This window comes from Cyprinus carpio, chromosome B16 (assembly GCF_018340385.1).
Source record: "Cyprinus carpio isolate SPL01 chromosome B16, ASM1834038v1, whole genome shotgun sequence".
NCBI classification, from domain to species: domain Eukaryota; kingdom Metazoa; phylum Chordata; class Actinopteri; order Cypriniformes; family Cyprinidae; genus Cyprinus; species Cyprinus carpio.
This window is the reverse complement of record NC_056612.1, coordinates 8,391,910-8,463,998: the sequence shown is the minus strand read 5'-3', so window position 1 is coordinate 8,463,998 and position 72,089 is coordinate 8,391,910. Positions and strand designations below refer to the sequence as shown.

At 38.2% G+C, this 72,089-nt stretch overlaps 1 protein-coding gene across 1 annotated transcript; it reads left to right on the top strand.

Moving 5' to 3' along the window:
• The first annotated feature begins 57,656 nt into the window (after positions 1 to 57,656).
• LOC122140088 (zymogen granule membrane protein 16-like) lies at positions 57,657 to 59,358 on the top strand. The gene is made up of 4 exons (XM_042741883.1): positions 57,657 to 57,817; positions 58,015 to 58,103; positions 58,403 to 58,529; positions 58,719 to 59,358. Exons 2-4 carry the CDS (start codon positions 58,052 to 58,054, stop codon positions 59,017 to 59,019), a joined length of 480 nt encoding a protein of 159 aa, XP_042597817.1. The 5' UTR covers positions 57,657 to 57,817; positions 58,015 to 58,051; the 3' UTR covers positions 59,020 to 59,358.
• The last annotated feature ends 12,731 nt before the right edge of the window (positions 59,359 to 72,089 follow it).

Genomic DNA, 72,089 nt, shown 5'->3' with positions numbered 1-72,089 from the left:
CTTTCGTTATGTTCGGGATGAAAACTTCCACTAAATTAAACTGCTGTAAAAATGTATCAGATAATTTTTTTTTTCAATTTTTTTGCATAAATCTATTAATCAACCTCATTTTTGCAAAAATAATGATTAATTATCATTTGATAATTTTTTTATTATTTTGGTCTAGTGAAAATAATAATATGGGCTGCCAGAAAATAATGAATAAAAAGAGAACGGTTGCTGTGAGTGCAGGCATGTTTCAACCCAATAACATGACAAAACACCGCTCCTCACAGCCAAAAAACAGACCGAATTCAGTTCAGCTGGAGGGGGTTGGGGTTTTGGGGTAGGTCTGTATAGCTTGTGGGGGTTGAGATAAAGGTGTGAATTTCTTGCTCTTTCATATGGACAGTGTCTTATGAGGGTTTCAAACTTGCAGAACAGGTTTTAGGACATATTGGTTTTAGAACAACTTTAAAGAAAGGTTTGATCCACTTCAAATGTTGACTACTGTATAGCGCAATAAAGTTTATTAGTTATTATAACTTAATTTCAGAGGAAGTTGCCTTAACTCAAGAAAAAAAAATCAATTTAAATAAATTTTTTTGCCTCCCTACTTAAAATCAATATTCAAATAACAAAGAAATTGTTCAAAACAAGTTTTAATATAATTCTTTATCATTTAGGCTACCAGTCAAATTTATAACTGAGACAAGATGATTAATAAAAAGCAGTAACGTTATTACCTTAATGCTGGAAAGACCTTTATTTTATTTATTTATTTTTTAATACTAGCCCATCATGCATCTAACCATCCCACTCAGCGTTAAGAGCTGTTCAGAATTAAAACTGGCAACTCCACAGTGAGTCAGTGTCATGGACGTAGGACAGACCAAGTGTAAATCAATTTTCTAGTCTATATTTTCATCTCGTTATGCCACTGGTTTAGGTTATGTATTTATTTTTATTTCTTATATCAATTATTTGTAAATATACCAGACACTGTCTAACCATGTCTACACCGGACGGTCTTGTTCATTTCGTAGGGCGAAACATCTCTCTCACTCGGCAGCAGAGTATGTGAGAATGAAGCAGCAACAATTCCCCCCCCCCGCGCTCCAGGCATTTAATCATCACTCCACTCCGCGTTCATTGATACCAGAAACAACGCTCCGCCTTCACTCCGTGGCTAAAGTTGAAATGTTATGTTCATAACGTGGCCTATAAAAATAAAATTAAAATAAATAAATAAATAAAATAACAGGAGAGTTTCAAAGGGGATTAGACTATTGTGTGCAACTTTTTTTTCCTACCAAATGCCAAACTAATAATATTGTCAGCATTAAAAGGTATAATTGCTGCTTTCTGCTCTGTAAATTTGTTTGTGATGAAAATAACAGTACATTTTCTTCAGTTATTTTATCTACAGATCAATGCATTTCTTACAGATTTCAAAATCAGTTACAGATGAAGTAGCACTGTAAAATTACATTTGTTTGAATGCATTAATGCATATCTAAATATGTTTATCATGTGAATTCTTGCTAAATATGCAGTTATATTACTGGCTGTTGGCATGAATTGTATTCATGGTGGAGTGGTGGTGGAGCGCTCTTGGAGCGAGTGAAAACCACGACGCTCCGACTTTTAAAAAATCCGCTCCTCGCTCCAGTCAGAATAACACCGCACTGCTCATACTCTGCTCGGTAGCATGTCTCAAACTCACGGGGGAGGGTTGAGCCCAATCAGAACTACGGGAGCCCTGAGTGGAGTGTCGGCGGTTTTATTTTGTTGCGCCCATACAATATTTTTTAGAGTGTGAAATATACATTTTCACAGAATGTAGCCTTTTCATAAACAATATATTGAACCATCTCTTTAAGTTTTTCTAAATCCCAAACAGAGTCCAGACATCAGTAAAGTATCCGTCTATGAACATGTTTTATAGGCTTTTTTTAGATTTGGGAATACACATGCGTTACAGACATGACAAAAAACACCAGAGTTTTGGGAGACATTATATTTTGTAGACTTTGTGATTTAAAATGCACAAACCAGAAGCACAATATCTGCAGAGAAGGGTTGGCCATTCTCAAAACATAAAATATTGATTTTATTTCAATTTTCATTTTTGTGCTTCAGAGGAAAAATCTGTGTTAAGGCATCTCTCCGTTACGGACCGTTCTGAAAGAAGAATTTATGCAAACGCATATAAAATGCTTTAAAAACTTTAACAGAGATGTCTAGAGGGTATTTAATAGGTCTGCCTCCAACGTAAGATTTTTCTAGTTACTAGTCATTTATTTGTCATTATTTGTTGCTTTATTAAACTAATCGCAGGTTTATATTAAATTTACATCTATAATCCATAATGAGCCATAATGTATTCTGCGCTCAAGCACATGCATTAAGTTTGCCACAAAGCACAGGCAGAAGTAGCCCAATAATTGTGAAAAAGGAGACATTTTAATTATTTATTAATAAATAAATGTTTTCTTGTCGGCTGCAAGATGAAATTCAAAGTGCTGGCTCTCTCCACATGGACTCGCCTTTAGAGAGAAATACAACCTTCACAGATTACATAATGCTTTCGTTTTGAATTGATTCATTTAAAAGACATTTCAAGCTTTCTGTAGATACATTTCTCATGTATGTGAGAGACCCCAATTTTCAGTTATTTCATTATTAGTAAAAAATTATGTGATCAAGAGGGCGCCTCCCTGTCATGCATGCCCATTAATAATTTTCGCACAAACACTTGAATATGAATAATAATTCACATTTTGCATATGCATTACAAAGTAAATAATTTTTTGCATGCAATTATCCAAAATAAAACTAAACAAGAGTTTAGTTTTATATCGTTTATATCGCACATATCTTCATTAGGACTAAACTTTCATTTGTGAATATTAAATATTTTAACTAGCCTACAGTGTTTTTCTTTCATTTTCCCCGACTGCAGTCAAATATAACATCGGTGAGGCAAAGCTGATGTCTATTTGCGAAAATGTGCTTTGATGTGCTTGTTTGAAAACTTGTGATTAAAGCGCCACTTAGCGGTCAAAAGCTGCAAATGCACTTTGCAGACGTGGTGGTGGCGGTAGAACCACCGTTTTGGATGGCCACCTACTGTATATGTTACCAAAACAGCCTTTAAAAGCTTCCTGGTGAAACTGGTGGTAGTTCAATTCCCCATGAGTCTCAGGGACCTTAACATACTTCTGAGCTCCTCTGCAAATCACCTTCACTAACATGTATAATGAAATGTAGTAGCAGTACTCGATTAAGCACAGCACAACATGCATAATCATTCTCATCTCAACCATTTAATTTCTTTCCAAACATGCAATAATTTGCCCTTTCTATATTTCTAAGCATTCACTCTACTTTTACATATTTGCCCTTATCAAAAAAAACAAAAACAAACAAAAATACAACAACAACTTTGAAACCAATATTTAAATGCTTCAAAATTAGACTTGAAAAAGTTAAAGGATAAAACCATCTCTTTTCATGTGAGGATGACTCATGGCACCATTATGGTTAAAATCGATAAGAGTGAAGACTGAAATGTGTTTTTTTGTTTGTTGTATTTTTCTATATAAAATTGCCACATTAAGTATTATAATTATTTTAAAATAAATGTAATTTGGGTAAATTTGTTGGATTTTATTTAATCGCAATCATGAGATTTACTTAGTAGTCACGTCTTGCGCACTTTAATGCGCTTTGAATGGAACATACGCTCCTTTTGAACTGCAATCAATCATGGCGGAATATCCTGTGAAATCCACTTCGTAGGGCACTTAATTTACATAATGTTTTATTAACAAGGTTCTGGAGGAGCACGTCAGATACTTAGCCTAAGTAGCACAGGTGGAGCACACTTAAGATAATCAACACTAGGGTATAACAGCTGACTTACCCCTATGCATTGACTCAGCGGTCACCTCCATTGCCCCACGGCACACAAAACCCGGCTCTCCTTAAGCGCTGGCTCGCAGCGGCAGGCTTCCAACAAGCCTGGGCCGCGCCGCCGATCTCACCGCAGCAAAGCCTCACTGGCTTCCCACTTCGACTAAACCTTTTACCGTGGCTCTTCTGGCCGCAGCGTCATCATGCAGCCAGAATACAAAGAAAATTCTAAGATTTTCGTAATTAAGTTTTTTTTTCCTGTATTTTAAATCATACTTCACTCAGATAAACAAATGAAAAAGATTGATTTGCGAGAAAATGATTTCAACTATAAACCTAAATGACTATCTCATTTTTCTCTTTCCCGTCTTCTCTTTTTTTCCAGTGAGCATTTGGTCTCTCAGCGGACGCAGTGTAAGAAAATCTCCCGGTCAAGCTCTCATTTTCCTCTTTCCTGTTTTCTTTTTTCCAGCGAGCATCTGGTCTCAGCAGACGCAGCGAGAACTTTCCCGGTAGAGCACTTACGTTTTCTCTCTCGTCCAGTGAGCATTTGGTCTCACAGCGGACACAGTGTGAGAAATTTCCCGGTCAAGCTCTCATTTTCCTCTTTCCTGTTTTCTATTTTTTCCAGTGAGCTTCTGGTCTCAGCAGACGCAGTGAGAACTTTCCCGGTAGAGCACTTACGTTTTCTCTCTCGTCCAGTGAGCAATGTGTCTCTCAGTGGACGCAGTGTGAGAAAATCTCCCGGTCAAGCTCTCATTTTCCTCTTTACTGTTTTCTCTTTTTTCCACTGAGCATTTGGTCTCACAGCGTAATCAGCGAGAACTTTCCCGGTGGAGCACTTACGTTTTCTCTTTCGTCCAGCAAGCATTGGTTGCACAGCAGACGCAGTGTGAGGAAAATCTCCAGGTCAAGCTCTCATTTTCCTCTTTCCTGGTTTCTCTTTCGTCCAGTGAGCATTTGGTCTCACAGTGGACGCAGTGTGAGAAAATCTCCCGGTCAAGCTCCCATTTTCCTCTTTCCTGTTTTCTCTTTCGTCCAGTGAGCATTTGGTCTCCCAGCGGACGCAGTGTGAGAAAATCTCCCGGTCAAGCTCTCATTTTCCTCTTTCCTGTTTTCTCTTTTATCCAGCGAGCATTTGGTCTCTCAGCGGACGCAGTGAGAACTTTCCCGGTAGAGCACTTACGTTTTCTCTTTCGTCCAGTGAGCATTTGGTCTCTCAGCGGACGCAGTGTTAGAAAATCTCCCGTTCAAGCTCTTATTTTCCTCTATCCTATTTTCTCTTTGGTCCAGTGATCATTTTGGTCTCACAGTGGACGCAGTGTGAGAACATCTCTCAGTCAAGCTCTCATTTTCCTCTTTCCTGTTTTCTCTTTCGGCCAGTGAGCATTTGGTCTCACAGCGGACGCAGTGTGAGAAAATCTCCCGGTCAAGCTCTCACTTTCCTCTTTCCTATTTTCTCTTTGGTCCAGTGAGCATTTGGTCTCACAGTGGACGCAGTGTGAGAAAATCTCCCGGTCAAGCTCTCATTTTCCTCTTTCCTGTTTTCTCTTTTCGTCCAGTGAGCATTTGGTCTCTCAGCGGACGCAGCGAGAACTTTCCCGGTAGAGCACTTATGTTTTCTCTTTCGTCCAGTGAGCATTTGGTCTCTCAGCGGACGCAGTGTTAGAAAATCTCCCGGTCAAGCTCTTATTTTCCTCTTTCCTATTTTCTCTTTGGTCCAGTGATCATTTGGTCTCACAGTGGACGCAGTGTGAGAACATCTCTCAGTCAAGCTCTCATTTTCCTCTTTCCTGTTTTCTCTTTCGGCCAGTGAGCATTTGGTCTCACAGCGGACGCAGTGTGAGAAAATCTCCCGGTCAAGCTCTCACTTTCCTCTTTCCTATTTTCTCTTTGGTCCAGTGATCATTTGGTCTCACAGTGGACGCAGTGTGAGAACATCTCCCGGTCAAGCTCTCATTTTCCTCTTTCCTGTTTTCTCTTTCGGCCAGTGAGCATTTGGTTCTTGGATGTTTCACGGCCAATTCGTACGTATTTTACGAGGTGGCTAATTCGTACGAATTTGTACGACCTCACTCGTACGATTTCATACGATTTGCCTAGACCCCAGTGACGGGTAGGTTTAGGGGCGGGGTTTGGTGTAGGTAATTCATACAAATTCATACGAATGTGCAACTCGTAAAATACGTACGATTTGGCAAAAATCGTATGAATTTGTACGAGTGTGGTCGTACGAATTCGTACGAATTAGCCACCTCGTAAAATATGTACGAATTGCCGTGAGATCGGGCTGTTTGGTTTATAAGCGGACGCAGCGAGAACTTTCCCGGTGAAGCACTTATGTTTTCTCTTTCGTCCAGTGAGCATTTGGTCTCACAGTGGACGCAGTGTGAGAAAATCTCCCGGTCAAGCTCTCATTTTCCTCTTTCCTGTTTTCTCTTTCTGTCCAGCGAGCATTGGTCTCACAGCGGAGAAGGCGCAAACTCGCCTGAACAGTCGCTCCAAATTACAACTGCTCCCCGTTGCAGGCCAGGAGGGCCCGTCAGTCCAGGTACAGTGAGCTGCCATCACGGGCCCCCTGGCCAAACATTCAGACCCTTTCTCGAGATGCCAGCCCGCCAAACTCGGCACTAATTTGGGGGGGGTCTTTAGTTCGGCGGCTGTCCTCTGCTCTTCAGCTTTTTTGGGGGAGTACTCTGGGTTCGGGCCGAACTCCGAGCTCGGAGCCCTCCCTCCGGACAGCACGTCAAATATGCATTATATAAACTTCAATTAATTATATGTAAGTGTGAACTTGTCATATGATGTTGTATTAAGAAGGTTTGGGAGGAGCACGTCAGATACTTAGCTTAATTAGCACAGGTGGAGCACACTTAAGATTATCATCACTAGGGTATAAATACAGCTGACTTACCCCTATGCATTGACGGTTTATCAGCATCCCCCCTCCACCCCATCTCCTCCACTTAGAGTTCATTTTACACCTCTATATAGGGAGGAGTACTCTGGGTTCGGGCCGAGCTCGGAGCCCTCCCTCCGGACACCACGCCAAATATGAATTATATAAACTTCAGTTAATTATATGTAAGTGTGAACTCGTGAAAGCTGAATAGAACAAACCCCTGTATTCAAAATGTGCAGAGCGGGGGTCATGACACACGAGTAACAGGATTAAGAACCACAGTCTTAAGCAGTAATCATATCAGTAATCATATCATGAAAACACATGCCCATAAGCTTCACATGAATCCGTGAAACACGTGAGAGACAAAATGTCCGCAAAAGAGAGTTAACTTTGGGTCATATTCTCTCTCCTGTCTAAAAACCCAGACAATAAAAACATTTTGGATAAATACTTACAAGTTTTGTGGGAAATTGTTATGAAATGGTTTGAGGTAACGTTAGTATACAGTAGGTTTGGAAAAGTTAAAACAAACCAGCTCTTCCATGACGACGATTTGCGGCGCCATTTAACGTTAGACTGTGGTAAAAATCAAGCTGTTCCAATTTACGATAGATTGAAGATTGAAAGATAAATTACAAAAATGTGCAAACATTTTTGCTTAAAGAAACAAACTGAAGCCAAAATCATAGAAATTATCTAAACTGAATGTTATCTCAGCCATCACTTCATTCAAACGGTTTTATTTCACAGCTCAACTCACCACAAAAGTTGTAGCTTCTCATTTATAAATAAAATTATAGGAAAAGTATTTTGCATATGCATTTATAAAGGCTTATCAAATTGATATGGTTAAATAACACATAATAACTCGAAGAATCACTTACCTTGCTTCTCTGTATGGAAAAGCGACAAAATGGCTGTTGTCCAGACAAAATGTGACGAAATGCCCACAAGAACTGCGGGTTCAGCTTCTCTCTCCCGCCTAAAAAAAACACATGACTGTAATAGTAAATCCTTCCAACATTGCAAAATTTCAGAAAGTGAAACCCATATACAAACCTGATACCAAAAAAGTTGGGACACTGTACAAATTGTGAATAAAAACAGAATGCAATGATGTGGAAGTTTCAAATTTCAATATTTTATTCAGAATACAACATAGATGACGTATCAAATGTTTAAACTGAGAAAATGTAGCATTTTAAAGGAAAAATAATTTGATTTTAAATTTCATGGCATCAACACATCTCAAAAAAGTTGGGACAAGGCCATGTTTACCACAGTGTGGCATCCCCTCTTCTTTTTATAACAGTCTGCAAACATCTGGGGACTGAGGAGACAAGTTGCTGAAGTTTAGGAATAGGAATGTTGTCCCATTCTTGTCTAATACAGGCTTCTAATTGCTCAACTGTCTTATGTCTTCTTTGTGTAGCATATCAGACCCGAATCAGACAAATTAAAGATTTGATTGGGAGCATGGTTGAAACATGAGACAAATTCCACAGAAAGGCAACAGGATGTTGTAAATCAACTCCTAGCACCACAGTCTGAAGCAAGATAACCAACCAACTCTTTCACAGAACAGTTTTCAACATTAACACCATTAGAACAATTATTGACAATTTCAATTCGGAAAAGAGATTGTCAAATTTGGGCCAAGTAATCCACATTGATGGTCAAAGAGATGCACAGCCTAACCATCACATGTAAACCCATGATGGTAATCATGATCACAAGATCCTTGGATTGACTTACCCCACCTAGAAGACAAGAAGCAGACTGAAATTCCTTTAAGGGGACCTTTTAACCTCTGGTCTCCACAGAACGTCCTTTTGTCTTTTACAGATGTAGATGCACCCAAATGAACTAAAAAAAAAAAAAGACTTATAAAGGAATATCAGTCCATTGCTTAACTCCATATCATAATATGAAACCCACACATTTGACTATCATGTTTCTAATCACTTATTGTGTATGTCTTTTTAATAACTATTGAATAGCTTAAGGATTCATATTCATGTTTAGTATGTGTGTGTTTGAATCTTCTAGCTTGAAACATTTCTGACCATCAGTTATTTGATTAAATGTATCATATTCTTGTTATAGGAATCATGTCCAAAATTCTGACCACGTGATTGATAAGATAACATGATTTATGAATGGGCAAGAAAAACATTGCAACACCCCGAGCAAAGGCAATATCTAATTGGTCTAGACAACATTTGAGGTGTGGCCGAAAGGCCAGTTTTTATATACTCAGGACACAATCAAATTTTGGATTTTAGCTTTTGCTTTTTAGCTTTTGCTTTTAGTCATGCCAGCTCTTAGCTGCTGCTTTTAGTCATCACTCTTTGCGTTCTTTGAGCACTGTTCCAGCATGCTTCGGCCTGCACGCCTGCTGCTACTTAGCCACGATGAGAAGAAACACCAACTAGTCTCGTCAAACTTTACTTCTATTCTTTTACTTTAGTTTATTTTCTTTTCCGTTGAGAGTTTCGTGTTCTGAGTTAAGTTTTGTAACACTGTGTCTCCGAGTCTGACCTAGAATGCCCATCTGAAACTTCAACCAGCCCACAGCTCCACGTCTTCAGACAACGCCCAACCATGGGCTTCCCAAGACATCACTTCAATGACTATTGAACTTCCAGTCAATCAGCAACCTCAGGAAACCCCCTTTTCTCGACAATGCAACAAAAGGGAACCCCCTTTACACAGGCAACTCAAGTAATGTACCTCCAGACTCTGATCTAAACTGGTGTAGCTATCTAATATAATTTTAACCTCATTGAGGAACACAGTGCGAGGGTTAATTAAGTGATTGATGGTTGCTCATGTCTATGCAATTTCATGTATTGCTGTAAACTTGGGATTTCACATTTTCATTCTCTTAAACCCATTCTTTCCTAACTTTCTATCCTCCCGCAACTTGTGTGAATGTGTGAGTGCATGTGCTTATGTGTTAGATTAGTTTATATGTCTTAGATTTATCTAATAAAGCCTTATTCATATTGAAAAGAGAAGTATGTTGTGTTTGTGCTTACAAGTTAATGTCTTAAACTGCCGATCTTGTTACTGTGCTAATTAATAGTGTTTTCACTATACTTTGGACATTAATATCCATTGCAGAGTTTATGTTATATGGCTCGTTCAATGAATTGCTGGCCGTCTCAGTGATCAGCCGTAAAAAAAACAGTGATTCTGTCCAAATTCCCTTTAAAATCTTAAATGATTCCCTTTGAGCTAAATTGACCTGTTTCCCTTACATTTGTCCTATCTTCCTCTTTATGATGCACCAAATGTTTTTTATGGGTGAAAGATCTGGACTGCAGGCTGGCCATTTCAGTACCCGGATCCTTCTTCTACGCAGACATGATGTTGTAATTGATGCAGTATGTGCTCTGGCATTGTCATGTTGGAAAATGCAAGTCTTCCCTGAGAGAGACGACGTCTGGATGGGAGCATATGTTGTTCTAGAACTTGGATATACCTTTCAGCATTGATGCCACATGCACTCATGCAACCCCATCAGAGATGCAGGCTTCTGAACTGAGCGCTGATGGGTTGTCCTTGTCCTCTTTAGTCTGGATGACACGGCATCCCAGTTTTCCAAAAAAGAACTTCAAATTTTGATTTGTGTGTAGCTCTCATGAAATCCAAAATGAGCCAATATTTGGCATGACATTTCAAAATGTCTCACTTTCAACATTTGATATGTTTCTATATTCTATTGTGAATAAAATATAAGTTTATGAGATTTGTAAATTATTCCATTCCTTTTTTACTCACAATTTGTACAGTGTCTCAACTTTTTTGGAATCGGGGTTGTATTATATAGTTTCATTACATACAGAGTGAAATATTTCAAGCCTTTATTTCTTGGAATTTTGATGATTATGGCTTACAGATAATGAAAACCCAAAATTCAGTGTCTCAGAAAATAAAAAAAATATTTTGAAAAAGTTCAAAATAGTCATGGAAAGTCATGGTGTCACACCCTAATCAGCTAATTACCTCAAAAACACCTGCAAAGGTTTCCTGAGCCTTTAAATGGTCTCTCAGTGTGGGTCAGTAGGCTACACAATCATGGGAAAGACTGCTGACTTGACAGATGTCCAGAAGAAAGTCATTGACACCCTCCACAAGGAGGGTAAGCCACAAAATTTAATTGCTAAAGAAGCTGGTTGTTCACAGAGTGCTGTATGCAAGCATATTCATAGAAAGTTGAGTGGAAGGAAAAAGTGTGGTAAGAAAAAGTTGCACCAGCAAAAACGATAACCGCAGCCTTGAGAGGATTATCAGGCAAAATCCATTCAGAATTTGGGGAGCTTCACAAGGAATGGACTGAGGCTGGCGTCAGCGGATCAAGAGCCACTACTCACAGACGAATCCTAGACTTGGGCTACAAATGTCACATTCCTTGTGTCAAGCCGCTCCTGAACCAGTGACAACGTCAGAAGCGACTTACCTGGGCTGTGGAGAAAAAGAACTTCTCGGTTACGTATGTAACCCTCTTTCCCTGAAGGAGTGAACGGAGATGTTATGTCAGTGACTGACGAATTGGGGTCTCGCTAGAGGGCCGAATCGCCTTTGAGTGTTAACAAAACAAGCCAATGAATGTTGGCGCGCAAGATTTGCATCGTGCACCCCACCCCGCAGCGCAGGTATATAAGGAGAGCACGTGCAGTCGCACATTCAGTTTTTCGCTGAGGAGCCGAGACTGTGTGCTTCGGCCATACAGCGTTGGTACAGCAACTGTGGCAACGGAACGTAATGTCTCCGTTCCCTCCTTCAGGGAACGAGGGTTACTTACGTAACCGAGACGTTCCCTTTCAGTCAGTCACGTTCAACGTTACGTCAGTGACTGAAGAATTGGGATCCGTATGGAAAGCACCTCTATTGCTGACCCCCTTCAGTGCCCTGCGAAAGCCAGCAAGTCCCCCCACACCAGTTGGGGCGGAAGAATAGGATAGGGCTTAGGCAGGGGAACCCGCCACTGGTGTTCCGTACAGTGGGATTGGATAACACTGGGAAAGCGTACCCAAGTAGGGGAACGCTACGGAACCACATCCTGCGCATAGGAGGTAACATGTGAAAATTACACATATGGACTGGCCATAGGGCAGTGTTACATATGGAAATCCCTGCGGTAGACTCAGCCCGCCTGGGGTGAGATCACTATGCAGCAAAGACTTGAGGGAAATTGTACCGTGGAAGAATACACATGTGGGATCACCCGAAGGGGGAATCACTACACACGGGCACCTAGCCCAGCACAAGGGCTGACCTTGGGCATACACACGAGTGCTGGACCTGGCGTCTGGGGCTCCGCCATGCCTGACTGCCGAGGGTGCGGGAGGAACTTCAACAGGGTTCGCCAAGAGGGAAACTGAACTGAGGAGCACTTAAGCGCACATATCCGGTTCGTAGAGGGGAAGTGCAGCAAGCGTGATTGACACAGAGCGGGTCGAGCATTACAGGCCATCTGAGGCGAGTACACGAGAGGACACAGGCTCTACACGGAGATTACAGAATCTCGCAAACGTGTTAGGTGTCACACAGCCGGCAGCTCTACAGATGTCTGCTATCGAGGCGCCCGTGCCAAAGCCCAGGAGGAAGCCACAGCTCTTGTAGAGTGTGCTCTCACTCCATCGTCGACCGAAAATGCCTGCAGGTCCCTGACCCTCTTGACCGAAGCCAATGCAGTGAGGAGCACTGTCTTCAGTGACAGAAAACTTTAGCTCTACTGACTGCAGATCCCAAGAGGGTACCAGGTGAGGGCATGGAGGGTTCAGCATCCTTGCCCCCCTAAGTAACCTGATGACCAGGTCGTGCTTCCCAACGGACTTGCTGTCTACTGCATCGTGATGTGTGGCAATAGCGGCAACATACACTTTGAGAGTGGAGGGAGACAGCCTTCTATCCAACCCATCTTGCAGAAAGGAAAGCACAACCGCGATCGGGCATCTACGGGGGTCTTCCTGGCGGGAATAACACCAATCGATGAACAGGTTCCACTTCAGCGCGTAGGCGTGCCTCGGAGAGGGCGCTCTAGCTGAAGTGATGGTGTTGTTTACTACCGCTGGAGGTAAAACTACCTAGAACCTCCGCATCCCGTCCAGAGACCACACGTGGAGATTCCACAGCTCTGGGCGCGGGTGCCAGAGGGTGCACCCTCTCTGAGAAAGGAGATCCTTCCTCAGAGGAATACGCCAATAAGAGCTGTCACGAGGAGCATCGGTTCTAGGAACCAAGTCCAACTGGGCCAGTATTGCACTACTAAGAGGACCTGCTCCTCGTCCTCCCTGACCTTGCACAGCATCTGTGCAAAAAGGCACACTGGGCACTGAAACGCATACTTGCATAGACCCCGAGGCCAGCTGTGTGCCAGTGCATCCATGCCAAGGGTCCCCTCGGTCAGTGAGTAGAGTAGAACTCAGTGGGACGTGTCCAGAGAGGCAAACTGGTCTACCTGAGCATCCCCGAATGTTGCACATGGCACCCCAGCCGATGGCAGAGGAATCTGTTTGAAACAACAACATGCCTGGACACTTGCAGTAGGGGAACCCCTGCCCGTAGAAAAGCAAAGTCCAACCAGGGGCTGAAGGTTTGGTGGCAGGACGGGGTAACTACATTTTCCAGCAGGACTTGGCACCTGCCCACACTGCCAAGGGTGCCAAAAGCTGATTCAATGACCATGGTGTTAGTGTGCTTGATTGGCCAGCAAACTCACCTGACCTGAACCCCATAGAGAATCTATGGGGTATTGTCAAGAGGAAGATGAGAGACACCAGACCCAACAATGTGTGTGTGTGTGTGTGTGTGTGTGTGTAGTGTATTTAAACTTATTTGTCTTACAAAAAGGACCAGATTGATTATCTAACCACTAATCTAATCACTGTGAAAGCAAAACTACATTTGTTTGGCCTTCCAAAAGAGGACGATATCTGCTTCGTCATGCCTGGAGCTGATCCGTGCTGGTCGCTGAGGAAAAATACATCAACTTCGTGCTGTGGATCACAGAATCTGCTTTCACCGTGGATGAAGCAGAGTCCAGTCCGGGGTCGTTTCTTTTAAGCTCGACGTAATGACGTCAAGTCTATCAAGCATTCAAATATACAAAGTCAGTAATCATAACTTTAGTCCGTTTAAAAAACCTCATAATCATGAAAAGTTTACAATTAAGTTTTGCAAAACAACGCACCCAAATACAGTAACAGCAATAATGTGCATACGAGGATTTAAGTCTTGAAGATATAACGTAAATAAATTAGGTGTCATCAGCGCAGAAACCATGATCCACTTACTATACATAATCCATTGCGATTTATTTGTTATTAAATAAACTTACGTTTCGCCAGATTGCCCTTCATTAAAGCCCTCGGTTTACCCACGCTCATAACATTAGCACAGAATCAGTTCAGAATCAATCACCAAAAGAACCAGTTCGGTTCAGACGCACTGTGTGTCAGTCTGCTTCATGCTGAATCACACATGCGCAGTATCATCAGCTCCTCGGTTCTCAAATCGGATGCGTCCGACAGTAAAAGTTCTCGGTTCAGTGTACTGGTGATCTGAAAACCGATGCAACCGGTTCTTGACTCGAGAACGAGAACCGCTCTACCTGGCACGCTGCAGTTCAGTATCATCAGCTGTTGCGCTTCTTGTCCGGTGAGTGAATACATTCCGCCCATTTAAACTAATAAATGCGCGTCCTTGAAAGCACGCTGTTACTGTACGTAGCCTATTTACTTTAACCTCTTAGGTAATAATATCAATGGTATGATGTTTCAGATGCGTCTTCAGATGCGAAATTACAAAACAAAACATATATTTAATTGTTTTTTCAAAATTATCGCTAGGGACAGTTTGGCAGTTGCTGGACATTGGTAGGAACACATCCCTGGTGTCCCCCCCCCCCCAATTCTACACCCCTGTGCTACGATGAGCATTTACTACTTTTAAAAATGCGGGTCGGGTACAATATTTTCTTTTTTTTTTTGCGGTCCGAGTTGCGGGCGGGTTAGTTGAAAAACTTCGGTCGGTTGCGGGTTGTTTATACATTGACCCGCGCATCACTGATTGTAACTGACAAAATGGCGGCCGTCCAGACAAGAACGAAGTTGAAAATGGGTGTGGCCATTTGCTATAGTAGCTATATGTGCTCACTGACATGCTTGCACACAAATCACGGTCACACACACACTCATAAGGGACTACTGCATAATAATAATAATAATAAAGTAATTAAATAAGTAAATAAGAATGCTAAAATGAGTTCTAGGCTTGTAGACAGTTATATATGAAGAGTTCACGATGGAAAAGCCTCTAAGTGCCGTCAAACATTTTCTTCTAAAATGATTGTTTTCTCATATTCCTGTGGTTTATGTTCAATTATTTTACTTTAATGGGAAAGAAAATAAACTATTCATTGCCATTAAAGTGAAATTACTGAACCTACACATGGGAGCCTGATAAAAATGCTCATTTTTAGAAGAACATTTCAAACGGCACTTAGAGGTTTTTGCATCTGAACTCTTCATATGAAGTAGTAATCAGTTTACACTATTTTAAAATAATATTTTATTTTAACATGCACACTCACTCTTATTTGTATGGCTAATAGTCGAAAACACAAATGTGTATTGTCACATTTATTTATGATTTACATGAATCATTAGCCTATCGCATATTTTTAATTCAAAACGGTGAAATTTCATAAAAATTTGAGTAGTTTGCATCACTAGACATAGTCTATTACTGTCAGTCGCTGGACATTTCTATAGTAAAACAGTTTTCTAATACAGTAGGCTACTACTTACATTTTTCCACAAACTCTAGTTGCGTTGTGACAGTGACAGTAAGAACCATATTCTTTGATTTGATTGACCATCTCGATCATTTTGACATTGATAAGTGCTGTTGGACCACTGAGATAGACCAGCCTAGAGCCCTTCAAGTCTCGAGACACTTTGGCCCTATAGACCAGCCCGTAACCGACAGCTTATCAGAATTACCGGCCAGAGCCTGTCTTTTTTCCCCCTTTCTCCCAAAACAGCTAATGTCTACTACTGTTTCAGCTATTAAAATAATTCAGTTTTGTATGTAATGGCAAAGTGAATATATTTTGTTTAGTTTTTTTATTAATTTAGAAAAACCGGTTTTTTTAAACATTTTTTTTGCTCATTAAATAGCCTATAAGTTTTCGTTGTTTTAACGACCAATCGGCCAGCACTAGAAGGTGAACCTATGTTTGATCAATTTAGCCTTCTCAAATCATCACGACTTGCCTAAAATAAAATCTATAGAAAATAAACCGATTCAAGCAGGTTTAAACATTAAACCTAGATAAATGTGCGCTATATCCAATAGTTTGTGCGGAGAGTGCAAGCTAAAGTGCGTTCTGAAGGACATGCAGACGGCAGCACAATCACTTGCATTTTTATCAGTGGATAGTACTCCATCATTTTTGCTCATAAAGTAGAGTAATGCATAATTCGTAACTGTATAGGGTCTACTTTTCTTTGTGTGCACTCACAAAATCAACAAAACGTTATGCTTTTATAAAATGAAAATAATCATGATGCGCTTTTCTGCAGTATCGTCTTGAACAGGAGCGCTTCACAAAAATGAACCGAAACTCAGTGAATACATGCCTCACAGACATGACAAATATATCTATAGAAAGCTTCAAATTACTTCTTAATGAAATAAAAGAAATCGAAAACAAAAACTTTTTCATTATAATCATTATCCGTAAAGATTTTTACTCTCTCTAAAGGCGTGTCTAATGAAGAGGTGGTGAGTCAGGATCGGCAACTTCATCCTTGCGACACCGACTCAGAAAACACTATTTATTAGTAAATAATTCAAATATCTCCTTCATTTTGACACCGACTCTGAAAAGGTAATTACTTTTTGCAGAGGTGGGTAGTAACAAGTTACATTTTTTGGGTAACTAATAGTTTTGGAGTATATTTAAAGAAAAAAAAATCGGTACTTTTACTCTTACTTAAGTACATTTTTAGTGAAAAAATTTACTTTTACTTCATTACTGTGGGCCACGCTCCTCTCGTTACTTTAATCTTAATGCAATACAAGTTATAAATGCTTCAGTTTATTTCAAACGCGCCATCTACTTTTCTCTGGGCAATGAGCGGTGCCCATTCGCGAATTATTAATTCTTTTGAGTCAGTTCTGTTCACAAAGCTTTGATCAAACCAGTTGGCAAACCAGTGATTTGGTTCGCAAATCAGTTTGAATGATTCGTTCAGTTCCCTGCCGCGCGTGCTGAGCCGTATGAAATGGTTCACTCAGAGTTGTAACAGAAAGGTTTAAGAACATCAAGAGTGTCGAAGACAATAAACACTGTCGAGCCGCTCATGGGCAGTTGCGGTATCACAATCTCGTGTTGCTTCCACCAGCGCGGCAATTTTTTTTCATCACATTTTGAATGGATGTCTAAAATATAAAAATAGTAGGAGAAGCCTAGGCCCGAGGCCCGGTCCGTGTGTCCTTAACTATGATGTAAAAAATTGGCCCGAAGCCCGGCCCAAGGGGCGTAAAAAAGTGCGGGGTGTGTGAAATGCAGGGCTCTAGACCAGCCTAGAAGTTAAACTTTTAAAACTTTTTGTCATCCTAACAAACAGCTTTACTCATTCTTATACACAGAGTCTTATTACTGTTTATCAGCTATGACTATTTTAGTCTTTCAAAGGACAAAATGGGTGGGAAAAAGTAATAAAAATAGGCATAATAGACATAAACGATATAAAGTGCAGGCCAGGCGCAAGGCCCTGTGTGTGGTCGCTGAGCAACACTTGACACAGCCCTTGCGACGGTAACTGACTGCAACTTTTTGCAGTGCAAACTTTTGTTTGTGATGAAAATAACAGTAAGTTTTTGTCAGTTATTTCACCTATGGATCGATGCATTTCTTACAGATTTCTGCTCATTCAAAATTGGATACAGATTAAGTAACTACTAGCACATTTGTTTGAATGCATTATTTGAGAGAGTGATTGCGTGTTAATAAGTGTTGTAGGACTTGATTAAATCATGCTTTCAGCTAAAAAAAAATATTCTGTATCGAGAAGGAACAAATTCCTTGAGAACTAACTTGTTCCTGCTCATGTCTGGCCGTGGGCCAGAGTGACGCATTTCATATCTCATGATCAATGTCCACGTGGATGTTTGTCAGCTCCGAATAAACACTGTAACAAACTGTAAACGCTTTTAAAAAGGAAACATCTAATCTAAAATATTTGTCTTCAATTAAGAAAACTTTTTACAGTCACCAATACTAGTCATACATACATTTCAAAGCAATGCATCCTTACCCTTACTTAAATTATTTTTAATCTTTTAAAATAAGTCAAATAGAAAAAATAGTTAATATTAAAAAACCCTTTTATTTTTTAATAATGAACACCACATTTATTAATGGTTTTCTTAATAGAGGGCCTGATCAGCTTAGTAGAATTTCAGTATTACACATAAAATATAAAAATTGCTTACATTGTTTTAAACAAATGGAATAAAACTAATGTTGTGTTTTATAACTTTTATTCCTATTGTTTTTATTTTGTGTATTGTTCATTTGCTAAATTTTAAAGTAAAAAGTTTAAACATAAGCGTTAAACTTAACTTATATATACTATATATATATATATATATTTACTATATATATATATATATATACACTTCTAAGCATTATTTGCACTGAACCAAAAACCATCTATATGTTCCAAAACATTCTTCTGAGGCGGAGACGGAAACACGACAATGTTTGTCCAATAGAAGAGGCTTGACCAGCAGGAGCATATAAATTCAAGTAGGGTTTAGTCAGCAAACCAGACTCAAAAAATATCAACCCACATCAAGTGTAACAGCAGGTAATGACTTTATATTGCTTAAAATCCTGTGATTGTCTTTTATCATCTTCATGTGCTTAGGTACATGTGTGAAAACAATTATCACAGTTTAAATATATTTTCTGTCAATATGTGTAAAGTCAGTTAGATGATGGAAACTACTATCTAAACGTAAAATATTTACTGTTTCATGAGTGAATTCCTCATCTGTTTTGTCCTTTTAGATTACTGGTGTGTCCTGAACAGCAACTTTTTACAAAAATGTTGCATCTTTGTACTGATTCTCTCTGGAGTTACATTGGGCATGGCCATGCGTGAGTATTGCTCACCACAATGTGGTACATTTTTAAAAATGCAAAACAATGTGCAAATAAATGACTGTTGGAAAATTGAAAATGAATTTAAATTTGAGAGATTCAGATATAGAAATTCTGGAACATGTAAAAATACACTATATATATAAATCTTAATACCTGACATTTGCCTCTACTCAATTAAATACAGTGACTATTTACATTTGACCTTTGGGAATCAAGACTGACCTTTGGCACAGCTCTTTAAATTTACTATTGAAAAAGTTTATTTTAAGATAGACCTCAGAGCTGTTATTTCCTCTTTTGCTTTACCAGATTTACTACTCTTACTCAACGGCTGTTGGGGGACTGGCAGTGGAACTGAATATTTCCACTGCAATGATTGGTGCTCGCGGTCACAATGGTATCAGAGTCTGGGAATACACTAACGCGTACATTCGGTGGTAAGTTAACAAGTTCACCACTGATAATTCCTCTGGACCAACAGAGTGAAAAAAAAGTGAATATGATATGCTTTAAAATATTTCTGTGGCTTGATCTTGAAAAGTAATTTGCATTGTGTGTTCTAATTCTTTTGCATGTTATTCTGTGACCATCTTTTCAAACACTGACCATCAAAATAATCTGTTCAGAATACAGCTGCGTTATGATTGGTAACGGGACAAACACCAGTTTGTACAAGCTATGGCAATCCACTGAGAGATGACACTCGTGACAATGAAATCCTTTATCAGGTTTCTGGAAAATATTCCAATGGCTACATCTATGAGATTATGTTTGTCACTAGTCGAGGCCGCTACTTTAAAAGTCGGGCTGGTCTTATGGAACCTCATTTAACTTTACCCAACCAATGATGGAAGTCAGCTACGTTTTTCTCAGTGGTGCGACAGATGGAAATGGCATTACCGTCCTTGGGGCTCACGGGCTGTCTACAGTGATATAGCTTAAATCATATGTAGCTCAGTTCAACACCCTTTACTTTCTTTCTTCCAGCATTTAAAGAAAAAGCAAAGCTAAGCGAAACTTGTTTTATATGTTCTGATTTTTATAGACTCGCTTCTTGTGGTTATTACTTAAATAATTGCCTATGGGTATTTTGTTTGTTTGATTGTTTTTTTAGCCTATTTTTTGTTTCAAACTTACAGCATTTCCTTTGAATGAAACATACTGTATGATCAACAATTATATTAATTATCTAAAACTTTTTTATAATCTCTTCAGTAATGACACTTTTTGTATGGGTTTTTTACTTTCCTTAACAACTAACCAAATTTAAACACTTTTGCCTTTTGTTATATGAAGATCATATTACAAACTTTTATCATTTATTTAATTCTACTTCTCAAATGCCTTATGTATAGATTTATAATAATGCTGCATAATCGAAATGAAGAAAACACAAACCTTTTTTGTTGTTCTTGTTGAAAATTACTCAAATAACTATTGTCCCAAAGTCATTGTCATTTTCGTAAACATCAAGCTTGTTTAGTGCAACTGTTCACACAAGGAGGAAACAGTTTCACAGTTCTCATATGTACTCACCCTCATGTTGTTCCAAACCTGTATAAGGTTCTTTTCGTTATGTTAAACACAAAAGAAGATATTTTCAAGAATTTTTGAAGAACAAGCAGTTTTTGCACTCCACTCAATGTCATAGTAGGACGAAAAGAAATAATATGGAAGTCAATGGGACTATCAACTGTTTGATTACCAGCATTCTTCTTCAAAATCTCTTCATTTATGTTCAACATAAGAAAAGAAACCCAACTTTGATTTTGGAACTCTCCAGTACCCAGAGAGTATAAAAACGAGGAGAAACTAAAACAATGAACTGGGCCTGTAAGTGTTAAAACCTCACTTTCGGGCACAGTGATAAAATGAACACTTGCATAAACCTCAGTGAGAGACTCCATTTAAGCAGGAAGTACGACTCAAGGTAATCAGAAAGGGGTGTCTAATCTCCACAAAACTCTGGATTCAGAAGTCTCCACAAATCTGAATCCCCTTTCTCTTCACCAATGCAGTCATAAGGAAAAAAAAAGAATGGAGAAAGTTAGACTTGCATTAATCTACAGAAAACTAGCCTTCAAATAGTAAAGGATTCATGCCTACCCAACTTGGAAATCTTCTGGCCCTGATTGTGGATTCCAAATGATTATCTTGTTTAGCATCTTGGAAAGCGTTTCTTCAGATTAAAATGGAGGAAGCAGATAAGTGCAAAACTGCATTTATCTGAACGCTAGGATTCTTGAGTTCAATAAGGCATACTCAAATGCCTCAAGAACATTTCTCTAGAGGGCTCATGGAATGCTGCATAGAGAGCTGAATCTGGAAACAAGCACTAGTTTTCCTGGATGATCTTACTGTTTTCTCCCTCAACACTAGAATCTAAACATGTAACTACGAATGAAACACAATAAACATTACCTATGATGAGCACTTACACCTAGTGGTTGGTAATCCTCCTATGGAAAATTTTCCCAATGCTACTTTTGTGAGGGTCTCTCTTGCCCACCATCCAAAGGTTCTTGCAGGAAGTTTTAGGGAGAGAAGATGGTGGTGGTTTACCCATTATAACTCTTTTTTGCACCAGATGAGACCAAAGAGAAAGCGAACAAAGAAGCTTTGCCACAGAAAGCTACTTTTACTTCTCAATATCACAGCTAAAAAGACCACTCAAAGTCATGCATGGTTTTCTCGGTGGAGCCGGGTTCCAGCAATTTCTAAAAGACATTTTATGCATTACTTACGACCACTTCAATAAGTAGGCAGTGGCGTTCTAACCCCAAACCAAAGGTTTGAACAGTAGCAAGTGCTTGTGGGACAACTTCTTCGTCCACTATAGCATTCCTGAGAAGCTCCATAGTGACCACGGGCCTGACTTTGAGTCCCAAATCATAAGAGAGTTGTGTGAGCTCACTGGCCTTCAGAAAGTATGAGCTATGCCCTCTAATCTTAGAGGGAACCCTGCTGAGCGCTTCAGTAGGACCCTGCTTAACATGCTTGAAACCCTCAAGAACCAGAAGAAGAGTCAAAGAAGAGTGGTGAAATAACATTAAACCATTGGGACAATGCTTATAATTGTACTAAAAAAGAGAGAGAGAGACAGAAAGAGAGAAAGAAAGAGAGAGAGAGAGAAGAAGAAGAAGAAGAAGAAGAAGAAGAAGAAGAAGAAGAAGAAGAAGAAGTAATAGTAGTAGTAGTAGTAGTAGTAGTAGTGGAAAGATTAAAAATATTAAATAATGAAGCAATTAAGTTGATTTTAGGACCCTAAAAGAGAAGAAAGATCATATTTACCTGGTTGTGGATCTAAAGAAAATTTATTTGAACTGAATTTAACTGCACAACAATTGCACTGAATGAAGGGATCAAAAACAACTAAGGGAAACTAAATTTTTTATGTGCCACGACATTTTTATTTTTTTTTTGTTTTTTTTTGTTTTAGTCTGATTTGATTGTTTATTTTTCTTTTTTGAGTTAAATTTTCCCCTTTCCCTTGAAAAAGTAAAAAAATATAAAAGTTTTAACTAGCAAATCCAAAATTGGTATGATAATTTAAATTCCCTTTTAAATTTAATGATTTAAAACAAAAGGGGGACCATACACTAAGAAAAAAAATAAAAAAAAATAAAAAATAAAATCAAGATGACCCTGCTGACTTTATATTCATTTTCATTATAATTTGAGGCCGGGCCCCCCCCTTCTCTTTCAAGCGAGAGTTTAAAATCCATCCAAACCTCATAGGGCCCCATTTACCTGCATGGTTCAGTGCCCAAATTTCCCGATTTTTTCCTCTCAGTGGCACAGATCGGATATGACCGGTGAACATGAAGCGGGGAAAAACCGCGGGTTTCCCCCGATTTCTCAGATCGATTCAGGCCTCATTCATGGGGTTAAAATCGGATATAATCGGACATGTTTTGCGGGCCATGAAAAGGACAAAGGATTTTCCCCCAGAAAATGGGAAAAATAAAATTTTTTAAAAAATTAAAAAGTGAGTAACCAAAGGGGACCCCCCCAAAAGATCACAGACTTTTTAAGGCGCGATGGGGACGAAGGAAAACACAAGGGAGAAATGCGGAGGGTTTCATGTCTTTAAGCCCCTTTTTTTCTCCACCGTACAAACCCCAATGTTTGCTGTTTTTTTTTTTTTTTAATTTTGAATATTGGGAAACAAAACACTTTTAAATTTTATTTGCATCTATCCTTTATTTTTCGGCTGTTTTACCCCCTTTTCCCCGTCAGAATGCTACGTTGGGTAGTTTCGCAGTGTATGTGTCCCTGCAAAATCGGATACGGGGCACTTTAAAAAAGGTGTAACGGGGCGCAAAAAATCGGAAAAGTCAGAAAATCGGTTTTGGGCCCTCAAACCTCGTGTAAAAGCAGCCATATTTTCTAAAAACTGCCTTTGAGTGAAAAAGTGCTTAGAGTCAAGTCAGGTCTGAGCAAAGAAACCCAGCCTACGTACTTTTTTTCGGAGTATGAGGTTTTTTAAATTTTCTGTTCTTGCAGCTCCTGTTCTGAATTAAAAGGATTTGGACGATGATGGATTTTTTTATGTTAAAGACATTAATTGGGTTTTTTTTTACAGGCAACTTTGCCTTGATGTCTTTTGTCCAAATGTTTTTAGTTCATTCTATCTTACAAAATAATTATTACTTCTTATAAGGCCCTTAAGGTTTTTCTCCTGTGTACCTAACTAGTTCACCCGCTACAAACCCTCACGCCCCCAAAGGGCCCAAACGCTGGATTTTTAATACCTAAGGGGAAAAATCCCCTAAAAAGGGGGAGAGCTTTTTCAATTGGCTCCCAAACTCTGGAAAGCCCTTTTTGATAAGTTCGGGGTTTAACAACTTTCCTTTTTTAAATCAGATTAAAAAAAACCTCTTTCCAACTTTAAAAAATGATTTTATAATTTTGGACTGCAGTTTATCTGTTTTTAATGCCCTTATTTTTTTTTGCTTGGGGTTAAATAATTAATTTTTTTTGGCTGGAAAAGCAGCTAGCTAATGTCTCTTTTGTTTTTCTGTTTGACTGGATTTTCATAAGCTCCATCTGGATCCAGAACCCTGAGAAAAGATAGCCAGCCCCTCAAGGGCCTTGAATGCTAACCCCTGAAACAACATCAGAAATACCACTTTTGCTATAAAATTTTTTTGATAAATTTCTGTTAATATGTTATCGCGTTTTTTTACGTCTTTATTGATTTTTCTGAAATTTCGCCGTATGAAATAAAATGCAGCCCCCGATAAGCACTACTAAATTGTAGAAACTTAATTTTATTAAAGTTGCTTTGCAATGATTTGTATCGTAAAAAACGCTTACAAATAAACTTGAATTGAATTGATCTCTATAGCCAAAGGCCCAAAAAGTCTTTGATATAACTCAGTGTCCTGACCGTAAACAGCAAATAGATTTAATGCAATATATTAAAAAATTTAAATTTCCATATGTGAGAAACTACTGTCATATTTCTAATAACAGCCTTATTCACGAAACCAAAATATGTCACTTCAAAGGAAAGAAAATTCTTGAAAATAAATAAATGAATGAATGAATGAATGAACAAACAAACAATGGACGTTCTTACTGGTGGACAGAATGGAAGTGGCATGATCTCCTTTGTGTTCTATCCCAGTGCATCAGCTGGGGGGCTGTTTGTTCCAGTTTTAATTTTAAGTGGGGGTTGTCTATATGTTGTCTTCAAAGACATTTGTATTATTACATAGGTCCTCAGGATATATGGTTATTAAATCATACACATATTAGCACCCAGGTTCCCCTTTTCGATAGTCCACTTTAGACATTCTACTAACAATAAATAACTTTGTAACTACATGTCAACTATATGTCAACTAATTCTCATTAATTTGCAACTAAAAGCCTACTAACTCTCAGAGTAGATGTTGGGTAGGTTTAGGTTAGGTTAGGGGGGGTTTAGTTAGCGTAAAATTGGGCAAAAGTTGACAAAGTGTTAGAAGATATTAAGCGACAGTTACTAATACTCTCTATCTGCTAGTTGGGCATGTAGTTGCCCAAAATTACTTACTGTTAGTAGAAAGTCTAAAGTGGACTACGAAATAGTGTTTCCAACACCCTTATAAAATTAGTTTATATACATATATTAAATTGGTACAGTAATCAGTACTGTATGTTAAGACTATATATGCAAACAATATATGTGCAAAGTATATAAAGCAAGTGTTATAAACAACATATATGCAAGCATTTAGTATACTTACATAATTTTATATTGGTTTTACCCGATGGTAAAATTAGTACAGTATGGCTTAAAAGTATGTGAAGTCCTGAAATGAAGTTTCGATTTCTACCAAACAAAATTTAAAATGCAACACTTTTTTTTTGCCCCCATTTTTCAGAGCTGAACCAAAGATCTAAATTTTTTTCATGACAAAAAAAGGCCCATTTCGTCTTTTCCCGAAAACCTCGTACTATATTTTTTAAAAAAAATATTTAAGGTGAAAATTTTAAATTTTTTTTTGTCCCCCGTTCCTTGTTACATGGGGAAGGGGAGGGTTTGACCATACCGGGCCGCCCCCGGGGCAAAACCAGACTTTCTTGTGAGGAATAGGTGGCTCACTTGGTTTGGAGAGGGATTGGGATGATTTGTTAGCTTTTGTGATTCTGGAAATAAACTCCCCTCGGGTTTAGGGCACTTCTGGCTGCTCTCCCCGCAGCATGGATTTTTTCACTGGCATTTCATAATTTGAGTAACTATATAATTTATATATTAATTTTATATTTAAAAAAACTTTTTTCCAAAAAAACTTTTACCCTGGGACTGTCTTTGTCTGCTTTCGAAGTTTGTTAATAAAATCAGTTTTGTTTTTTATTCGCTGCATAAATTTTTAGGCTGGGGCCCGTCGGGAAAATTTTCCTCACAGAAAAAAAAAAAAATATGCAAAATTCATTCAATTTGTTTCACTGCAGGGCTATAGAAAATAAAAATAAAACAAGCGTTGCAGTTTTTCCAATGTGTTTTTATTTAAATGTTTTATTTAAAAGTTAAAAGTAATTTTATTTAAAACACATCAGACGTTATAACCCATTTAGTGGAATTGCCATTCGGTCCCTTACCCATCAAGCACTGTGATAGCGCTTCAAAGCTTTCTCCGATTTAAATTTACTGCTACAATATGCGAAGGCGGTTTTGAAATATTTTTTTTCATGTCGATATAAAGTGGTTGCATACATGTTAAAACTGATTGGGGTAGTAATATCTTTAGGACTGTTGTCTGTATAGAACCGGTCAAGTGAAAGCAAATTTCCAGCGACCTAAACCTAACTAACTTTATCCCCGCACTAGTTCACCACTACATAAGAGCAGGGGCACAACTGCACATTTGCCGAGGGGTGTGCAAGATTAGTGTTGGCGGCCCCTGAATTCTAGTAGCCCTTAACACTAACTCCCACAGAAAACTTTCTGCAAGTCAGTGACCAAAAGCACATTACTAGCTTGTGCTTGGAAGATACAAACTCATCAGGAGTGAAAAAAGTGACAAAGCTTTGAACCCCCTTTAATCCAGAATTCAGCAGCAAGAATAGAACGTCACACCTCTGTTCATCAATTTGCACTGGCTACGGAGTGAAAGCAAAAAATTCAAGGTATGGTTTTTTCCTACAAAACCACCACTGGCTCTGCCCCCCTTTTCCCCAAAATTTTTACTTAAAGGTTACTGCCTCTAGAAGCTTGCGTTTTTGAAAGTAACGCATTTTATTTTTCCCCCCAAAGGGGCCCCACAGAATCACTTTAACAGATTTTAAAATTAACTGTTTCCCCCCAAGGGCCCTGCTCAACTCCAACCCGAGCATCTGACCTTTAAAGCCATTTTCAAAAATCGGCAAAAAACCATTTTTTTGCCCCTCAAAATATAGCACCTCTTTAAAATTTTTCCTTTCTTAAAAAATATTTTATTTACTAACTGCTTTTTTTTTTTTAAAAAAAAAAAACCTAAAAAACCTAGTCTTTTAAACCCCTTTTTGTACTATTATTTGTTTTTTTTAAATTTTACTTTAACAAAAAAAAAAGGGCCCTCTAACATAGTTTGCCTATTCTTTTTTTTCTCCTTTTCCCCTTTTTTTTTTTAAAAAATTTTAAAAAAAACCTTTTTTCCTGAAACTGCTTTAAAAAACTGAATTTGGATAGCACTTGCATACTTTATCTTTTGTTGATTTTGTTTGTTTTTTTTCCCCCCATTTTCCCTTTTTAAAATCATTTTTGGATAAAAGCGTCTACAAAATGTAAAGGGAAAAAATTTAAATTTTTGCTCAACGCTTTCATATTTTTTCACATTTTTTAGAGTAAAAATTTTTAAAGAAAATCGGGCTTTTTTTGTTTTGTTTTTTTTTTTAACTAATAGAAAAATTTCCCGGGAAAAATTTGGGCCGGGCTAAGAAAACTTCGGGCCAAAAGTTTTCCCCCTGGTAGAAAAACAATACTATTAAACAAATGTCATGTTTCCCCACTAGGCCACTGATGGGAGAAGAGGAAGTTTTTATTATCTCATTTTCCATTTCCACTCTGTAATAAGCTCTTTTCACGTTTTGCAAAGGTTTTATATTAACATTATAAAATCACTATTAAAATTTTTTAAAAAATTTTTTTTTTTTTTGTCAAAGTACCCAAGAGTTTTCAACCATTTGGGTTTGTGGCACAGAAATTTATTTCTATAAAAAAGGATTTGCTATAAATATGGACAGTTTTAGGACCTAAAAACAAAAACCTAAATAAAATTTGTACTTAATTGAAACTCAGATAGTTTTTAATTTGAGATAGAATTACATAAAGGGTAAAAAGGAGTGAATGACTTTTTTCGGTTATTTTTTTTTTAAACCTAGCCCCCAATTTTTTAAAAAAAGGGGCTCACTATAGTTTTAATCGTTTCAGCCCCAGCTTGGTTCGGGATCAAACCCCCCCCAAAAATTTTGTTTTTTCATCTTGATATAGGCCTACTCATTGTTTGAGACATGCGATAAATAGTCAACCTTCATTGCATTTTATAATTAATAAACTTTGAACAATTTATAAGTCAATGTTAAACATTCTATTAGTTGTAAAAAATTTTTTTGCAGCACTTTTTCATTTTAAAAACCTGGGGTCTATACATAGGAAAATAAATTGTAAAATGAAAGTTATTTTTCCCATTTAAAGGTTTCTTTTTCCCTTTTCCTTTTCCTTACTTAAATTTAAATACATATTCTTTTCCCCAAATGAAATTTTTGCTCACTTTTGGGCCCTTGTTCTTTAAAAATTATAAAAAAAAACCCTTTATCTTTTTTGCGCCTTATGTGATCGTGAAGGTAAAATTTTTCAGAAACCGGGTTTGTGGGGGGTGTGTTTTTGTACCATACACATTTTTGGGAAAACAATTTCGCTTTTCTTTATGAGTGGTAAAACTATTTAAAATTTATTTAGGTTTTATTTTCGTCGGAAATTTGCTTTCGCTTGAACGGTTTCTTCCCAGCCCGACAGTAAAAAAGATATCACTCCCACAATCATTTTTTTAACAGTATCCCAACTGCTCTATACGCCTGAAAAAAAATATTTCAAAACTGTTTTCCCGTTTTTGGGGTCCTGTGATTCGCATTGTTTTTGTTTTTCCTTCATTGCGCCCCTACCGTTTTTGAGTGGAAATACGCCCGTGAGTTTCGCTCGATTTTGGGGCCCCGAACCATTTTTTAGAGTTAAACTCCACACACAACCCGAAGACTGGGGGATCTCTGTCTGCTTCGGGGGCCTTCACCATCACCGACCCCCATGCTGCTCTCGGTCCCCCGGAGGCCCCAAACAAAGGGGCGTGAGAGGAAGCAGAAGAGGGGTAAGCGCGGGGGTACCCGGGGCCTGGGTTTAAAAATTGCCCTCTTTGGCAATAAACTGGCTAAAACCCGGGATTACAAACGCTAAACCAAAAGGGACTGTAAGAGACTTTTGGTTTTTTTGTGTTCAGGGAAACCAGGGTCAGAAATGGGTTTTTCCAGACCATGATCTATAATTAAAACGGATTGCCCCTTTCATAAAGTGACCCCCAACGCCCCCCAAAAGGGGGTTAACCCTAGTGGCGAAAAACGTTCTTTTAAATTTAAAAGGGGAAATTGTGTGTTTTTAAAGAAAAACTAAACCAAAACAAGTAAAGGTTTAAAAAATTTGAAGTTTTTCTGTACTTTAAATTACAACCAAAAAAACCCCCGGGGCATGAAAAAGGGTACGGTTTTAAATGGGGGAAATTTTTTAAAAACCCCCCTTTTTAACCGGTTTCATAAGTCCAAACCCTCAAAAAAAACAAAAAATGCTCATTCGAAACTGATTTATTCAGAGAAATACTGCCCAAAACAAAGGTTTTAAAGACATAAAGCTTTTTTTCCGATAGTAAGTTAAGCTTTTCATTTCAATAGAGAAAACCATTAAAACAAATTGTATTTCATTGTAATATATTCAAATCCATTTCTGATACTAAAGGGGTTTTTTTCCAATTTGGGGGGAAAAAAAGATAAATTTTTTTTTTTTTTTAAAAGGGGGCCCCCCCAAATTTCCCCCAAAAAAAAATTTTTTTTAAAATTCCCCCCAAACCCCCCCCCTTTTTTTTTTTTTCACCCAAAAAAAACCCCCCCGGGGGAAAAAATTTTTTTCCCCGGGGGTTTAAAAACCTTTTTTTTTAAAGGGTTTTCCCTTTTTTTGGGGGGTTTAAAAAAGGGGGGGGGCCCCGGAAAAGGAAATTTTTTCCTTATAAATTTTCCAAAAAATTTTTTTTTTAAAAAAAGGGCGAATTTTGGGGGGTAAAAATTTTTTTTTTTTCCAAAAAACTAGTCCCGTTTGACTCTGATTTGCTTCACTCGGGTGACTTTAGGAACAGCGGTTTGAATTGGGGGAAAATCATTTTTTTAACAAATTTTAATTTTTTTTTTTTTTTTTTTTAATCGAACACTTCCGGTTAAAAAATTTTTTAAAATTGTTTCCAACAACAAGAAACCGAGAGTGTGATCCAGTCATATATAGATCAGTGTTCCAGACTGTGCTATTCAGCTCGATCAGCTGACATGCTATCGAGTGTACAGAGTCCTTGTCGCGGGAGGTAAATCACGCAGTGGCGGGCTTTGTGTTTACATCAATGATGCATGGTGCCGCGATGCTGTTGTGGTCTGCAATCACTGCTCATTGACAGTACACACGTGGGACGTAACCAATCAACTTTCCCTCAATTTGAAGAAGCCAATCCCTCTCTCGTTGTAATGTAACACGCACTGATTAGACAGTGGGACTCATTGGACAGTGAGAAAAGCTGTACGATCATTAAAGCAGGAGTATTAAAGACCGGAATTCAAAGTGGACACAAAGGCTCGCATTAATAAGCACTGCAGGTCTTGATGGCCCAAAATCCGATTTTCTGACTATAATCCGATTTTTTTAGAACGACCCGCTTAACATCATCTTTTAAAAGTGACGCCGTATCCGAAAATTTATATCAGGCCAAAATTTAACAAACTATAAACACTGCTGAAAGCTAACCAAACTTAGAACGTTACAAAGTATCGCGGAAAAGGAAGTAAAACATCGCACGAAATACAATGGGATGCAGATTCAAATAAAATTATACAGTGTTTTTGCTTTCCACATATTTTGAAAAGTTTCAAACAAAAAAATCAGCAAAACATTGGTCTCGTTACGGTGCGGCGGAGAAAAAAAGCGCCTTAAAACCGTGGCGCCTCCCCCATATCTCTAGTGAAATGGTCTTCAAACACGGATTTTATTTCTGTAACAACCCTGGGTGGGCATTTTTGCCTGCACTGTCTCTGTCTCTTCGCCCAAAGACTTAAAAGACATGAAAACCTTGGCATTGCTCCACTGTGGTAGGTATCCTTCAATTCCTCCATCGCGCCTAAAATAAGTCATCTGATCTCAGTATGGTGGTGTCCACCTGAGTTGACGTCACTTTTTTAATGACGTACGACTCGCATTTACTGGGGAATATCCGATTGTCATGCTTAACATGGCACCGGCAATGCACTTATCCGAGTCCTTATCCGATTTATTACCACTATGAATGAGGCCTGAATCCGATCTGAGAAAATCGGAATCCATGCGGTTTTTTCCTGCTTACACGTTCACCGGTCATATCCGATCTGTGCCACGTGAGAGGAAAAAATCGGAATTGGGTCACTTGAACCATGCAGTGTAAATGGGGCCAAAATGTCAGGGGAATCTGAACGTGTTTGGAGAGGGATTGTGGATGATTTGTTAGCTTTAGCTGATGTTCTATCGCGAAGAAATACACTTCTCCTTTCAGTTATCAGGGGCGTGGTTGCAAAAATGCGGCGTACTGGCACTTCCCAATCTCGCAGTGGACACTGTTCCAGCTGCATCTCCAGCAGCACGGACTTTCTTTGCTGGCCATTAAGTCAAGTCAAGTCTGCTTTATTGTCCAATTCTTCCACATGTACAGCAAATACATACAGATAATTTAAATTGCATTACTCTCAGACCCTTGGTTGCATACAGATGACACTAACGTTCGTAGAACATTAAATACAGATAAAATATAAAGTACAACTATAACACAATATACAAAATAGGTCATGTAAAAAAGAAAGATAAGTTAAGCAGACACAAGAGTGCAAATGGCAGATGTTGGCGTCTTCTGTATGCAGTGGTGCTGTTAATTGTCCTTGACAGCAAATGCTATGCAACAAGAGCCAGCAGGCCTATAAAAAGTTTCTGTGCAGTTGATATGATAGAACCCTGGTAAAGAGTTAATAGTTGTGCTTTATCTTTAAAGCATGGAGACTGACTAATCAGTATACAAGGTGCCAAGAGATAAACATTTTTTATAAATAACATGTACATAACTTACTTTTTTTTTATTCTTGTTTGTCAGTAGAAGTACAGTCATCTGTCCGTCCTTGCTTTCTTTCTCAGGGGATTGTCAGTAATCTGTGCTGATGCACTTGATGAACATGTTTCTGAAGACGTCAAGACATCAGATGTGTCTAGATTTTGGAGCAAAACAAATTCACGTGAGGTCAGATTAAGCAGTTTAGATAATAATCCTGCTTTAACTTAAAATTATTTATTTATTAAAAAAATGTGTCTAGAACAGTCGCTAGAACAAAACTGGTATAGCATTACAGTAAAACTGAACACACCATAATCCAAACAGGCTATGAGAGTGACACTGCCTTGCAGGAGCAGTTCACTGAATATGTCGGCATCAACCTCAGTCCCTAATGAATCCTTGTAAGTCACCCTCTACATCAGTCGGCAGGCCAAACTTTTTTTTGCAGCTATGTTGGGGAAAAAGAATGAAGTCAGAAAACTTTACGTAGTTAATAATTGTATTTACAACTAAATTAATATAATACAGTATGATGCACCTAAGCTCATATGCCTTATTACTTCTATATGTTAACAAAACAGCCTTCAAACATTCCTGGTGAAACTGGTGATAGTTCAATTCCCTATCAGTCTCAGGGATCTTAACATACTTCTGAGCTCCTCTACAAATCACCTTCACTAACATGTTTACTGAAATGTAGTAGCAGTACTCGATTAAGCACAGCAAAACATGCATAATCATTCTCATCTCAACCATTTAATTTCTTTCCAAACATGCAATAATTTGCCTTTCTATATTTCTAAGCATTCACTCTACATAATCTTTTTTTTACATATTTTGCCCTTATCAAAAAAAAAAAAAAACTTTGAAGACAATATTTAAATGCTTCAGAATCAGACTTGAAAAAGTTAAAGGATAAAACCATCTCTTTTTACGTGAGGATGACTCATGGCACCATTACGGCTAAAATCGATAAGAGTGAAGACTGAAAATGTGTTTTTTATTTGTTGTATTTTTCTATATAAAATTGCCACATTAATAAGTATTATAATTATTTAAAGTAAATGTAATTTGGGTAAATTTTGTTGGATTTAATTTAATCACAATTGTGAGATTTACTTAGTATTCACATCTCGCGCACTTTAATGCGCTTTGAATGGAACATACGCTCCTGTTGAACTGGAATCATTCATAGTGGAATATCCTGTGAAGTCCACTTCGTAGGGCACTTCATTTACGGCTGAATAGAACAAACCCCTGTATTCAAAATGTGCAGAGCAGTGGTCATGACACATGAGTAACAGGATTAAGAACCACAGTCTTAAGTAGTAATCATATCAGTAATCATATCACGAAAACACATGCATCCGTGAAACACATGAGATATAAAATGTCTACATAAGAAAAGTTACTTTGGGTCATATTCTCTCTCCTGCTCTAAAATCCCGGACAATAAAAATATATTTGTGATAAATACTTACATGTTTATGGGAAATTATGAAATGGTTTGAGGTAACGTTAGTATAGGTTTGGAAAAGTTAAAACAAACCAGCTCTTCCATGACGATGATTCGCGGCGCCATTTAATGTTAGGCTACGGTAAAAATTCATGCTGTTATGATAGATTGAAGATTGAAAGATAATTACAAAAATGTGAAAACATTTTTGCTTATAGAACAAAACTGAAGCCAAAAATCATAAAAATTATCTAAATTGAATGTTATCTCAGCCATCACTTCATTCAACCAGTTTTATTTCACAGCTCAACTCACAACAAAAGTTGTAGCTACTCATTTATAAATAAAATTATAGGAAAAATATTTTGCATATGCATTTATAAAGGCTTATCAAACTGATATGGTTAACACATAATAACTCGAAGAATCACTTAACTTGCTTCTCTGTATGGAAAAGAAACAAAATGGCTGTTGTCCAGACAGACAAAATGTGATGAAATGCCCGCAAGAGAGTGGAACTGCGGGTTCAGCTTACAGATAATGAAAACCCCAAATTCAGTGGGGTTTTAAAAACACTTAACAAGCTACGCAATATCGCGATCATAATCGAATGCAACTCATCTGCGATTATGAACGCAATATTGCATAACTTGTAAGTGATCTAAGGCTCTGTGTATTAAATGCTACTCCATCTGAAAGCACGCAATGGAGATTAATCACAGAAATGGCTTTACTGATGAGATGCACATGACAATCACATGAGATTTATCGTGCAGCCCTAAGTTTGTTTGTTGATCACAATGTTTGAAGTACAAAGTAGATGAGGAAAACTAGGATGCCGGGTATATTCAGAGCACCGCCATTACTGTCTAGAGTGCGTGGAATGGTGCGCTTTGATTGGTTCTTACTGTTTACAGTGCGTGGAATGGTGCACTGTGATTGGTTGAGTGGATATATCGCATTCTGCAAAAAAAGAAGACTTGCGTTTGTAGCGGTTTGGGAAAAAAAAATACATATGTGTGTGTGTGTGTGTATACAGTGCATTTAAACTTATTCATCTTACAAAAAGATTCAGATTGACGCCAAATTATAGGAATTATCTAACCATGTTGGAATTAATGTTACTTACACAATCACTTCATGATTTTCTTACAGCTTGAATCAGCACAAAAGTTGCAAGTATGTCAACAGAACTTACATGAAAGTCACCCTAAATGTATATAGATATATAAACATTTATTAAACTGATATGTTTAAATTATACAAAAAATAAAGTTTACTTACCATGCTGCTCTGTATGAACGAATTGTAACTGAAAAAATGGGGGCTGTCCAGACAAGAACGAAGTTGAAAATGGGCATGGCCCATTTGCTATAGTAATGAACACAACTTTAATTTTTAATAAAATGCATCTGATTGATTGTGTTGCCGTGCTCACTGACATGCTTGCACACAAATCACGGTCACGCACACGCTCATAAGGATCTACTGCATAATAATAATAATAATAATAATAATAAAGTAATTAAATAAGTAAATAAGAATGCTAAAATGAGTTCTAGGCTTGTAGATAGTTATATATGAAGAGTTAAGATGCAAAAGCCTCCAAGTGCCATCCAGCATTCTCTTCTAAAATTATTATTTTCTCATGCTCCTATGTTTATGTTCAGTTATTTTATTTTAATGGGAAATAAAATAAAATATTCATTGCCATTAAAGTGAAATTACTGAACCTACACATGGGAGCCTGATAAAAATGCTCATTTTTAGAAGAAAATTTCAAACGGCACTTACAGGCTTTTGCATCTGAACTCTTCATATGAAGTAGTAATCAGTTTACACTATTTGAAATTAATATTTTATTTTAACGTGCACACTCACTCTTATTCGTATGGCTAATAGTCGAAAATGCAAACGTGTATTGTCACATTTATTTATGATTTACATGAATCATTAGCCTATCGCATATTTTTAATTCAAAACGGTGAAATTTCATTAAAAGGTTGAGTAGTTTGCATCACTAGATAGTCTATTACTGTTGGTTGCAAAACATTTCTATCGTAAAACAGTTTTCTTATACAGTAGGCTACTACTTACATCTTTCCACAAACTCTAGTTGTGTTGTGACAGTGACAGTAAGACCTGCATTCTTTGATTTGATTGGCCATCTTGATAATTTTGACATTGATGAGTGCTGTTGGACCACTGAGGCAGACCAGCCTGGAGTCTTGTAAGGCTCAAGATGCTCAGGCCCTAGACTGGCCTGTGTCAGACAGCTTATCAGAATTACCGGCCCAAGCCCGTCTTTTTCCCCCTTTCTCCCAAAACAGGGAATGTCTACTGTTTCAGCTATTAAAATAATTCAGTTTTGTATGTAATGGCAAAATGATTATATTTCGTTTAGTTTTTTTATTAATTTAATTTAGAAAAATGTTTGGACCATTTTTTTGTTCATTAAATATAAGTTTTTGTTTTTTTAACGACCAAGCTGCCAGTGCCAGAGAGTGAACCTATGTTTGATCAATCTAGCCTTCTCAAATCATCACAACTTGCCTAAAATAAAATCTATAGATAAAAAAACAGTTCAAGCAGGTTTGAACATTAAACCTAGATAAATGTGCGCTATATCCAATAATTTGTGCAGAGAGTGCAAGCTAAAGTGCTTTCTGCAGGACATGGAGACGCCAGCGCAATCACTTGCATTTTTTTTAGTGGATAGGCCATCATTTTTGTTCATAAAGAAGAGTAATGCATCATTTGTAACTGTAAAGGGTTTACTTTTATTTGTGTGCACTCACAATATCAACAAAACGTTGTGCTTTATAAAATAAAGATGCGTTTTCTGCTGTATCGTCTTGAACAGGAACGCTTCACAAAAATGAACCGAAACTCAGTGAATACATGCCTCACAGACCATGATAAATATATCTATAGAAAGCTTCAAATTACTACTTAATGAAATAAAACAAATTGAAAACAAAAACTCTTTCATTATAATCATAATCCGTAAAGATTTTTACTCTCTAAATGTGCGTCTAATGAAGAGGTGGCGAGTCAGGATTGGCAACTTTATCCTTGTGACACCGACTCAGAAAACACTATTTATTAGTAAATAATTCAAATGTCTCCTTCATATTTCCCCCTGACTCATTTATGGTAATTACTTTTGGAGATGCTTTGCGGCAAGCTTATGCCTATTGCATACATTTGAATGCAGAACTCTTCAGCTGCATTGCTGCTGTGGGACAATAAACACCGTCGAGTTGCTCATGACAGTCGCGGTATCACAGTCTCATGCTGCTTCCACCAGTGCGGTAGTTTTTTTCATTACTAACTGATAGATGTCCAAAATATAAAAATAAGGAGAAGCCTAGGCCCGAGGCCCAGCCCATGTCTGAACTATGATGTAAAAATTGGCCCCAAAGCCCAGCCCGAGGGGCGTAAAAAAGTCGGGGTGAAATGCAGGGCTCTAGACCAGCCTAGAAGTTTAACTTTTAAAACTTTTTGTCATCCTTACAACAAACAGCTTTACTCATTCTTATACACAATCTTATTACTGTTTATCAGCTATGACTATTTTAGTCTGTCAAAGGACAAAATGGGTGGACAGACAGTAATAAAAATAGACATAATAGATATTAACGATATAAAAATGCAGGCCAGGCGCGAGGCTCTGTGCGGTCGCACACTTGGCCTAGCCCCTACTATGGGACTGACTGCAACTTTTAGCAGTGCAACTTTTGTTTGTGATGAAAATAACAGTACGTTTTGTCAGTTATTTAACCTATGGATCGATGCATTTCTTACAGATTTCTGCTAATTCAAAATTGGATACAGATGAAGTAGCTAGCACATGTGTTTGAATGCATTATTGAGAGAGTGATTGTGTGTTAATAAGTGATGTAGTACTTAAATCATGCTTTCAGCTAAAATATTTTTTATCGAGCAGGAACAAACTCCTTGAGAACTATAACTTCCCGCTCATGTCCATTGTCGTCATCATAGCCTTCACATTCTTTCTGATTTGAGTGATCCTCTCTATCAAGATAGCTAAATATGTTTAACATGTGAATTCTTGCTACATATGCAGTTATATTACGGGCTGATGGCATGAATTGCATTCATGATGGGAGCGGTTGGTGGAGCATTCTTGGAGCAAGTGAAAACCACAGCGCTCCGACTTGAATAAAATCCGCTTCTTGCTCCATTCCGCGCTCACGCTCCGCTCACATACTCTGATTGTTTAACTGTTGCTGTCATGACAGATCTATTTCAGATCTAGCCGCTATCAAAATAATCTGGCTGCGGGCCAGAGTGAGGCATTTAATGTCTCATGATCAATGTCATGTGATTTGTCAGCTCCGAATAAAAACTGTAAACTTTAAAAATGGACACATCTAATCTAAAATATTTGTCTTTCATTAAGAAAACTTTTACAGTCACCAATACTAGATCATACATACATTTTAAAGCAATGCATCCTTACCCTTACTTAAATTCTTTGTAATCTTTTAAAATAAGTAAAATAGAAACAAAAAATTATTATTAAAAAACCCTTTTATTTTTTAATCATGAGCACCACATTTATTAATGGTTTTCTGAATAGAGGGCCTGATCAGCTTAGCAGAATTTCAGTATTACACATAAAATATAAAAACAGCTAACAATGTTTTATACAAATGGAATAAAACTAATGTTGTGTTGTATAACCCTGTATAACCCTTATTCCTATTGTTTTTATTTTGTGTATTGTTTATTTGTTTAATTTTAAAGTAAAAAGTTTGAAAATAAGCATTAAACTTAACTAGGTGGTGCTGAAAAATGGGATCTTTCCACAGAGACGAAGCTGCCCGAATGCCGTTACAAAGAAGATTTTAACACACACACATTCTAAGCATTCTTTGCACTTGGACCAAAACTTATATGTTCCAAAACATTCCTTCTGAGGTGGAGACGGAAACATGACAATGTTTGTCCAAAAGAGGAGGCTTGACCAGCAGGAGCATATAAATTCAAGTAGGTTTAGTCAGCAAACCAGACTCAAATATCAACCACATCAAGTGTAACAGCAGGTATTGACTTTATATTGCTAAAATTCCTATGATTGTCTTTTATCATCTTCATGTGCTTAGGTACATGTGAAAACACTTATCACAGTTAAATATATTTTCTGTCAATATGTAAAGCAGTTAGATGATGGAAACTACTATCTAAAGTAAAATATTTTACTGTTTCATGAGTGAATTCCTCATCTGTTTTGTTCCTTTTAGATTACTGGTGTGTCCTGAACAGCAAACTTTTTACAAAATGTTTGCATCTTTTAACTGGTTTCTCTCTGGAGTTACAGTGGGCATGGCCATGCGTGAGTATTGCTCACCACAATGTGGTACATTATCAAAAATGCAAAACAATGTTGCAAAATAAATGACTGTTGGACAATTGAAAATGAATTTAAATTTGAGATTCATGCTAGAAATTCTGGAACATGTAAAAGTACACTATGTATATAAAGCTTAATACCTGACATTTTGCTACACAGTTAAATACAGTGACTATTTTACATTTTACCTTTGGGAATCTAGACTGACTTTGGCATGTCTTTTAATTTACTATTGAAAGGTTTATTTTAAGATAGACTCAGAGCTGTTATTTCCTCTTTTAGCTTTACCGGATTACTACTCATACTCCACGGCTTGTTGGGGCCGGCAGTGGGACTGAATATTCCACTGAATACCGATGGTCGCGTCACTGGTATCAGAGTCTGGGAATACAGTAACGCGTACATTCGTGGGTAAGTTAACCAGTTCACCACTGATCATTCCTCTGGACCAACAGAGTGAAAAAAATGAATATGATACGCTTTAAAATATTCTTGTGGCATGATCTTGAAAAGTAATTTGCATTGTGTGTTCTAATTATTTTGCATGTTATTCTGTGACCATCTTTTCAAACACTGACATCAAATATCTGTCAGAATACAGCTGCGTTATGATGGTAACTGGACAACACCGGTTTGTACAAGCTATGGCAATCCACTGGAGATGACACTTCGTGGCAATGAATCCTTCATTCAGGTTTCTGGAAAATATTACAGTGGCTACATCTATGAGATTATGTTTGTCACTAGTCGAGGCCGCTCTTTAAAAGTGGGGCAGTCTTATGGAAACTCATTTAACTTCTACCCGACCAATGATGGAAGTCAGCTACGTTTTCTCAGTGGTCTACAGAATGGAAATGGCATTACTTCCATTGGGGCTCACTGGGCTGTCTACTAACACCAGTGACAACAGTTGTAACAGCTTAGAGATCATATTAGCTCAGTTCAACCCCTTTACTTTCTTTCTGCCCGCATTAAAGAAAAAGCTACACAAACTTGTTTAATATCGGTTCTGATTTTATAGAGTAGCTTCTCATGGTTATTACTTAAATAATTGCTATGGGTTTTTTGTCTGTTTGATTGTTTTAGGCTATTTTATGTTTCAAACTTACAGCATTTTCCATTGCATGAACATACTGTATGATCGACATTATATTAATTATCTAACTTTGTTTATGATTCTTCAATAATGACACTTTTTGTATGGGTTTACTTTCCTTAAAATAAACAAATTTCAACACTTTTGCCTTTTGTCATATGAAGATCATATTAAAAACTTTTATCATTTATTTATTCTACATCTGGAATACCTCATATGGTATAGATTTTATATCAGATTTTCAATCTTAAAATATGGAAATCCAATATCAAAAATGGTTATTACATTTAATGATGATTATTGTTGATGTAAATAAACTTTCTCAAGGCACATGACATAATCAATAAAAAACACCAACTCTTTTTTTTTTTGGTTGTTGTTTGAAAATTACGTCAAATAACTATTGTCCCAAAGTCATTGTCCTTTCCGTAAAACATCAAGCTTGTTTAGTGCATCTTGTTCAACAAAGGACGAAAACAGTTTCAACAGTTGTTATTATTTACTCACCCTCATGTTGTTCCGAACCTGCATAAGTTTCTTTCTTATGTTAAACACAAAAGAAGATATTTTGAAGAATTTGAGAAACCAAGCATTTTTTTGCACTCCACTCAACTGTCATTGTAGGAAAAGAAAATAGTAATGGAAGTCAATGGGGACAATCAACTGTTTGATTACCAGCGTTTCTTCAAAATATCTTAATTTATGTTCAACATAAGAAAGAAAATCAACTTTGATTTTGGAAACTCTCCAGTACCCAGAGAGTATAAAAAGAGGATAACTAAATCATTGACCTCCTGGAAGTGTTGAACCTGACTTTGGGCACAGTGATAAAATGAAACCAAAGTAATGAGACTCCATTTAAGCACAGAGTAGGACCATCAAGATATAGAAGCGTGCGCGTCCATCTCCAAAAACTTCTTGATTCAGAAGTCATCCACAAATCTGAATCCAATTTCTCTTCACCAATTGCAGTCATAAGGGGAAAAAAATGGAGAAGTTAGACTCTGCATAATCTACAGAAAACTAAACCTTCAAATAGTAAAGGATTCATATGCCTGCCCAACTTGGAATCCTTCTTGGCCCTGATTGGATCCAAATGATTATCTTTGTTAGATCTGAAAACCGTTTTCAATCAGATTGAAATGGAGGAAGAAGATAAGTAAAAAACTGGATTTATCCTTCACACTAGGATTCTTTGTGTTCAACAAGGCATACCAAATGCCTCAAGAACATTTCAGAGGCTCATTAGATTAGATAAGATTAGATTCAACTTTATTGTCACTGCACATGTAAGGTACAAGGCAACGAAATGCAGTTAGCATCTAACCAGAAGTGCAATAAGCAGTAAGTAACTGTTTTTGCTTGTTGTAAATAAATAAATAAATCAGTCAGATGTAGTGATTAGTGGGGGAGGAGTCTGTGTGTATGGGTGGTGGGGGGTGTCAGATGGCAGAGTTCAGCAAGGAGACAGCTGGTGGCAAAAAGCGGTTCCTGGATCTGTTGGTCCTTGTTCGGAGGCTCCTGAAGCGCCTCACGGAGGGCAGGAGGTTAAACAGTCCATGGTCAGGGTCAGAGGAGTCCTTAAGAATGCTGTGAGCTCGAAGTAGACATCGTTTCCTCTGGGTGTCCTCAATAGCAGGAAGTGGTGTCCCTGTGATGCGTTGGGCAGTTTTCACCACCCTCTGCAGTGCTTTGCGGTCAGCCACTGAGCAGTTCCCATACCAGACTGTAATACAACTGGTCATGATGCTCTCGATCGCACACTGGTAAAAGTTCACCACTATGGCTGAAGACAGTTGGTTCTTCTTCAGTTTCCTGAAGAAGAAGAGGCGCTTGAGCCTTCTTGACCAGGCTGGAGGTGTTTGTGGTCCAGGACAGGTCCTCCGAGATGGTGGTTCCCAGGAACTTGAAGCTGGAGACACATTCAACAACCATCCCGTTAATGTGGATGGGGTCATGCGTGCTTCCTTTCTTCTTCCTGAAGTCCACAATGAGCTCCTTTGTCTTAATGGTGTTAAGGAGTAGGTTATTGTCAGCGCACCATGTGGCCAGGTGTTGTACCTCTTCCCTGTAGGCAGTCTCATCGTTGTCACTGATGAGGCCAATCACTGTGGTGTTGTCTGCAAACTTAATGATGGAGTTTGATCCATGCACAGGCTTGCAGTCGTGGGTGTAAAGGGAGTTAAGGAATGGGCTCAGCACACAGCCCTGTGGTACGCCGGTGTTGAGTGTGATGGTGGTGGAGTGGGTGTGGCCTGACCTAACAGGCTGAGGCCGTTGGTCAGAAAGTCCATCATCCAGTTGCAGAGGGAGGTGTTAATGTCCAGGTCTCCAAGTTTTGTGGTCAGCTTGGAGGAAATGATGGTAGTGTAAATGCTGAACTGAAGTCAAACAAACAACATCCTAACATACGTGTTGTTATTGTCCAGGTGTGTGATTGCAGAGTGCAGCACTGTGCATACTGCATCCGCTGTGCTCCTATTTCTGCGGTAGGCAAATTGGTGTGGGTCCAGTGTGGGTGGGAGGCAGTCTTTGAGGTGTGCTAGGACCAGTCGCTCAAAGCACTTCATAATGATGGGTCTGAGTGCTATGGGGTGATAGTCATTCAGGTGTCTTTCAGTACTGGCACAATGGATGTGGACTTAAAACATGATGGCACAGTTGCTTGGGGAAGGGACAGGTTGAAAATGTCTGTGAAGACCTCTGCAAGCTGCTCTGCACATGCCCTAAGCACACGTCCAGGAATGCCGTCCGGGGCCAGCAAGCCTTGCGTGCGTTGATCCGGCTCTGTGCAGTGTGGACATCTGTGGAGGTGAGTTTGAGAGGTTGGTGGTCTGCTGAGGGTGTGATTTTGGTGGCCGTCTCCTTGCTGTCGCTGTTGAAGCGAGCATAAAAGTAATTTAGTTTGTTAAGGAAGGAGACGTCCGTGACTGTTGGAGTGGAGTTGCTTGACTTGTAGTCACTGATGATCTGGATGCCCTGACACATGCGTCGGGGGTCAGAGTGGAAAAGTGTTCCTCTATCTTTCAGCTTGTAGCAGTACTTGGCCTTTTTGATGCCCCTTTCAGGTTAGCCCTGGATTTACTGTAGGGCCTGAACATCATCTGATCTGAAGGCAGTGTTTGCAGGCTTTCAGCATAAGTCGCACCTCCTTGTTCATCCATGGCTTCTGCATTAGGGTATGTTGTTATCTGTTTTTTCTGTTGTAACACAGTCAATGGTGGTGTTCATGTAATTCAGTAAAGAGGAGGTATAGATGTCAATGTCCGTGTGAGAGCCACAGGCAGCCTGAGAAGCAAACATACTCCAGTCAGTGTGTTGAAACCTGTCATGAAGTAAAGAGTCTGCTCCAGTTGGCCCACACTTTGATGGTCCTCACTGATGGCTTCACACGGTTGATGAGGGGTGAATACTTAGGGGTGAGAAAACAAAGAAAGGTGATCAGACTCTCTGAGTTTGGGAGGGGGGGTCGCGATGTAAGCTCCATCAATGTTTTGTGTAAACATGATCCAAAGTTTTTGTCTCCTCTAGTGTGGCAGGAAACATGCTGATGGAGTTTTGGGGAGCACTGTCTTTAATTTGCAGTGATTAATTTGCAGTGATTAAAATCACCTGCGACAATAAAAGCAGTCTCCGGGTGAGCAGTGTGTTGTTTACTAATGGCTGCATGAAGTTCGTTCAAAGCAAGCTTGGCATTAGCATCCATTGGAATATAGACTGCTGTTATTTTTTTATTATTTTTTATTTATCTTTTATTTGACAGGGACAATGGACAATAAAGTATTACCCCAGAATTAGCTACAGAGCTAAATTTCATCTGCTGAGTTGATCAGGGAACTAAACTCATTAAAAACTAGGTTGCTTTTTAGTTCTAATAGCAGCTCCTGCCACGCCGCATCTTAGAGACGCCATCTTGGATCTCTCTCTTGTTGAGGTTATTATGGTGGAAGTGAACTCCCGCGGCAGATAAAAAGGTCTATATTTAACCATGAGAAACTCTAGGTTAGCTGAGCAGTGTCTCCCAACAATGACAGTGTTCATACACCAAGCTTTGTTGACATAAATGCACAATCCACCACCCTCTTGTCTTGTGGGAATCATCTGCCGTTCTATCTGCCCGGAACATGTAGCGTCCGGCTAGCTCAATAGCATTATTGGGTATGTCGCTGTGTAGCCATGTTTCTGGGAAAAACATTGACATTGCATTCCAAAAGTCTCTTACTGTGGTGATGCAAAGTCGTAACTCATCCATTTGTTCACCAGTGACTGCACATTTAGCGAGGGAAAATGCTGGGTAAAGTGAGCCGGAGTGGTGTTAGCTTTAGCTTAGCTCTTAGGCCTCCACTCTTCCCCCGCCTTTGTTTATGACCTGCGAGCACTTCCGCCACTGGCCGGGTAGAATGCGTAGGAATGCTGCATAGAAGAGCTGACCTGAAAACAAGCACTAGTTTTTCCTGGATGATCTCATTCCTTTCTCCCCAACACTAGGATCTAAACATGTAATTATGAATGAAAACACCATTAAAGACATCTGTGATAAGCACTTACACCTAGTGGTTAGTAATCCTCCAATGGAACATTTTCCCAATGCCACTTTTGTGGTCTCTCTTGCCCACCATCCAAAGGCTCTTCCAGGACGTTTTTTTAAGGAAGAAGATGAATTTGGTGGCTTACCCATTATAACTCTTTTTGCACCAGATGAATCAAGAAACAATTAAAGAGAAAGCTTTGCCTGAGAAAGCTGCACCACTTCTCAATATCACAGCTAAAAGACCACTCAAAGTCATATGCATGGATTTTCTCTCAGTGGAGCCAGGTCCCAATAATTTCAAAGACATTTTGGCCATTACCGACCACTTCAATATGCAGTAGCTGTTCCTAACCCCAAACCAAAAGGCTTGAACAGTAACTAAGTGCTTGTGGGACAACTCCTTTGTCCACTGTAGCATTCCTGAGAAGCTCCATAGTGACCACGGGCCTGCCGTTGAGTCCCAAATCATAAGAGAGTTGTGTGAGATCACTGGCTCTCAGAAAGTAAGAACTATGCCCTCTAATCTTAGAGGGAACCCTGCTGAGTGCTTTCAGTAGGACCCTGCTTAACATGCTTGGAAAACCTTCAAGAAGCAGAAAGAAGAGTCAAGAAGAGTGGTGAAATTACATCAAACCATTGGTACATTGCTTATAATTGTACTAAAAGAGAGAGAGAGAGAGAGAGAGAGAGAGAGAGAGAAGAAGAAGATTTAGAAGTAGTAATTAAGTTGAAGCAATTAAGTTGATTTTAGGATCCTAAAACAGAAGAAAGATAATATTTACCTGGTTGTGGATCTAAAGGAAACTTATTTGAATTAGAAAACAACAGTTTTGGTCAGGTTTTAGGCTCCAGTTGGATTTCAGAGTTACTGCACAAAAGCACCTCTGTGATACTGAGTTTAGATGGTGAGCCAACCCAGACTGCAACTTTGACCTTCATTTGACTATGTTTCATCTGCAAAGAGACTGATTACAGGGCACTGGATTGTTGGTAAATTTCCACACAGTCTGGATCTGTCTTGGATTGAACATGACATCAATCTTTCTCTTATTTTTTTCCCCAGTACATTTTACTTTTTTAAATTTCTCTCCCCCTTTTTGAATGATTAAATTCAAAGTCCACCATCAGGAGAACACTGAACAACCACGGTGTGCATGGTTTGCATGGTATGCAAAAAGAACATTGGTACCCATCTGCAGTTTGCTAAAGATTATGAGAGCTACTGGAGAATTTTTTTGTGGACAGATGAGACAAAAATATAACTTTTTGGTTTAAATGAGTATCTATCTATCTATCTATCTATCTATCTATCTATCTATCTATCTATCTATCTATCTAGAGTGCTATCAAATGATTAATCACGATTAATGGCATCCAAAATAAAAGTTTTTGTTTGCATAATATTTTGTGTGTGTTTCTGTGTATATTTATTATGTATTATGTATATTTATTATGTATACATAAATATGGACACATACAGTATATATATAGTTCTTTACAGTCGACAGTCCTAAAGATATCACTACCACAATCAGTTTTAACAGTATGCAACCACTTTATATCGACATGGAAAAAAATATTTCATAACCGCCTTTTTGTATTGTAGCAGTAAAATTTAAACAGGAGAACGCTTTGAAGCGCTATCACAGCGCTTTATGGGTGAGCAGTGTTGGGGCTAGTTACTCAAAAAAGTAACATATTACATATTACTCTCAAAAATAGTAATGCCTTACTTTACTTTATTACTCCCTGGAGAAAGTAACTAGTTATATTACTAGTTATATTACTAGTTACATTTTTTTTCTTAATTACTCTATAATTGCCTGAGATGCATCAGATGGAGGGAGAACATACAAAGGAGGAGTGTTCTTAAATGTCTTTATTACGCCAACAACAGACTGGTACTGTCTAGCACAAATAACTACAAACAACTGTACTTGTGCAATCAAGTACAATCAAGTACAAACAAGTATTAACTTCCTCAATGTTTAACAAACACCGTCTGGTGCAAACAATCAATAAATTTGATTGTCAATTTATAACAAGTCCAAACATATATTAACTTCCTCAATGTTTAACAAACACTGTCTAGTGCAAACAATCAATTTGACTGTCAATTTATAACAAGTACAAGAACATATTAACTTCCTCAATGTTTAACAAAAACCATCTAGTGCAAAAAATCAATTTGATTGTCGATTAACAAGTACAAACAAAAAAAATATTAACTTCCTCAAAAAAATATATCCATAAATAAAAAAGACTGGCCTTACCAGCACTGTGTAGAGGAGAGGTAAATTGTTAAAAAGCAAAACATGTTGATGTGATGTGTCCGTGCTGTCGCTGCAGGTGCTTCTTTAAGTTGGAGGTAGAGTTACAAGCGGTGGAGAGCAGCTTTCTCCCCGGGCAGAGTGTGCACTTCACCGTCAAGTTATTTTCCTTCCGTTGAACATATTCAAAATAATTACTGAATCTCCACCCGTCGAAACTAGCTTTCTGTTGCTGGGAACCTTCCTCTGAAAAAGAGCTTGCCGTTGTTGACGCTTCCATTTTTCCCCATCTGTCTTTGAGGGTGCCGCTCTGCTGCTGGCTGCCGGGGGTCGACCAATCGGTGATGGTAAATGATACCTCGTGCCAAACCCAGACCAATCACTGTTTCCATTCACGCCCTCCTCCCCTTCCCCTTCTGTTCTCTGTGTTGTGTGCCTTGTGTGTGATGAAGGTGCTACTGGCAAATGTAACGCAAGTAACTAGCTCGGGAAAACTGTAATAATATTACCATTTTCAGACGAGTAATGCCTTACACTACCAGTTACTGAAAAAAAGTAATATTATTACAGTAACGCGTTACATTGTAACGCGTTACACTCAACACTGTGGGTAAGGGACCAAATAACAATTCCACCTACTGGGTTATAACGTCTGATGTGTTTTAAATAAAATGACTTTTAACATTTAAATATAACATTTAAATATAACACATTGGTAAACTGTAAAGCTTGTATTATTATTGTTTTTCCTATAGCCCCGCAGTGCAAGCATTAATTTTTATAATTTATTGAACGTTTTTTACTGTGAGGTAAATTTGTAGATGGTCCCTTAAGCAGCCTAGACGATTATGCAGCGAATATCAAACATAATCTGACTTTATTTACAAACTTCATGATAAATGCATACAAATGACAGTCCTGAGGTACATAATGTTATTTTGTTGAAATGTAGTTTTAATATATAAAAAGTATTACATCAAATGAAGATGTAATACTTAAAGATTAACTAAACCCTAAACCAACTTTTTTTAGTTAAAGATCTGTAAGAATGGGGCTTTATTAGTGCTGTTCATTGATTCGAGTAACTTTTTTGACTTTGAGTATAAAGTGTTTTAATTCTACAATATATGGTGTAAAAACTTCTGAGTGCTGCCCTCTTCAGGTTGAATGGTGGCTACTGCAGTTGATTTTTCCTATTGGATGTTTGGGGTGGTACGTGACGTAAGCGGTGGCAGGTGACGTAAGCAGTTTCCAGCTCACCACACCCTTGGTATGAGCTACCACGCCCTTGGCAGTATAAAACCATCTTGCTCCTTCAAATCACTGTAGCGGCTGCTTCGCTAGCATCGTCGGATGCCGATCGTGATGCGCGAGTTAAGACCGCAGTTTGACACCTCAACATCCTCCACTTCAGGTGAAGGTGGGGGAGAAAAGTCCTCTACTTCAAATGAACACTCTGTTACAAAGCTACTTGCGTCACTACAGTCACTCTCCATTTTAGTGACTCTGACAGCAGCTGTCAATTAATCCGTTACTGCGGGTCTCAGGTTCACGCCCCACCCGCTCAGCCCCGCCCTCGGTTCGTCCCCTCTATCTCCACTGTGCTCTGCCCACTTTTCAGCATTTTTCAAATATTGCCAGTGGGTGGAGTCAGGCTCTGATCAGGGGTTTAGTTAACCTTTAATATAAAACAAGATGGCGGCGCGTCCACACGCAGCAGATTCGCTCTCTCCCGTCAGAACGGTGTTTTTGTCCTGTGAGTCGCAGTGTTTTCATCGCGTCTACCTGTCTTTGAGTGCGCATACAGTCATGAGTTTCTGCTCGATGTCGGCAGAACCACTTATTTAGAGTTAAACTCTGCGCATGCCGAAGAGCTGTGGGATCTCAGTCTGCTCTGGAGGCCTTCACCATCACCGACCCCCACTGTTGCATCTCGGTCACAGCGGAGGCGCCACAAGGGGTGTGAGAGGAAGCAGAAGAGGGGTAAGTGTGGAGGTATCGGGGCTAGGCTAATGGCTAACCCACACAAGCCAGCTATCCCCACCATCGTACTGGCTAATGTACGCTCTTTGGACAATAAACTGGACTACATCCGATTACTACAATGAATTAAGTGAGATGTATGTGAGTGATTGTTTTTTTTTTTTGTTGGTGGAATGGTTGATCAGTAATGAATGTTGTGTTATTCTGGTTGATCTGATGTGATGTTGTGGGTAGTGAGTAGTTGTCGCGGGAGGTAAATCACGCAGTGGCGGGCTTTGTGTTTACATCAATGATGCATGGTGCCGCGATGCTGTTGTGGTCTGCAATCACTGCTCATTGGACAGTACACACGTGGGAGTAACCAATCAACTTTCACCTCGATTTGAAGAGCCAATCCCTCTCTCGCTTGTAAATGTAACACGCACTGATTAGACAGTGGACTCATTGGACAGTGAGAAAAGCTGTACGTCATTACAGCAGGAGTATGAAGACGGATTCAAGTGACACAAAATGTCAGGGGAATCTGAACGTGTTTGGAGAGGGATTGTGGATGATTTGTTAGCTTTAGCTGATTTCTGCAAAAGAAATTCTCCTTTCAGTTGTCAGGGGCTGGTGCAAAATGTGGCATTGGCATCTCGCAGTGGCACTTCCAGCTGCATCTCCAGCAGCACAGACTTTTGTCGCTGGCCATTTACATTTTTAGTTTCTTTTGATGTATGCTTTTTTTTAATTTCTTCCACATGTACAGCAAAAACATACAGAGAATTTAAATTGCATTACTCTCAGACCCTTGGTGCATACAGATGACACTAACAGCAGAACATTAAATACAGATAAAATATAAAGTACAACTATACAAATATACAAATAGGTCATGTAAAAAGAAAGATAAGTAAAGCAGCACAAGGCACATGGCAGATAGAGTGCAAACCAGTCAAGCGTTGATGTTGTGCATGACTAGCCGTTCAAAGCACTTCATGAGAATAGGGGTAAATGCAACTGGATGGTAGTCATTGTAGCAGGATGGAGACTGCTTCTTCGGGACTGGGATGATGGTGGTAACTTTGAAGCATGTGGGAACAACAGCCTGACTAAGCGAGATGTTGAAAATGTCTGTGAAGACATCAGTGACTTCTACTGCAAGTCTCTCAGTACACGCCCAGGAACTGTTGTCAGTACCCAGAGCTTTGCATGCGTTGATCCTGCTGAGGGATCTCCTCATGCTGTCTGGGGTCAGTGTCATCACCTGGTCGCCGGGAGGAGGTGGAGTCTTCTGTGCAGTGGTGCTGTTAATTGTCCTTGACAGCTAATGCTATGCAACAAGACCAGCAGCCTATAAGTGCTGTGCAGTGATATGATCAGAACCCTGGTAAAGAGGTCATAGTTGTGCTTTATCTTAAAGCATGGATAATGACTAATCAGTATACAAGGCAAGAGATAAACATTTTTTTTAAATAACATTTACATAACTTACATTTTTTTTCTGCTTGTTTGTCAGTAAAAGTACAGTCATCTGTCGTCCTTGCTTTCTTTTTCAGGGGATTGTCAGTAATCTGTGCTGATGCACTTGATGAACATGTTTCTGAAGACGTCAAGACATCAGATGTGTCTAGATTTTGGGGCAAAACAAATTCACATGAGGTCAAATTAAGCAGTTTAGATAATAATCCTGTTTTAACTTAAAATTATTTATTTATGAAAAAATGTGTCTAGAACAGAAACTGGATCAAAACTGTTACAGCATTACAGTAAAACTGAACACACCATCATCCAAACAAGCCATGAGAGTGAAACTGCCTTGCAGGAGCAGTTCACTGAATATTTCGGCATCAACCTCAGTCCCTGATAAATCCTTGTTAGTCACCTCAGTCGACAAGCCAAATTTGTTTTGCAGCTATGTTGGGATAAGAATGAAGTCAGAAAAGTTTACGTAGTTAATAATGGTATTTACAATTAAATTAATATAATACAGTATGATGCATCTAAGCTCATATGCCATATTACTTCTATATGTTACCAAAACAGCCTTCAAACATTCCTGGTGAAATTGGTGATAGTTCAATTCCCTATCAGTCTCAGGGCCCTTAACATACTTCTGAGCTCCTCTGCAAATCACCTTCACTAACATGTTTACTGAAATGTAGTAGCAGTACTCGATTGAGCACAGCACAACATGCATAATCATTCTCATCTCAACCATTCAATTTCTTTCCAAACATGCAATAATTTGCCCTTTCTATATTTCTAAGCATTCGCTCTACTTTTACATATTTGCCCTTATCAAAAAAAAAAAACAAAACCTTAAAACAAAACCAAAAACATTAAAACCAATATTTAAATGCTTCAGAATTAGACTTGAAAAAGTTAAAGGATAAAACCATCTCTTTTTACGTGAGGATGACTCATGGCACCATTACAGCTAAAATCGATAAGAGTGAAGACTGAAAATGTGTTTTTTATTTGTTGTATTTTTCTATTTAAAATTGCCACATTAATAAGTATATAATTATTTAAAATAAATGTAATTTGGGTAAATTTGTTGGATTTAATTTAATCGCAATCGTAAGATTTACTAAGTAGTCACGTCTTGCGCATTTTAATGCTCCTTTTGAACTGGAATCATTCATGGCAGAATATCCTGTGAAGTTCACTTCGTAGGGCACTTAATTTACGGCTGAATAGAACAAACCCCTGTATTCAAAATGTGCAGAGCGGTGGTCTTGACACACGAGTAACAGAATTAAGAACCACAGTCTGAAGCAGTAATCATATCAGTAATCATATCACAAAAACACATGCATCCGTGAAACACATGAGATACAAAATGTCCACAAAAGAATGCTAACTTTGGGTCATATTCTCTCTCCTGTCTAAAAACCTGGACAATAAAAATATTTTTGATAAATATTTACAAGTTTGTGGGAAATTGTTATGAAATGGTTTGAGGTAACGTTAGTATAGGTTTGGAAAAGTTAAAACAAACCAGCTCTTCCATGACGATGATTCGCGGCGCCATTTAACGTTACGCTACGGTAAAAATCAAACTGTTCCAATTTACGATAGATGGAAGATTGAAAGATAAATTACAAAAATGTGCAAACATTTTTGCTTATAGAACCAAACTGAAGCCAAAATCATCTAAATTGAATGTTATCTCAGCCATCACTTCATTCAACCACTTTTATTTCACAGCTCAACTCACCACAAAAGTTGTAGCTACTCATTTATAAATAAAATTATGGGAAAATTATTTTGCATATGCATTTTAAAAGGCTTATCAAATCGATATGGTTAAATAACACATAATAAATCGAAGAATCACTTACCTTGCTTCTCTGTACGGAAAAGAGACAAAATACCTGTTGTCCAGACAAAATTTGACGAAATGCCCACAAGATTGCGAAACTGTGGGTTCAGCTTCTCTCTCCCGCCTAAAAACACATGTGACTGTGATAGTAAATCCTTACAACATTGCAAAAATTTTGTATGAAAAGTTTTGAGGAGAATATATCAATATTTAAAAATTACAAACCGTCTGTTTTCACATGAGGATGACTCGTGAAGCAATTATGAGTGAAATCCAGAGCAAAGACTATATACAGGTACAGCTAAAAAAAATTGAATATCATGGAAAAGGCCAATATTTTTTGTCACTCATTTCAGAAAGTGAAACCAATATATTATATAGATTCATTATAAACAGAGTGAAATATTTCAAGCCTTAATTGAAATTTTGATTACATTTACATTTACATCTAATCATTTAGCAGACGCTTTTATCCAAAGCGACTTACAAATGAGAAAAACAGAAGCAATCAGATCAACAAGAGAACAACGGTATACAAGTGCTATGACAAGTCTCAGTTAGTCTACTACAGAACACGTAGCCAGGGTTTTTTTTTTTTTTTTTGTATAAGAATATGATAGACAAGAAAATAAAAGGTAAGTACTAGTATTAGTTGGTTAAGTGCAGGCGAAAAAGATGAGTCTTTAGAGGTTTTTTTGAAAATGAGTAAAGACTCAGCTGTTTGAATTGAGATCTTGAGGTCATTCCACCAGCTGGGCGCAGTCCAGGAAAAGGTCAGCGAGAGTGATTTTGAACCTCTTTGGGATGGCACCACAAGGCGTCGTTCACTTGCAGAGTGCAAACTTCTAGAGTGCGCATAAGATTGAACTAATGAGCTTAGGTATTTGGTGCCGTGCCAGTGGTCGTCTTGTAGGCAAGCATCAGTACCTTGAATCTGATGCGAGCGGCTACTGGTAGCCAGTGTAACCTGATGAGGAGAGGAGTAACGTGAGCTTTTTTTGGCTCATTGAAGACAACCCTCGCTGTTGCATTCTGGATCAGTTTGCAGAGGCCTGATAGTACATGCAGGATGGCCTGCCAGGAGAGCATTACAATAGTCCAGTCTGGAGAGAACAAGAGCTTGGACAAGAAGTTGGGTGGCTTGCTCTGACAGGAGTGGTCTAATCTTCCTAATGTTGTATAGGCAAATCTGCAGGACCGGGTCATTGTAGCAATATGGTCTGTGAAGCTTAACTGATGATCCATCACAACTCCTAGGTTTCTGGCTGTCCTAGAAGGAGTTATGGTTGGCGAACCCAGCTGTATAGAGAAGTTGTGATGAAACGATGGGTTAGCAGTTCAGTCTTAGTATGGTTGAGCTGAAGGTGATGGTCAAAACGAGGCAAAACACTTACAAACTGCTGTCCTTATCTGTTGCTTGATGTTTTTCTTCTGACAAGCGCTTCCAAAACAGCTCGTTAAGTACTTTCACTGGCTATGGTCACGCCTCCCTATTTAGCAGACCGAAACTGGCCAGTCCCGCGATAGGCAAATGCAAAACCAAGCGCCACTTCAGCACATATTTACCAGGGTAAAACACACAGTAAATAAAGCAAAGTTTTCCTAGCAACGACGATCACGAAGTAGTCTAATGAGAAAACGAGGCAAAAACACTTACAAACTGCTGTCCTTATCTGTTGCTCGACTGATTATGGCTTACAGATAATGAAAACCCAAAATTCGGTGTCTCAGAAAATTAAAATACTGTGAAAAAGTTCAATATTGGAAAGTCATGGTGTCACACCCTAATCAGCTAATTACCTCAAAACACCTGCAAAGGTTTCCTGAGCCTTTAAATGGTCTCTCGGTCTGGGGTCAGTAGGCTACACAATCATGGGGGAAGACTGCTGACTTGACAGATGCCCAGAAGACATTCATTGACACCCTCCACAAGGAGGGTAAGCCACAAAATTTAATTGCTAAAGAAGCTGGTTGTTCACAGAGTGCTGTATGCAAGCATATTCATAGAAAGTTGAGTGGAGGAAAAAGTGTGGTATGAAAAGTTGCACCAGCAAAAGGGATAAACGCAGCCTTGAGAGGATTGTCAGGCAAAATCCTTTCAAGAATTTGGGGGAGCTTCACAAGGAGTGGACTGAGGCTGGCGTCAACACATCAAGAGCCCCTACGCACAGACGAATCCTAGACTTGGGCTACAAATGTCACATTCCTTGTGTCAAGCCACTCTTGAACCAGAGACAAGGTCAGAAGTGTCTTACCTGGGCTGTGGAGGAAAAGAACTGGACTGTTGCTCAGTGGTCCAAAGTCCTCTTTTCAGATGAAAGTAAATTTTACATTTCATTTGGAAATCAAGGTCCCATAGTCTGGAGGAAGAGTGGAGAGGCACAGAAACCATGTTGCTTTAAGTCCAGTGTGAAGTTTCCACAGTCAATTATGATTTGGGCTGCCATGTCATCTGCTAGTGTTGGTCCACTGTGTTTTCTGAAGTCCACAGTCAATGCAGTCATCTACCAGGAAACTTCATGCTTCCTTCTGCTGACAAGTTTTATGGAGATGCTGATTTCATTTTCCAGCAGGACTGCCCACACTGCCAAAGGTACCAAAAGCTGATTCAATGATCATGGTGTTACTGTGCTTGATTGGCCAGGCAAACTCGCCTGACCTGACCTGACCTGTATTGTCAAGAGGAAGATGAGAGACACCAGACCCAACAATGCAGATGACCTGAAGGCCGCTATCAAAGCAACCTGGGCTTCCATTACACCTGAGCAGTGCCACAGGCTGACAATCACATGAGATTTATCGTGCAGCCCTACGTTTGTTTGTTGATCACAATGTTTGAAGTACAAAGTAGATGAGGAAAACTAGGATGCCGGGTGTATTCAGAGCACCTCCATTACTGTCTAGAATGCATGGAATGGTGTGCTGTGTTTGGTTGTTACTGTGTACAGTGCGTGGAATTGTGTGCTGTGATTGGTTGAACGGATTTATCGCATTCTGCAAAGAAAGGAGACTGGCGTTTTTTTGCGGTTTTTGGAAAAAAGGAAAGAAAACATGACCTAATAACTCGGCAGATATCGTATTTTGCGTAAAATTAAAAATGGACTTTTCAATACCGACCAGATACTATGATGATTTTGGCGGAAAGTAAAAAAAAGCAGTTTATCGTGTTTTGGAACCAAACTCTTCATGTATGAATGTATATATGTATGTGTGTATGTGTGTGTGTGTGTGTGTGTGTGTGTGTGTGTGTGTGTATACAGTAGGCTACTACTTACATCTTTCCACAAACATTAGTGGCGTTTTGACAGTGACAGTAAGACCTGCATTCTTTGATTTGATTGGCCATCTTGATCATTTTGACATTGACGAGTTCTGTTGGACCACTGAGGCAGACCCAGCCTAGAGTCCTGCAAGGCTTCAAACGCTCAGGCTCTAGACCGGCCCGTGTCCGACAGCTTATCAGAATTACTGGCCAGAGTCTGTCTTTCTCCCCCTTTCTCCCAAAACATGTAATGTCTACTGTTCCAGCTATTAAAATAATTCAGTTTTGTATGTAATGGCAAAGTGATTATATTTTGTTTAGTTTTTGTTAATTAATTTAATTTAGAAAAACGGTTGGACAATTTTTTTTTTCATTAAATAGCCTATAAGTTTTTGTATTTTTAATGACCAAGCGGCCAAACAGCTCTGCAGGACATGGAGACGCCAGCGCAATCACTTGCATTTTTTTCGGTGGGTGAGAGGTAATTTTTGCTTTTAATGTAGTGTGATGTATGAGCGATCTCTTGCATTTTTTTCACTTTATATTTGTTTGTTTTTGCTATATCAACAAAACGTTGTGCTTTATAAAAATAAAGAAAATAATCATGATGCGCTTTCTGCCGTTATCCGTCTTGAACAGGAGCGCTTCACAGAAATGAATCGAAACTCAATGAATACATGCCTCACAGACATGACAAATATATTTATAGAAAGCTTTAAATTACTACTTAACGAAATAAAACAAATCGGAAACAAAAACTTTTATTATAATCATAATCCGTAAAGATTTTACTCTCTCTAAAGGCGCGTCTAATAAAGAGGTGGCAAATCAGGATCGGCAACTTCATCCTTGCGACACTGCCTCAGAAAACACTATTTATTAGTAAATAATTCAAATACCTCCTTCATATTTCCCCCTGACTCATTTATGGTAATTACTGTTGCCGATCCTTTCTTGCAAGCTTAAGCCTATTGCGTGCATTTGAACACAGAACTCTTCAGCTGCGCTGCTGCTGTGGGACAATAAACACAGTCGAGCCGCTCATGACAGTCATGGTATCACGGTCTCATGTTGCTTCCACCAGCGTGGCAATTTTTTTCATCACTAATTGATAGATGTCTAAAATATAAAATTAAAGAGAAGCCTAGGCCCGAGGCCTGGCCTGTGTCTGAACTAAGATGTAAAAATTGGCTTGAAGCCCAGCCCGAAGGGCGTAAAATAGTCGGGGTGAAATGCAGGGCTCTAGACCAGCCTAGAAGTTAACTTTCTAAAACTTTCTGTCATCCTTACAACAAACAGCTTTACTCATTCTTATACACAGCGTCTTATTACTGTTTATCAGCTATGACTATTTTAGTCTTTCAAAAGACAAAATGGGTGGAAAAACATTAATAAAAATAGACATAATAGACATAAACGATAAAAAATGCAGGCCCGGCGCGAGGCCCTATGCGGTCGCACACTTGGCACAACCATTGCAACGTTACTGACTGCAACTTTTTGCAGTACAACTTTTGTTTGTGAAGAAAATAACAGTACGTATTTTATCAGTTATTTTACCTATGGATCGATGCATTTCTTACAGATTTTTGCTCATTCAAAATTGGATACAGATGAAGTAGTGAGCACATTTGTCTGAATGCATTATTGTGAGAGTGATTGCGTGTTAATAAGTGTTGTAGTACTTGATTAAATCATGCTTTCAGCTAAAAAATATTCTGTATTGAGAAGGAACAAATTCCTTGAGAATTATAACTTCCCGCTCATGTCCATTGCCGTTATGCGTTCCGCTCTGCTCACATACTCTGATTGTTTAACTGTTGCTGTCATGACAGATCTTTTTCAGAACCAGTCGCTATCAAAATAATCTGGTTGCGGGCCAGAGTGAGGTATTTCATGTCTCATGATCAATGTCACGTCATTTGTCAGCTCCGAATAAACACTGTAAACTTTAAAAAAGGACACATCTAATCTAAAATATTCAATAGTCTTTCATTAAGAAAACTTTTACAGTCACCAATACTAGATCATACATACATTTTAAAGCAATGCATCCTTACCCTTACTTAAATTCTTTTTAATCTTTTAAAATAAGTCAAATAGAAAAAAATAGTTAATATTAAAAAATCCTTTTATTTTTTAATCATGAACACCACATTTATTAATGGTTTTCTCAATAGACGGCCTGATCAGCTTAGTAGAATTTCAGTATTACACATAAAATATAAAAATTGCTTACATTGTTTTAAACAAATGGAATAAAACTAATGTTGTTTTGTATAAACCTATATAAGCCTTATTCCTATTGTTTTTATTTTGTGTATTGTTTATTTGTTTAATTTTAAAGTAAAAAGTTTGAAAATAAGCGTTAAACAGTATGTTTTGGTCCAAGTGCAAAGAATGCTTAGAAGTGTGTGCGTGTGTGTATATATATATATATATATATAATATATATATATATATATATATATATATATATATATATATATATACACATACACACACACACACTTCTAAGCATTCTTTGCATTTGGACCAAAACATACTGTACGTTCCAAAACATTCCTTCTGAGGTGGAGACGGAAACATGACAATGTTTGTCCAATAGAGGAGGCTTGACCAGCAGGAGCATATAAATTCAAGTAGGTTTAGTCAGCAAACCAGACTCAAATATCAACCACATCAAGTGTAACAGCAGGTATTGACTTTATATTGCTTAAATTCCTGTGATTGTCTTTTATTATCTTCATGTGCTTAGGTACATGTGAAAACACTTATCACAGTTAAATATATTTTCTTTCAATATGTAAAGCAGTTAGATGATGGAAACTACTATCTAAAGTAAAATATTTACTGTTTAATGAGTGAATACCTCATCTGTTTTGTTCCTTTTAGATTACTGGTGTGTCCTGAACAGCAACTTTTTTACAAAATGTTGCATCTTTTTCTGATTCTCTCTGGAGTTACATTGGGCATGGCCATGCGTGAGTATTGCTCACCACAATGTGGTACATTATCAAAAATGCAAAACAATGTTGCAAATAAATGACTGTTGGAAAATTGAAAATGAAATTAAACTTGAGATTCATGCTAGAAATTCTGGAACATGTAAAAATACACTATGTATATAAATCTTAATACCTGACATTTTGCTACTCAGTTAAATACAGTGACTATTTTACATTTGACCTTTGGGAATCTAGACTGACTTTGGCATTTCTTTAAATTTACTATTGAAAAGTTTATTTTAAGATAGACTCAGAGCTGTTATTTCCTCTTTTAGCTTTACCGGATTACTACTCATACTCCACGGCTGTTGGGGACGGCAGTGGAACTGAATATTCCACTGAATATGATGGTCGCGTCACTGGTATCAGAGTGTGGGAACACAGTAACGCGTACATTCGTGGGTAAGTTAACCAGTTCACCACTGATCATTCCTCTGGACCAACAGAGTGAAAAAGTGAATATGATACGCTTTAAAAATATTCTTGTGGCTTGATCTTGAAACGTAGTAATTTGCATGTTGTGTGTTCTAATTCATTTGCATGTTATTCTGTGACCATCTTTTCAAACACTGACATCAAATATCTGTTCAGAATACAGCTGCGTTATGATGGTAACTGGACAACCACAGTTTGTACAAGCTATGGCAATCCACTGGAGATGAAACTTCGTGACAATGAATCCTTTATTCAGGTTTCTGGAAAATATTACTATGGCTACATCTATGAGATTATGTTTGTCACTAGTCGAGGCCGCTCTTTAAAAGTAGGGCTGTCCTATGGAAACTCATTTAACTTCTACCCAACCAATGATGGAAGTCAGCTACGTTTTCTCAGTGGTCGACAGAATGGAAATGGCATTACTTCCATTGGGGCTCACTGGGCTGTCTACTAACACCAGTGACAACAGTGTAACAGCTTAAGATCATATTAGCTCAGTTCAACCCCCTTTACTTTCTTTCTGCCAGCATTAAAGAAAAAGCTACAAAAACTTGTTTTATCGGTTCTGATTTTTTAATAGACTAGCTTCTTGTGGTTAATACTTAAATAATTGCTATGGGTTTTTTGTTTGTTTGATTGTTTTAGACTATTTTGTTTAAAACTTATAGCATTTTCCATTGCATTAACATACCATATGATTGACATTATATTAATTATCTAACTTTTTTATAATTCTTCAATAATGACACTTTTTGTATGGGTTTACTTTCCTTAAAATAAACAAATTTAAACACTTTTGCCTTTTGTCATATGAAGATCATATTAAAAACTTTTTATATCATTTATTTATTCTACTTCTGAAATACCTTATATGTATAGATTTTATTATGCTGTTCAGATTTTCAATCTTAAAATATGGAAATCCAGTAACAAAATGGTTATTACATTTAATGATGATTATGTTCATGTAAATAAACTTCTCAAGGCATGACATAATCAAATAAAAACTCAACCCTTTTTTTGGCTGAAAATTACTCAAATAACTATTGTCCCAAAGTCATTGTCATTTTCGTAAACATCAAGCTTGTTTAGTGCACTTGTTCACAAAGGAGGAAATAGTTTCACAGTTGTCATTATTTACTCACCCTCATGTTGTTCCAAACCTGTATAAGGTTATTTCTTATGTTAAACACAAAATATATTTTGAAGAATTTTGAGGAACCCAAGCAGTTTTTGCACTCCATTGACTGTCATAGTAGGGAAAGAAATAGTATGGAAGGTCAATGGGGACCATCAACTATTTGATTTCCAGCATTCTTAAAATATCTTCATTTATGTTCAACATAAGAAAGAAACTCAACTTTGATTTTGGAAACTCTCCAGTACCCAGAGAGTATAAAAAGAGGATAACTAAAACAATGAACTCCTGGAAGTGTTGAACCTGACTTCGGGCACAGTGATAAAATGAAACATTGCATAAACCTCAATAATAAGACTCCATTTAAGCACAGAGTAGGACCATCAAGGTATAGACGCGTGCACGTCCATCTCCAAAAACTTCTTGATTTTGAAGTCATCCACAAATCTGAATCCCCTTTCTCTTCACCAATTGCAGTCATAAGGAAAAAGGAATGTAGAAGTTAGACTCTGCATAATCTACAGAAAACTAAACCTTCAAATAGTAAAGGATTCATATCCTTCCTGAACTTGGAATCCTTCTTGGCCCTGATTGGATCCAAATGATTATCTTTGTTAGATCTGAAAACCGTTTCAATCAGATTGAAATGGAGGAAGCAGATAAGTAAAAAAACTGCATTTATCTTCACACTAGGATTCTTTGTGTTCAACAAGGCATACCAAATGGCCCAAGAACATTTCAGAGGCTCATGGAATGCTGCATAGGAGAGCTGAACCTGAAACAAGCACTAGTTTTCCTGGATGATCTCAGTGCTTTCTCTCTAACACTAGGACCATTGGTGATCTTTTATATGTTAATGACATTAATTAGGAGTCGTTTACAAGGCATGAGTCTTAATGTGCAAGTGTTCGAGTTCAAATCTATTATGGCAAATAATTATCACTGACAGTAACAAACATGCTTAAACACACTTTTATATGTAATTCGTAATCTATCATTTATTCAGTATCTGGTCATTGGTCCTCATTAAACACACATGTGAAAAAGTTATCTCTTATGGATTCAAAATTGGTTTTCCAACCCCCCCAGAAAAGGCCTAGAGTCCCTAGCGATGCCACTGTCCACCAGCCTCAGTGGGATGCATCTTGGAGAGGAATCTTGTGAAGGACAGTCTCAATCTCTCTCAAACCCATGTGTCCTGTTTTTGGATTGACTTACGCTTTGGATTTTTCCAAGTGCATGACCAGCACATTCCACACATACATTTTTCCTCTTTTTTTAATTTTTTTTCCTTTGTTTTATTAAACAAAATCCTCAGCATGCCGCGTTAAAATAAATAATTTATTAATTTAAAAAATTTAAAATAAATAAATAGTAAATGCTAAACGTTAATTCCTTGTTGTATGTATTTTTGTCATAGTTTATTATGTAGCTGTAACTTAAATAATAGTAATTTTGCAGAGATAATCAGATTAAAGCAAATAATTTGCTATATAATTATTGCACTTTTGTCTGCTCAAAGTTCAGTAGTTTGAGTTATAACAGATTATGCTAGTTCAATGAACTGACACTTTCCAATGTAAAGAACTTGAAATGTCTTATTTGTTCAATAAGACAAAATTAACATATCTGTATATTTTGAAGTGTATTGTATTTTAAGTGTATTTTAAGCAGCTTGCTTATTTACAATAGAACACAATAGCCTCGAGTACCTTATTGCTTTAAAACCAAATATTAAAGCAAAAAAGTGTATTAATGTTACCTTTTTCAAGTCACTAAATGCCATCCTTCCACTAGAAAAAAAAAGTCCCAGACCACTATCACTGATCTATATAGACAAAAGGCCCTAAAATCTTTGATATGAATCAGTGTCCCTGACAGTAAACAGCAAAAGAATGTAATGCAATATATTAAATAATTAATTTCCATATGTGAGAAACTACTGTCATATTTCCAATATACAGCAATATATTCATGAACCAAATTATGTCACTTCAAAGGAGATGAAAATCTTGACAATAAATAAATGAATGTATGAATGAATGAATGAATGAACAAACAAACAAACAACTGACGTTCTTACTGGTGGACAGAATGGAAAGTGGAATGATCTCCTTTGTGTTCTGTCCAGTGCATCAGCTGAAGGGCGCTGTTGTTCCAGTTTTGCCTTTAAGTTTACCTTATTCTGTCAGCTCAATGTCAACATTGTCAAATGTGTTTTGTTCACATGTTTATGTATTAGTGAGCTTTCATTCAAACACAACTCTTTCAACCAATCAGGTCATTAGTAGAGACTCCAGGACCTAAAATGGGTGCTTCAGACAAAGAAAACATTCAACATGTCTAGTTTTGGGGCTGTTGCCCTGAATGCGGCAGGGAACCCATACAAGAAATGTAATGTAAGATGACATGTAGCCTATGTCCCTATATCACAAGTTGTGTTGTCATATATGTTGTCTTCTAAGACAATTGTATTATTACATAGGTCCTCAGGATATATGGTTATGAAATCATACCACATATTAAACACCCAGGTTACACTTTATTCCGATAGTCCACTTTAGACATTCTACTAACGGTAAGTAACTTTGTAACTACATGTCAACTACATGTCAACTAATTCTCATTAATTTGCAGCTACATGCCTACTAACTCTCAGAGTAGACTGTTAGGGTAGGTTTAGGGTTAGTGTTCGGGGTAGGTTTAGGGTTAGTATAAGTTGACAATAAGTTCACAAAGAAAGTGTTAGAAGTTATTAAGCAGACAGTCTACTAATACTCTACTAACTGCTAGCTGACATGTAGTTGCAAAGTTACTTACTGTTAGTAGAATGTCTAAAGTGGACTGTCGAAATAAAGTGTTGCAGCAGCTGTCCGGGTGGCTGGTCTCAGACGATCTTGGAGGTGAAGATGCTGGATGTGGAGGCCCTGGGCTGGTGTGGTTACACGTGGTCTGTGGTTGTAAGGGCCGGTTGGATATACTGCCAAATTCTCTGAAACACCTTTGGAGACGGCTTATGGTAGAGAAATTAACATTCAATTCACGGGGCAACAGCTCTGGTGGACATTTCTGCAGTCAGCATGCCAATTGCACGCTCCCTCAAAATGTGCGACATCTGTGGCATTGTGCTGTTTGATAAAACTGCACATTTGAGAGTGGCCTTTTATTGTGGCCAGCCTAAGGCACACCTGTGCAATAATCATGCTGTCACCTGTGAGGTGGATGGATTATTTTGGCAAAAGGAGAAGTGCTCACTAACACAGATTTAGACAGATTTGTGAACAATATTTGAGAGAAATAGGCCTTTTGTGTATATAGAAAAAAGTCTTAGATCTTTGAGTTCAGCTCATGAAAAGTGGGGCAACAACAAAAGTGTGTGTGTTTATAAAATTTTGTTCAGTGTACAGTATATCTGTCTGTCTGTATGTCTACCTGGCTGACTAAATATGACTCTTTTTATTTTTCTTCTGAAGGATGGTGATTTGATGCTTGTGGCCCATCAAACTTCAACGGCATGTACTACACCCTCTTGACAAAATTAAGGCAAACTTGATGGCATCAAGTTTTACTACTTCAAAGGCCCAAACTACTCTTTACATGCCACCACCATGATGATCCGCCCTTAGTCTTTTGAGAAATCAATCATCTGTCTTCACATTCCTCAGGTTTTCCACAATGAATAAACTTTTATATTGCTGTGTAACCAGTTTTAAACATTTTATTGAAGTCTGTGTGGTAATTTAAATGTCAAACTCTTATTTGTTTCTTACCTTTTCCTAATTTTGCACATTTGTGTTCTTTATGTAGTCTGCTGTGTTGACGAAAAACTCTATTGAAGATTTTATTTATATCAGATGTGTCATCAGATTTCAGGAAATTCTAATTGGTTTCTAAAGTAATTATTTTTTTTTTTTAGCCATGATCAGAAAAGAAAGAAACAAAAGCATTAATTAAAAACCCACCGTACAAAATGGTACAGCTAGTTCACATTTATTTCAGACAAAAATATTAATCTATATATTAATTCACTCTCAGGACATGACTCACTCTCAGTAGTGTTTCTCAGTAGTGATTCGTCATATTCATGTAGCAGCAGTGATGAGAGAATGCACTTGAGAAACAGTCTGGAGAGGAGAAATAAATCTACATATAAAATATTGGTCACAAATTATGGCCACTTTCTAAATAATAAAAGTATAGCACATCTACTAATAATTTTTATATATATATATATATATATATATATATATAGAAAAAAAAAAAAAAAAAAAATATATATATGCACTACCATTCAAAAGTTTGGGATCAGTAAGACTTGTAATGTTTTTTAAAGAAGTCTCTTCTGCTCATCAAGGCTGCATTTATTTTGATCAAAAAAAAAAAAAAAAAAAAAAAAAAAAACTGTAATCTTGCAAAATGTTATTAGAATATAAAATAATGGTTTCTATTTATATATCCTTTAAAATATATAAATTTATATTTGTGATGCTAAGCTGAATTTCCAGCATCATGACGCCAGTATAAAGTGTCACATGATCTTCAGAAATCATTCTAATATGCTGATTTATTATTAGAATTATCAATGTTGGAAACAGTTGTGCTGCCAAATATTTTCTTTGGAAAATGCAATACTTTTTTCAGGATTCTTGAATGAATATAAAGCTAAAAAGAAAAGCATTAATTCAAAATATAAATCTTTTCTAACAAATATAAATCTTTGCTATCACTTCTTATCAATTTAACACATCCTTGCTGAATAAAAGTTTTATTTTCTTTCAAAAAAAGAAAGAATAAAAATTTACTGACCCCCAAACTTTTGAATGGTAGTGTATATTGTTAAAAAAGATTTCTATTTTAAATAAATGCTGTTCTTTTTAACTTTTTATTCATCATAAAATCCTGAAAAAGTATCACAGCTTCCAAAAAATATTTGGCTGTTGCCAACATTGATAATTCTAATAATAAATCAGCATATTAGAATGATTTCTGAAGGATCATGTGACACGTTTATACTGATGTCATGATGCTGGAAATTCAGCTTAACATCACAGATATAAAATTATATTTTAAAGGAATATTTAAATAGAAACCATTATTTTATATTCTAATAACATTTTCCAAGATTACAGTTTTTTTTGTGTTTTTTTTTTTTTGCATTTTTGATCAAATAAATGCAGCCTTGATGAGCAGAAGAGACTTCTTTACAAGTCTTACTGATCCCAAACTTTTGAACGGTAGTGTATATATATATATATATATATATATATATATACACACAAACTATATATATGGGGGGGTTGGGGGTTGAGTGCTGGTTAGGGGGGACCCCCCAAGAGCTTTGCCACAATTCGAATACTGCTTATGATATGAAGTTTCAGCCATTCCACATCAATATCTGTGGAGAGATGGAGAGATTGCATGTCCAGTGTTGGTGATTTTCCAATTGCCGCATTTAGAATAGACTGTTTGATATTTATTTTCAGCTATTTCATTCCATCCTGGTTGAATCTTCTGCTCAGTTCGGAGAGAACCAGATCCACTGCTTCAAAAAATCCTGTTCTCCATCTCAGTTTATAAGTTACTGGCAGCAGTGCCTCGGGCTCTGTGGTATAGCGATAGAAAGAAAGTGAAAAGTGAAAAGTCCTGTTCGACATGACATTACAGTCAAGTATGGTAACCCATTACTCGGAATTCAGGCTCTGCTTTTAACCCATCCAAAGTGCACACACACAGCAGTGAACACACACTGTGAACACACACACACGGAGCAGTGGGCAGCCATTTATGCTGCGGTGGCCGGGGAGCAGTTGGGGGTTCGGTGCCTTGCTCAAGGGCACCTCAGTCATGGTATTGAGGGTGGAGAGAGCGCTGTACATTCACTCCCCCCACCTACAATTCCTGCCGGCCCGAGACTCGAACTCACAACCCTTGGATTGCGAGTCCGACTCTCTAACCATTAGGCCACAACTTCCCCAAGCATTAGGACTCCTTAGCAAGCGGAGTCCTAATTACTCTTGACTCATTAACTTTAGGCATTTTCATACCATTCTTTGCAGCACAGTCTTTCACTTGGTTGATCATTTCTGCCACTGTGCTTTCAACTCTTAAGCCCTTTAGTCTCTCCATCAGCAGATTCACACACTCTGTGGCTCCAAGAGCAGTTGTCTTTTTACCCTGAAAACTCTTTGCACTGTCTCACATGGCTTAAATAGTGCTTGACAGCAAAAGAAGACTATAAACAAACGTTACTGCGCATGCGCGCTTTTGTTGTTTATATGTTTTGCTTATGGGTGGAATGTGTAATGTAAGTCAGGTCCGCTCCATGGACTGTGCAATTATTAAAGAATACAAACACAAGAAAATTATATATAAATATGGTATGGAAAAAGTAAGATAAAAAAAGAATAAAATAAAATGCTTATAAAATAAAAATGTGCAGGGGACAGTATACTGTAGACTTAATTAATATTAAGATGAGCAGGAATGTACAAGAGAAGAATGTGGAAACAGGTTGTACAGGGTATTTACATAGCAGCAATAGAGGTAGTAAAATAATAATAATAATAAAAAATTATAGAAAATGCTGTGTGCTAGTGACAATGTCAGTATATTATGTATCTTACTGATAATTAAGTGAAGTCATGTAGAAGTCAAGAGACTTGAGTTTAGGAGCCTGATGGCCTGGGGGAAGAAGCTCCTCCTAAGTCTCTCAGTTTTTGCCTTCAGGCTACGGAAGCGCTTACCAGATGGCAGTAAAATGAAAAGACATTTATCAGGGTTGGATAGGTTAGAGTCATTGATGATTTTAACAGCTCTGCTTTTGCAGTGTTTGAGGTAGATGTCCTGCAGAGGAGAGGGAGAGCAGACCCTGAGGATGCGCTCAGCTAAGCACACAATTCTCTGCAGGGCTTTGGCAGTTCTGACTGGAGCTGTTCCCATACCACATTGAGATACACCGAGTCAATGCACTTTCTATGGCCCTGAATAGAAAGTTTTCAGGATTGCTGGTGAAACCCAGAATATTTCTTAGCTTAGCTGTTGCAGATGGTACAGTCTTTGCCTGGCTTTATTAACCTGAGTTGGATGTGGAAGTCCAAAGTCAGGTCCTCAGAGATGTTTAGACCAAAGGTACTTGAAGCTGCTCACCCTCTCCACAGGGGTCCCGCTGATCATAAAAGGAGTATAGGGCCGCTGCTGCCTCTTCCTGAAGTCCACAATCAGCTCTTTAGTTTTACTCACATACATAGAGAGACAATTGTCCTGGCACCATGATATGAGTTTCTCTACCTCCTCCAAGTATGCAGCTTCATTATTGTTGGAAATGAGGCCCAGAACCACAGTATCATCAGCAAATTTGATAATAGATGTGGAGCTGTGGGAAGACACACAGTCATGTGTTTAGAGCAGGGGACTCAGGACACAGTCTATGTATTTTGGCTCTTGTATCTCCTCTTACTCATTTGTCCTCCTTCAGAGTTTTGAGTGTAGTATCACCGAGGATGAGGAACAACAGCACTGAATCGCTTTAGTTTGCACACACCATTCTCGTTGGGCAGTAAGCCTAAAAGGTTGACGATGACATCTTCACTGCCAAACAATGATTCAAAAAGCTGTTTGCGTTTTGTGATTTTTTTAATAAAAACAGCAACACCCTAGACAAATGTAAGCCTTCTGCTATAAGACTTACTTCAGTGCTGCCAACTTCCTGAAGTACAAGATCAAGAGAATGATTGCTACAGTGCCAACATACAGCGCAGCGAGTGTGTGATTACTTCTCTCAGCAGTGCCTGAACACTGGCCAAGCGGCCTTCAAATGTTACTAGCACAAATGTTACTTAAATACTTGTATAACTGATATTCAAAAGGCGGACCGCATCCGCACCCTGGCATCCATCCGGACCATGAAGCCGCAACACAGCACCATTTTAAGTGAGCCGAGTGTGTCTAATAGCAGAGCAGATAACATAAACAAAAGCACTAGGGTGTTGTCTTATGGTAAATATCTTTTCAGTGCTATACCTTTCTCTAGTATTTTTACCCAAAACACTTCATTCAAGCCCTTTCAGCTCTGTACACTTTTCTTCTCTCTCTCTCCAGATGTGCACCGCTGTATTGCCGAAATTTGCACCCCCTTGTATTGGTAGGTTTAGGAGTTGGTGTGGGGGGAGGGGTTAGGATTAGGGGTGGAGTTTACTTTTTATTTTTTTACAACGAGTAGATCATAGACGTTATATTTTATCTATAGGCCTATAAAACCAGCTTTCGTAAATCGGAAGATTTCAATACAATGAGGGATTGTCTGAATTAGATGTTTTCTTCGTGAGCCAATTAAAGACTTGAGCTTCAACTTTAGGGTTAGGATTAAGGTTACCCTATACCACGAACTTGTGACCAAAGACTCCGAGACTTTGACTCAGACATCCAGGTTTAAAGACTTCAGACTTGACTCAGACTCCAAGTGAAAGACTTGTGAACATCTCCTGGTTCTGGCTGTTGTTTGGCAACTCGAAAGTTTCAGCCTCCCTTCACAGATTTTCTATAGGTTGAGGTCTGGAGCCTGGCTAGGCCACTCCATGGACCTTAAAGGGGTTCATATGATGTTGCTTAAAAAGAACATTATTTTTATGTATTGGTGTATTGAAATTTATTTATGCAGTTTAAGTTCAACAAAAACACATTATTTCCAATACTGTACATTATTGTTTCTCCTATATGCTCCGTCTTTCTGAAACACGTCGATTTTTACAAAGCTCATCGGTTTGAAAAGCTGAGCGGTGTCGCCTCTGATTGGCTGGCTATCCAGTGCGTTGTGGATCTGGGCGGAATACCTCAAACGTACTGACGGAAATGTTTATGCCCCTTACCATACCGTGATGCCGTTCTCCTGGTACGGCGAGAGAAAAAAACATTAAAAATCCATTATAAACGAGGCATTTGTTGCATTCCAATGGGGACATAATTAATGGATTATAATGACTTATACTGTCATTTTACGAGTGCATTGCATCGCGCAAGTGTATTCAAAATTTACTCAGTGGCCGCTGTGTCTGTGGCAGCAACAATAAAGTTATGCCTTCTTTCTTAGCGTGAACATTGCGGACGGGTGTTATGCAAATCTTCTCCACATCGTGACGTAGACACTGGGGGGGCGGTTTATGTTAAACAAGGCATTTAGGAGGGGGCGTGGGACAAGGTTCTTCAATTTTATAAAGAATATCTCTTTGGATTTGAGACTTTAGTCTTTGCAACTTTAGGCATCCTCATCATTAACCACGAACATCTTGTAACACTCCAAAGAGAAAGGAAAATTAAAAGCCCATCATATGACCCCTTTAATGGTGCTCTTCTTGAGGCCACTCCTTTGTTGCCTTGGTGGTTATGTTTCGGGTTCCATTGTCATTGCTAGGAAGACACATCACCATGACCCATCTTCAGAGTTCTCGGATGAAGGACGGAGGATTCGTCGTCCAAGATTTTACCAGTACTGGCCCCGTCTATTTGTGCCCTCAGAGCGCGGGTAAAGTCATCCTGTTACCTTAGCAGAAAAAAACAGCCCAGAAGCAAAATGTTTACAACCTCTGTGCTTGGGACTGTAGGGGATGGTGTTCTTGGGGTTCATAGTCCGCAATTTCTCTCCCTCCAAACAAGGGGAGTTAGTTTAAAAGTAGACATGTCAAGTATTCTATAGATATCTCTATCATTATCTATGTGTTGAGTATAATTGCTGAGTTACAGTTCATTTTAATGACGGTGTTTCTAAATGAAGAATCACCGCAGACCAAGGCTATGCTGCCAGATCAGCGCACTCTGGTTTGTTTTCTTTATTTATAAATGCAACAAAGGTTTTGTGTCTATCATGTGTTTATTCAGAAGAAAGTAGACCCTTTACAGATTTGTTTGATGTATTGTTATTTACCAGTACGATCAAAAACTGAACGTGTAATTTAAATTTCCTTTTCGGTCTTATCCAGGAGAATTTGCCTCAAAACGCGGATGCCATGTTAGCCGACTCCAGAGGGTTAATGCCCAAAGAGCTCAATTTGGTTTTTATCTGACCACAGCACTTTTCTCACCAAGCACTTCTCTGAATCATTTAGATGTATTTGGCAAATTTATGGGCGATGAACATGTGCCTTCTTGAGCAGGGGAACCTTGCAGGCACCTGCAAGGATTTCAGGTCACATTGCAAAAGTAATGTGTTACTAATGGTTTGATTGGTGAACGTGTTCCCAGCTGCCTTAAGATCATTAACAAGCTCCTTCCCGTGCGGTTTGGGCTGAATCCCTCACCTTTCTCAATGATCATCCTTACCCTTGAGGAAAAGATATTGTCCAAGGCTGTATTGATGGTTGTTTGTATTTCTTCCATTTCCAAATAACTCACACCAACATTTGTCTCCTTCTCCCAAGCTTCTTGCCCGATGGTCTTGTATTCCATTCAAGCCTTGTGCAGATCTACAACCTTGTCTCTGGACATCTTATTTTGACAGCTTCTTTGGTCTTGGCCCATGATGGTGGGTAAGGTTGGAATGGCAAATACAGATGTATGGACAGGTTGCTCTTATACACCTAACGAGCTGACCATTAGGAGTAACTTCTTAAGAGTGGCAGGACTAATCTGTGTTCCAATCTCATGGGCACATAACCAGTCTGTGGGAGCCAAAAATTCTTGCTGGTTGGTAGGGGATCAAATAATTCTTTCACTCACTGAAAAGCAAATCAATTTCTACCTTTTATAATGTGTTTTTCCTGGGATTTTTTGGTTGTATTCTGCCTCTATCTGTAAAAAAATAAACCCTACCATAAAAATTACTTATTAAAAAAATATATTTCTTTGTAAGTGGGACAAACTTACAAAATCAAACAGGGCCCTCTCCGCCTCACCCCCCCCCAAGGATCAAATAAATATTTCACCACTGTATGTTGCAGAAAATATGTTAATCGTTGTTATAGATTTATATATTAAGAGTGATTCCTTGCTGTCACGTAACAGTGTTGAATGAACACCATGAAAGTGATGAAGTCAAACGGTTCTTTAATTAATCCACATAAGGTCAATTTCCACATACAGGCTGGCGGCACGTATTCTACCATAGACAAGACACGACCAACACAGAACAAAACATAAATAAACAGACTAATGAAGATACTAAACAACGGCACACCGAGACATAATGACATAATCAGGACAAGAGGGAAAAACTAGAGTCAAGGGTTTGTAAGTTGCAAGCGCCTGCGGCCTACACGTTTCAAGCTTTATGGTGAGATAAAAATGCACAAAGAAGATCAAACTTGAATGCAAACAGTCTTTTTCAATATATACACAACAAGGGTAAATTTAGAACAGAACATGCAACGAAAACACATGTAGGGACATAGTAGACAGGACGGGACAACACAGAGAACATGCACACAACTTAAATAGGAGGGACTGATGAGGATAATTAATGAAAACATATGAAACCAATGACACAATAATCAGACGGAGACAGAAACTGGGTCAAACAGATCCCCTTGAGAAGAAAGGACAACACAATGAGGTGGACAACCTGTCAGTATGTAACATAAATATTTTGTGGTTAGTTTCAAATCCCAGCCAAAAATTTTAATGTTTTGATTTCAGTGTTAATGTAAACAAAAAAGTGCATTGTGGTAAATAACTTATTGGTTTTCAACATAAAAACTTATCATCAGTACCATCAGTACTTTCTGAATATTTCCGAGTAAATCTTAACAATAGCTGGTATTAACAGTTTGGATTGGACCATTGTTTTTTAAGAGATTTAAGTATTGTATAACACATTGGTAGCTCTCAGCCACTTTCATTTTTAAAAAGTAGCACTCAAAATAAAAAAGGAAGGTAGAAACCCTGATATTAAGACACACACATACAGGCATATATTTGCATTATATATTGGAAAATATTTAAATGTTGTGTTACGTGTATCAGCTGTTAACTTTCGTTAAATGACGACGACGACGCAAAAATATTCGTTAACGAAACATTTTTTCAGTGAGTAAGACGATCGTTGACGCAGGGCTACAACACACTAATATCTGATGACGAACTTATGACGAAATTTATGCCGATCGTTTATCGATTAAAACTAGACGAGGACTGGACTATTAATGTTATTTGAGGACTACCACGGACATTCAAACTGCATCCTATAGGCTTTTGTCTTTCAAAATGTCGTCCTGTCATGGGGATTGCGATAGGGAATAAGGGCGTTTGAATATCTAGTCAGGTATAGCAGCCGGCCAGTGGATGTATAGATACAAAACAGCGAAACTAGCGATCTGAAAAACCATGGTCTCAGCACCCGAAGGGATAGGATTAAAAGTAAACCAGACGTTCCGTTTTTCCCGGGAGTCACAATTCGTTGG

What these genes read in the sequence shown, in the direction of transcription:
- LOC122140088 (XM_042741883.1), top strand. Translation starts at nt 58,052, where the DNA reads ATGTTGCATCTTTTTCTGATTCTCTCTGGAGTTACATTGGGCATGGCC. An exon ending in TACATTGGGCATGGCCATGC is followed by an intron (nt 58,104 to 58,402) that starts GTGAGTATTGCT and finishes TTCCTCTTTTAG; the next exon opens with CTTTACCGGATTACTACTCA. An exon ending in AGTAACGCGTACATTCGTGG is followed by an intron (nt 58,530 to 58,718) that starts GTAAGTTAACCA and finishes ATATCTGTTCAG; the next exon opens with AATACAGCTGCGTTATGATG.